Here is a 62,774-nt window from a genome sequence, read left to right as displayed (position 1 = left end):
AGAGAGAGAGAGAGAGAACCTTTATAGTCAGAAAAAAAAGTGTGATTATTTTACACATATGATATTATGAATACTGTGGGCCTACATAATACAAAACAAAATAACAAAATAAAACGTCCCGCTGAAAACATTCCTAGAACAATGAATGGTAACAAACATTTCTAGCTGGGAACTCACACATGCCACCGCAAACATGCAATATCTGCTTACAGCTTATCATGAATTACGTGCTTGTTTGTTTTTTTCAAAAGGAAAATATGGTGACATCAGATTTTTTTTAAAACATCCCTTTCAAACAAATGCATCAAGTTTGTTTTTTAAAGCGCTCTAGAAATAAATCTGACGTTGACCATGACCGTGTTAATATTTGCCATCACAGGAACGTTTTATAAAAAAGAATAACATCCTGAAAACATTTTCAGAATGTTTCTTGGAGAATGTTCTTCATTTGTTATCATGTAACATTGAGGGAACGTTTTATAAAGAATATCTTTAATGTGTTACCCAACAACGTCCAAAACACATCCTCTGAATGTTGCAGTTAAAACGTTATCTCTTAGTTAACCTTAAACCTTATAGGAACATTATTTGAAATAATAAACATCCTAAAAAAGGTCTTTGAACATCAGATTAAAACGTTTCTTTAAAGGACACCTATCATGCTATATTTAAATGATATATTGTAGGGCCATACCTATATAAGGTATATTTATACGTTTCTGTTTTCAAAATACCAAACAGATCATGCATTTTAGCCATGCCTCATTTCGCTCTATGTGCTGTTTGCTGTCTACGGGGCTGATTCTGTGAGCTGCAGCTGACCACGCCCCCCTGCAGGAGAGGGGAGCCGTGCTCTGATCAAGTCAAGAGGGGGAGAAAAAAAGATCTCCGTCGTCCGTGTTTTATTATATTATTATAGGCCTATAGAGTCGTTATTAATTTGTTTTAAAGCTCAATAAATAACAAAGAAGACCTTTGACCGGCACTTTTCTAATTTTGTCCGGAAGATTTAAACTTTAACGGACATCTTGACCGGCGAAAGAAACTGAAACTGAAACTCTCGTCCCCTCGTTCCTTGGAAGAGGCGGAGAGGTGGGTGTTTGTCATCTGCTGGTGGACTAACCGGAGAGAATTACAGTGCTTGCCTCGACGGGGAGGGATTGCATTGAATTAAAGAAGCGGGAGCAAACGCTTGCCTCGGGGAGGGAGAAAAAGAGCCACAGCGGAGAATAAACAGAAGGGTAACCATGGTAACTATGGGCGGGAAGTCTTCTTCGCTGCTTTTGTGGCTGACTACATCGCCACTTACAGGCCTGGCATATGTACTACAGCGTCTCCAGCGCTTTCGAGCAGCAATGGCCAGCCGTGGCCCAACCCCACATTCCCCTGATAGGTGGAGAGTTGGCCCAATAGCCGTAGCGCCACTTTACTGACGTCAGTACAGTGTTCAAATCTGGATCAGTTTTGATCAGATCCGTTGCAGCCCCTTTTTTAGAGATTTGGGTATGGAGGAAAATAGAGAGGGTTGTGTTTTCTGACACTTGGTGAGTTCCCTGGAACACCGGGGACACATATTCATGTATAAAAGACGTACAAAAGTGCATTTTGCATGATAGGTCCCCTTTAAAACATTATTAGAACCTGTAGGTAATGTTAGACAAAGTTGTGAGAACGTTCCCCGCTAGCTGGGATATCTATTACAGATCACTTCATTGATCGATCATAAAAACCAACAAATAAATAAACACCACCCTGTTTTCACTGCATGATCCATGGCTGCCTGCTCTTCACTTCTCAAGCGTGTACTATAGTTGATGTTCCTGTTTCACCACAGATAGTCAGACTTAAAAGCTAATGGAGTGTTTTGTTTGTTTTAATGCAAATGGCCTCTTCGGGAAAAACTATTCGGAAATATCAGAGTAACATGTGCACTTAGTCTTAGCCAGAATATTTAAATGTGTATGTATCCATGTTTTAAAAAAAATATTTTTGAATAACATTCAAAGTAGCAACTTTAAGTTGTGCAACTACTATAAAGAGGAAAAAAAGAGGAAAGTCCAACTATTAATATGACTACAAAGTACCAGTAACTTATAAACAGAGATGAAAAGAGCACTTATATCTTCTACTCAATTAAGATTTAGCATAAAAATATAATAAAAAGTTACGGTACTCCTACCAATTTCAGAATAATACATATACTGCACACTGTTATGTTTTTTTGATTATATTATTTTAGTAATTGGCAGCTTGTACATTTACTCAAGATATAACTAAATGTGTTGATATATTTCATATGAATAAGGCAACGTTTTCAGATCAATTTAGTGGAATAATAAGTACAATATTAACCTCTGAATTGTAGTGGAATAGAAGTATAAAGTAGCAGGAAATGGAAATACCCAAGTAAAGTTGAGTAAAAGGTACCTCAAAATTGTACTTAAAGGGGCCGTATTGTGCTTTCTGGGGTTTCCCTTTCCTGTAGTGTGTTCTATAGGTTGTTGTGCATGTAAATGGTCTGCAAAGGATATAATCCCTGTGTTCCCTCCAGAGGGAGTTTCTCTCCCACTCTCCTCCCTGCCTGAAACACCTCCATTGGACTCCTTTGTTTACTTCAGTAACATAAAGGCTGCATCTCACTTCGGTTAAATGGATTCCTTGCGTCCCTCACTTGCGTCGTTTCCCTGCAACTAGGAGGATGGCCTGGTAGTTCCTCGATTATCGCTCCTCGATCCTCGGTCCTCCGGCACAAATAAGGCCATTGGGATGCTACTCAAGATGGCGCAGACAAATCAACTTCCGGTGATACCGAGACCGAGGAGCGAGGAAATGAAAAATAACCGAAGTGAGACGCACCCAAAGACATCACTATATAGCACTCATGCTCTTATTGGCTGGCGCTCCAACACATTGTACAAGATAGGCTAAGGGGTGGGACATCTCAAAGCGGTACATTAAAACTTGTCAACATGTCACAGTAGAGGCACAAAATACCAATATTAAACCTGAAATTGAGTATTATATTTACTCTTCTTTAATTACTGTCCAACACTGCTTTTAAATATGAATTACTGATAATCATTCCTTTTTCATTTTTATTTTAATGTAAAATGAACCCTAAAAGTGTACCACATTTGCTGTTGGATCAACAAAGGACTGAAGCAAATACAATTGTTTTATTTTCTAATCCTGATTGATAGATGTTAGCTTTTTGATTTCAGTTCCTATTCATACCCTACAGAGTGGTGCAGTGACGAGTCCTAACACCCGCAAGTGAGTTAGCATTTTACCACTTTACCACTTTGTTTGCCCCTGTTCTGCTTGAAAGCAAGTACCTGCCTCCTGCAAACTGTTCAAACAAACGCTTCAACTTGTACCATTTTGAATCTGTAGTTTTGAATATGGATCTTAAGTTGCCGTGACGTTGAAGTCGTGCGACCCTGCTGTACTCGGCTGTCGTTCGTTTATAGCATAACGTTAGCATTTTGCTTCTGGCGATTAGATATAGGATTTGAAAATTATAAAGTAGGGTAGACATGTGGATATTATCCGGCTGAACAAAATGTGCATTTATCAAACAGGTTCGTTTTCCACAGACCTTATTTAGAGCTATTTTCCAAAATCCTATGGAGAAATCCCATTGCTTTTTTGTCGAGGGAACCCATGCGCAGCTTACTTCCGGGTAAATACTGTACGTCATCCCTGCACCACTCTATACAGTGACATTAAAATGCACCACACCTGCAGAACTCGTTTATGAAACAGCTCTCGAGCCGCCTTTGTTAATCCAGCATGTATAAAGTTTCCCACTTATAAAACAATATCAGACTATCACATTAGTCACAGCCTCACTCACGTAGGCCACAGCTCGCTGATACAGAGGGCGTGTCGCTTATTACTTTCAACATCACAAAGATATTGTGTGTGTGTGTGTGTGTGTGTGTGTGTGTGTGTGTGTGTGTGTGTAGCTGCCCGATGTGATTGTTTCTGTATCAAGGTTCAAGGTTCTTTATTTAGTCATACGAACATAGCTACAGTGTAGTTATGCCGATGAAATTCTTAGGTCACAGGCTTCTCCAACAGTGCAACACAAAACACAGATAAACAGAAAAATATAGTGCAAGTAAATAGTAAATAGTAAATACAAAAAGAAAAATAGTTTAAAAAGTGAAATAGTGAAATAGTGCAATAACGGCCCCTACACACGGCGGCGTGCATTGAAGCTTGCCGGCGGGCGTGTCTGAAGCTCGACCAACAACCAATCACATGAATCTCCCGCCCCGGACACAGAAGCACGCGGTTTGATTGGCTAGAGCTTGTACTGGCATATGATTCGATTGGCTGACGCTTCCGTTGAAGCTTCAAAAGTAGAACATTGCTCTACTTTTGAAGCGAGCAACGCCAAGCTTTGCTCCCACAATGCAGTTCGGCAAAGCGAGACGTCACCCCATTCAAAGTGAATGGACAGAAGCGTTGAAGCTTCAACGCACGCCGCCGTGTGTAGGGGCCGTAAGAGTCTACATGCAAGTTATTGGAATATGATATATTAGGTAAATAGATAAATAATTTCTAAGTAGTTAAATCATTTTAAAGTAGCAGCCAGATTAATATTTTGGATGTTGTTTCAACAGTTCAGGTGTTTAACAGATTTTGCTTCAGCTGTTCAGGTGTTTAGCAGTCTTATTGCCTGCGGGATGAAACTGTCCCTGAATCAGGTGGTTTTATTCCTGATGCTGCGGTAGCGCCTGCCAGACGGCAGCAGACAGAACAGTTTGTGGCTGGGGTGATGGGGGTCTTTTAGAATCCGGAGGGATTTCTTCCTGAGCCGCTGGGAGTAAAGGTCCTCCATGGATGGCAGCTCCGTCCTGGTGATGTGCTCTGCAGTTTTCACCACCCTCTGTAAAGCCTTACGATTGAGGTCGGTGCAGCTGCCGTACCAGGCTGTGATGCAGCCAGTCAGGATCCTCTCTATGGTGCACCTGTAGAAGGTCAGGATACTCTCTATGGTGCACCTGTAGAAGGTCAGGATACTCTCTATGGTGCACCTGTAGAAGGTCAGGATACTCTCTATGGTGCACCTGTAGAAGTTGCAGAGTATCCCGGAGTCCATGTTGAACCTCCTCAGCCTGCGGAGGAAGAAGAGCCGCTGTCAAGCTTTTTTGGTGATGGTGGTCACGGTGTGAAGAGTCCATGTCAGGTCCTCAGTGATGTGGACACCGAGGAACCTGAAACTGCTGACTCTCTCCACCGTAGTCCCATTGATGGCGATGGGGGCGTGTCCCTCTCTCTGCTGCTTCCTGTAATCCACAATCAGCTCCTTTGTTTTGCTGATGTTGAGATGGAGGTTGTTATCCTGGCACCAAGATGTCAGGTTTTCGACCTCATCTCTGTATGCCGTCTCGTCGCCGTCGGTGATCTGGCCGATGACGGTCGTGTCGTCAGCAAACTTCACGATGGTGTTGGAGCTGTGTGTGGCCACGCAGTCGTGTGTGAACAGGGAGTAGAGTAAACTGTAAACAAATGACTATAACTATATTGAGTATTTTTATAATACTGAAATTGATTTGTCTACTCTCTTGCTACATCTTTGCTTCATGAACATTTAAAAATAATAATATTGTACCATAAAATGATTAATAATTTAATAAAAAGACGAAATTATGAACTTATGTGAAAGTATCTGGATCTGCCATTTATAATGACTTATTATAAATATGGACAGTATTAGGGCTGTCAAGGGTTACGCGTTAAACTCATAATATTTATGAAAACCTTTAAATGATTAAACTCCCGCACCAATTTTTACCATGTGTTGCACAATAGTGAAAAGGCAAAGAAAGTGGAGGAATCAACACAATTATTTGATTTATAATTTGTTATCGTTTGACACCACTAGACAATATGCTTGATAATCAGCATCTTTGAATTGGAAGAATTTGATTTGGTTTGATTGTGGCATATAAAGAAGTTGTAGAAAAGGAGCAAAAGATAGTACAACAATAAAATCTGGTAAAAAAAGATAAAGACAATATAATCACCAAATAAAAATACAAAAAAGGTACAGTAAAGATACGACAAATACTATAATTTAAAGTGGAGAGCTTTGCAGATTTAAAAAAAAAAAAAGGCAGAGTAGTGTTGAACAGAAATACTACTGAGGGGTATGCACGATTCATAGTATTAAAATCAACAAGATTGGTTCACTTCTACTGTTGATGCTGAATAATGCTGGGTAGTACAGGATCTATGCAGAACGCTCATTAAAAACAGGATTAAAGATGTATTGATCTCATATTATTAGAGTGAGTTACTTACAACATCAAATAATCTCTGAGGAGGAGACAGGTTAATGTTCCCTTTGTTTCTTCTTTTTTGTTATTGTTCTAGTGCAGTGTGTGATGGGGGGTGTAACATTGCCTCAGTAGGTGTTGAATTGCCATGGCAATGCTAATAACAAACCGTAGGGGACTTAAAAAGAAAAGATGGACTTTTATTAATCCCTCGTGGGGAAATGGTTTCTCTGCATTTGACCCATCCTAGTGTTAGGAGCAGTGTGCTGCCATTTTGAACAGCGCCTGGGGAGCAGTGTAGGGAACGGTGCCTTGCTCAGGGACACCTCGGTAGCACTTGGTCTTGCCGGGACTTGAACTGGTTGCCAAGCCAACTCCCTATCGACTTCGCCACCACCGCCCCGACTTGTGTGTGTGTGTGAGTAAATGGTGTTATCTACGTGTCTAGAACCAATTAGCTAATAAATAGTTAAATTCACATTAAAAAAAACTCCACTTGGGTTGAATTCCAACATTAACAAAGTTTACGGGAAAAAGTACATAAACTTAACTTTTTGAATTAATAATAATAATCTTTAGTTATACAGCCCCTTCAAACAATTACAGTGCTTTCACAATAAAACTGAACAGAATGAATACACACAGACACTAACATGCACTAAAAAACAGCAACTGAACACATTATAAATGATGAGTGAAAGAAAAAAAACGCATAAAATAATATTTTATTGATTTACTCCTACATTCTTCTATTCGTATGTATTTATGAGTCTCATATATTCTCCAACATAAGGCTGAATTCACTGCTTTCACTTGTCACTGGTAAATTGAGCTGCCTTTATCTCAGCTGAGCAGCTTGTAAACTTAACCACAGTAGCGGCAAAAGGAAACTGAGAATATGTTGAACTCACACACACATGAACTCAAGCAAACCACAGCTGCTTTAGTTTTTTGAGCAACAATACTGCTTCAAACAATCTTTCTACCCTATAAATTATTATTATGCTAAATATAAAATTATAGATGGTGCTTTCCTTTTAGTTTACCTGCTTTTATTCAATAATGTTTGCATCTTTTAATCCACTGAGTGTAGAGTAGTGAGCCCAACTCAGAAGTTAGCATTGTGATTGCAAAAAGCAATAGGATGGATTTTGGAATATCGCAGAAAATATTACTTTTGGCAGACAAACGTTTATGATGCTTAACACGTTTTGTTCAGCAGGATAATCTGCACATATTAACACCGCTTTGAAGCGTTACCGCAATCTACAGAAGTAAAAAAGCTAACGCAATAAACCAACTACATCATGGTCACATGACTGTGCATCACCACCGCTAAGCTAAACGGGGCTAATGTTTGGTGTTATGATGTTTAGTCTCATTTAGCCACTTGTTAGCCACTGCCAATTTTGACATATACAGTAGAAGCTTGAGACATTCACAAGTGAGGTATTTACTGACATATTTAATGTGGATGAATAAAAACGAACCATCTTTTCAGTTTGTTTTAAACACAGACCATATTTCAGGTGTCTAAACAACCACATGTTGAGACCAGGGAACAGGAAGTGGTAAAATGCTAACTCATTTCCGGGTTTTAGCACTCTTTACCTCACCACAGTTTGGGTAGTGGCTAATTAACTTTTCCAGTTCAACATAGTCTAACATCAAGTGAATACAGATCAGCTTATGAAAGCCTTTTTACATCCTCAGATAACATCTAATTATTTGCATTTTGCATCAACAGCTGGAGATGTATAATGCTGTGCCCAAATACACCCACAGAAGTGTGTGTGAGGCAAATGGAGAGTTGTCACAGTAAGTGACTGTGTAAAGCCACTGTTGTTTCAGTCAAACAAGGCCATAAAACCCTTGTTTCGGTTCTATTTGATTAGGAAAAATCTAAATGTGGCATATATGATGGTAGGCACATTGTTCTTTAAAGGGCCCATGTCATGGCCATTTCCACTGATCATAATTACATTGTTGAGGTATACTAAAATAGATTTATACTGTGCAATTTTCCAAACTCACATTGGTTTCGCATACAGCATCTCTGTCAAGCATGTGTATTCAGCAGTATTCACTTTCTCCACTAAACGACTCGTTGGAGCTCTTGCCCCCCCCTCCCTGTGAGCCTAGTGTGCTCCGATTGGTCAGCTCGGCCACTCGTTCTGATTAGTCAACCACCAGAGAGGCTGCGCCCATGTCAGTGCTTTTCCCGGCTGCTCTCAGCGTAACATCAGTCTTATCATGGCGTCGGTACAGCGGTATATTTTATATACATATATATTTTTAACTGTTGTTATAGAAGAGTGTGACGGCCTCAGGGCCTTTGTCTTACGGTGGGGTGGAGCTGAAGAGGGTAATCAGCGCGATCACGGACACCTCCGTAGCCGGTGCTATTAATCCCAGCGGCCCGGAGTCTCTCTCCAAAGCGGCTGCAGAAGGACGAACTGAGCGACCCTCTCCCCTCTCCCCTCGACCACCTGTCTCTGCATTTACTACAATAAATGTGCCGTGGTTTTGTAAACTCGTGTATGTCTCCTTGTCTTTCCGTTGTGGCCTACGAGCTACTCTCATAACAAAGAGTAAGTTATTTTTACCCGTTATAAACTACTACTGTTTGATGAGAAATCAAATCATGGTTTGCTATATATGAATTCAGGGAAGAAAGGATAGGCCTACTAAGTATTTCCATTAAACTTTATTTTTAGAAATGTACAAAATGAACATAAATATACATATATACACGGTATATCATCCATTCCTCCTCCTCGCATCTTGCCTGCGCACAGTCGGTGCGGTGCCTTTTAGCACCCTCAGTAGTAGTAGAATCCCTTCCCCGTCATGGATTGTCCGCCAGGATCTGGCTGGACGAAATCAAATGCAAATCACAAAATATTAGAGAAACTTAGTTGTTTTAGATTCGTTAGTAGTAGTTGTGTAATGAACAGCTTGCCTGCTAATATGCTAACCTAGCTTTGTTTACCTTGGTAGCTAACACGATATGAACGTTAGCTTGGAGGAAAGGCAACTATAATGCAGTGTAATAAAACTACTATGAACAAAAGCTAGTGGTTCATATTAGGCTAGCAATAACGTGTTTATAATTGCAATCGTATACGGGTATTCTGCTACGTTCGGTCATACAATGTAACTTGCATGAATACATTGTTTTGCGCTAGCATACAGCTAGCCTCGTTAGCTACATGCAGTATATGTACGGTCACAATGTACGGTAAATCACAGTACAGTATACTGTATGAGTATTCCGTGTGTGTGACTGCAGACATTCTCCTGCCATGACAAACATGTAAGGCCATCTGCTGACATTGTAGTTGATATATTTAAACGCTAGCAACGTAGCATCACAAAAATGTTTTTCTGACCGAAACTAGCTCTAGCTCCGTGTGTTAGATCGCTACGCCAGCTATAATGTAATTACGTTTCGCGACTGACCGGCAAATCACCCGGAGTATACTGTCAATAGGTATTTTGTGTGTGAATGCAGACATTCTCCTGCTATGAGATACATGTATGCAAGGCCATCTGCTGATATTAGAGTTGATATATGGAAACTCTAGCAACTTAGTTAGCACTGTGTCAATGGCTTAGCAGTCCAACACAGTTTACACATTTAAACAGTCTTGTTTGATAAATACACAAATAACAATGCAAACTTACAGGTTGTATACCCAGATCTTCCCCTGCTCCAAACGGTCCAAACAAGCTGTGCATATCCGGCCTCAAACTGGGCAATGTTTTGGAAGCTTTCGTCTGTGAAATGCCGGTTCTTCGAACCTCTGGAAGAGGAACACGCCGCTGCTGGTGTGGCCATAGCTCTTCGGGATTGGTCCATTTCGTTCCGGGTACCGCATGACATCAGGCGGTACCCGGAACTAAATGGAAGACTCAAATGGGCAGTGACGTATCTCCAACGAGGCGTTTTGGGGAGGTATTTTCTGTGTTAGAGTTTTACTCGCTACAGGGTGTACTTTGAGGGTTTTGACTCTGCACACCGTTTACATGCATAAAAACCTTCATAACACACAAGGGGACGGGTAATAACCGGAAAAGCATGACATGGGAGCTTTAACTGTTACATCATGGCACATGTGGTCTTATTTCCAACTGCAGCCCAAATTCTAAAAAGGATTATACGGTTATAGTGCGGACCATGCGTATCTGTCATTTGTGGTGTGATTGTGTGATTTGGATGTGTTATAGAAAGGTTGGATTTTCCTACTATTTTTCATATTACTGTAACTCACATTTTAAAATCAATGCTGCAGAGTCACTAAAGCTAGGTTGGGTGGCAAGAGTGAAAGTGAGCTCCAACAAATAGTGGAATTAAATGGAACTAAAAGATGCTCTGCGTGTCATGTGAGTGTTTGTGGTTATTGGGTGTATTGGACTGTTGACTTTGTTATTTGAATTGTTGGGATCCTATTATATATTAGGATTTATTTATTTTTTGCGGCGAAGCTGGTATTTTCATCTCATCATACTGTCTTGTCCTATATGAATCTCTTGTCTGTACTTGAAATAAAGTAGGTTTTGATTCATCTTACAGATAAAAACCCAGCCCACTGTTGCAAACCATTTTCCGATTAAATAAGCTAGCAGCACTAGCTCCAAGCGTCCCTGAATCTATCATTCAGGACGAATACAATTATTGGAGGGACTAACTTCTGTCTTCACGAGTACAAATACGAGTTTTGGTTATTTTCTCAACAAATGTATATAAAAGAACATTTGGAGAGATTGCCTCCCCTAGCTCTAAAGGCAGACATCATGTCAATCAGTGATCAATGCCTAGTGTGTTGTATCTGTATCTGTGGAAATGTTGACCATGTGTTCGTGAGATCAGATGTTCAGAAACTGAACATTATAAATGTTTATTGTTATGTCACATGGTCATAACCATTAAGTATGGTGATGAGGCTGTAACATCCCAGAGTAGAGCAAAGAGCAGCCCCAAAATGGACCGTGTGACTCACCCCACAAAACACACACCAGGTTCACTCTGAGTAGGTTGGGAGTTGGTCAGAAATCCACTTGCCCAAAGTCAATTATCACACGACCCTGTACTAATAGTTTTATATAGGTTATTAGCAGTTAAATGAGTCATCATCTTTTTTTTAATTAATCTGGAGTTTCGACCGCATCCTATAACTCCACCCAACTAATCTCCCGTTCCAGGGTATTGGAAAAGCTCTCCTGCATTTAGCTCCTTAACTTTGTCTTTACCTGCCTCCCATCTCTCCCACCCAATGAATGACACACTGTGAATGTTTAACTAATGGCCTGTGGACTTACTTCACTATCATTAGCCAAATTGCGCTTTTTAACAGGGCAATACAGGAATATCTTATTAATACTGATACACCACTGTCTTTATTGTAATATCCATTTAATATATTGTTGTACAATGTTCACAATTTTACTTTAACTTCATTTATATATAAATATATTTTTCGCTATTTTATTTTATCTTTTATTTGACATTTTACTTAAAGGTGGGGTAGGTAATTTTAGAGAAACCAGCTCGAGATTGCTAGAATTTGAAAATACACAACCGGAAAAAATCTGCCACTTCCTTACAGAGCCCCTCCTCCAACACACACGAACGCGCACATGACCAATGAGGGCACGAGATAAGTTTGTGCTCAGATGGAAGGCTGACAGGCAGGTAGGCCATCCAGTTATTTTAGCCGGGCCGGCTAAAATGATTGGTCGTGCTTTTTACAGTATTACGGCTTCCACAGATGACATTTCTTTATGGGTTTTTTGTCAAAGCACTTAAGATATTCATTGCTATCGGGATGTTAAGAGCATTCCATGGAATATAACAAAAAGTGTATCTCGAGCCGGTTTCTCAAACTTACCTACCCCACCTTTAAGCTTATTTTTTTTAGGTTAATGTCTTTGATTTTTTTTAAATATATATTCATTGCATGTTCCTATTTCAACTTCATGTTTTTATAAATATTTTTATTTTATTTTATTTTATATTTGAATTTGACTGCTTATCTTTATTTATTTTATATTTTTGTTGCCGACTCTTGTTTTATATGAATATGTTTTATTCTATTTAATATTATTATTTATTTCATTCTAAAACTGACACAAAACCCAATTCCAGTATTCTGATTCTGATATCATTTTGAGATTGCCCAATTAGTACTGCACAAATGCACGACTCAACAGAGATGTGAAAGTAGCAGGATGTCCAACACCTGAGCTACTTTGATCATCAGGTCAGAAAGATAAATGTACATGCCAATGTTCACATTGTTTATTTTTTACGTGCAACAAGTGTTTGTGCATCTTGACCACACAGTATTTGATGGGCCCTATTTCAACGTTTTTTTATTCGTCTATGATGACTCTCTCAATGACTGCCAATTCAAACACCTGTCTACCTGTACCTGTTGTTGACGTTATTTTTTTGTCCTGTTTTTCTTCAGAATCTGAGAGAGAGGAGGAAGGCCAGCGAGCAGACAGAAGAAAAAACTTCAGAAAAGACGACAGAACAAAAAGAGGAGGACGAGAATGACGCGTACAACCGCTGCAGCACTGTGGACATGGACAAGGTGTGTGTGTGTGTGTTTCTGTGAGAGACTTGGTGTAAGATCACATGGAGAAAGTGTGTATTCCTACATACATTATCTCTTGTATGTGTGTGTTTGCTGAGCTGATCTGTAATGGCATACTCTGGACTGGAATGAGAGCGACCAAATAACATAGAATAGATCGAGCAGTGTGTATGCGCTGTTGATGGGGGGTAGAATAAAGGTGAACAGTCTTCAGGTTATTCACCCTGCCTCCTTTCATCCGACTGGCCTGTTTGTGAGTAGACCCTGGAGTTCTCACACTGCGAGACAACAGCATGTAGAACCGCACACAGGCTGGTAGTAACAGAATACTTGGAATACTTGGAAAAAATTATTATCTTATTTCTTGTCTGTAGTTGACATTTTAAATTGAGTTAACTCCAAGTATACTAATTTATTAAGTAACTTTTATAATTGGATTAGGTTTCTCTTTATTTTTTTAATCTGCAAGAAGTTATTTTGTCGGAATCTCAGTAAGAAACAAACATATGTTTGTTCGTTCAGATATCACATGATGATGCTTTTTAACCCTCCTGTTATCCTTGGGGTCAATTTGACCCCATTCAATGTTTAACGTATCTAAAAAAATGGTTCACATTATTTTTTTTGCTTAGTATTTCATGACTCTTCCTAATTTAGTGAGAACTAATGGGTAAACATAAAATGAACATGAAGATCTTTTTTAAATGTCCTGTACACACTTTGTACGCATCGGTGTTCCTTGGGGTCAATTTGACCCCAGGCTGTTTTAGTAGTATAAAACATATAAAGATTTCAATATTTTACACATATTTGTGTTGATTGTGTAGGATGATATCAAGGTGACTATTACATGCAAATGTATCATTGTAAAAAAAACTACCCTCTGCTTTAGTTATTGGTCCTTTAACACCATCAAACATATCTAACTTTAACATTTTATTTCAGTCAGTGAGATTTTATGGTGATTTATATATTTTTCGATTGTCACATAATAGGAATTCTGGATGTATAAAGGGGTCTGTGGGGGGGAGGTTGGGGTAATGTTTTTATTTAAATGGTTATTTAGGCAGTCAACTAAGATACCTAAAGCACCAGAGACATACATGTTGGTTATAATTTGGAATATGATCATTGTCTTGAGTTTTAAACTACCGGGGTCAAATTGACCCCAGAGGATAAAGGGTGTAAAGTAAATCTGAGGATAACAGGAGGGTTAAATCATGCTCATGTGATGGAGCAGTTTGACAAAGAATGTTTTTCTAGTCTTCAGCTGTATCAGCATACCAGCTCCTCACAAAGCACATAGTGATGGCACATTCAACCAGTCCATCTAGCTATCTCTGTTGCCAAGCATCAATGTAATGAGTAAAACACGTCACTGTTCACATAGTAAACCTCGCCTTGGCCACATCACACTCCACAGTGTTTCTATCCGTAAAGCTACTCCCAATCTATTCTTCTAAAAATCATTGACGAGTTAGTAGTACCAGTTTGAGTGTTTAGGTGCCATGTAAAATAAATCATGTGCTTCGAACACACCCATCAGAGAGCTCTATTGTGGTATGATTTCAATAACCAAACCCATGTGCCACATAAACAGGCGTGTCATGTGTTATACTGAGTGGTACACTGGAAAACAGGACCAAAACAGAGCTACTGCACAACATTAAAAAGTCTCTCATAAACATTATTTGATTTGAGTGTAGGTGTGTGTGTGTGTGTGTGTGTGTGTGTGTGTGTGTGTGTGTGTGTGTGTGTGTGTGTGTGTGTGTATAGTTAAAGATTCACAGGTTTTATTGTCATGTACAATAGCGACACAGTATAATTGTTGGCTATTCCCAGGCTTTACCAGTGCAAGATACAAGGTATGATGTAATAGTTATATATTATTTTACGTCAGAACAAACACCAGATTTTTGGACATGTGGCAAAACTACAATATAGTAAAAGTAGGTTTAACTTTAAAAGGTAAAAACATTCACTGAAGTTGCCGCCTTGTTAACTTTAAACTTGTTTTATAGCTTTGTATTGTGGACACAGTGTACTTTGTGTACACACAGTGCAGGGAGAAACTGTTAAAGCAGGAGTCCCACATTATTTAGTTACTCACCTGTGTGTGTGTGTGTGTGTGTGTGTGTGTGTGTGTGTGTGTGTGTGTGTGTGTGTGTGTGTGTGTGTGTGTGTGTGTGTGTGTGTGTGTGTGTGTGTGTGTGTGTGTGTGTGTGTGTGTGTGTGTGTGTGGTGTGTGTGTGTGTGTGTGTGTGTGTGTGTGTGTGTGTGTGTGTGTGTGTGTGTGTGTGTGTGTGTGTGTGTGTGTGTGTGTGTGTGTGTGTGTGTGTGTGTGTGTGTGTGTGTGTGTGTGTGTGTGTGTGTGTGTGTGTGTGTGTGTGTGTGTGTGTGTGTGTGTGTGTGTGTGTGTGTGTGTGTGTGTGTGTGTGTGTGTGTGTGTGTGTGTGTGTGTGTGTGTGTGCACTCCGCTCCAGAAGATGAAGCCATTTCGTTATTGATGGAGTAGGGCCCTAGGTTGGGTCACACAGACCCTGACACACACACACACAGACTCCAGGAGGTGTTGGTGTGTGAGCCCCTCCCTCAGCGGGTTGCTTGCGGTCAGTGTGATGGAGAACTCTTTTTCACTGATCGCCGGAGCTGTTTTAGATTAACATTAACATGCTTATTGTAGTTGTAAGTGCAATACCTGTAGCACCATTGAGCATATGTGTGGGCTGGACCTGTATCCAGGAAAGGAGTGAGCAGAGGGTGGAGTTGTCGATTCTTGTTCAGTTTTCTGTGACTATCTTCCTCACCCTCTCAGACTTTCAGTTGCGCGCGCTACTAAAGAGACGCGCTACCATGGAAACCAAACAATGGTGTAGCTGTCCGAGTGGAAACAGTCCAGGGTAAATCTGATTTTGTCAGAAATCGGGAGAAATGCGGGAGAAATATGACCCCGGGAGGAAACCGGGAGAGGGCTATGAAATCGGGAGTCTCCCGCGTTGGCAAGTATGCGTATCACGTGACGTAAATACGAAGCGCTCCGTAGGTTAGACCGTCTCATTTCGTAGGCCGCTCGGTCCAGCCTACCCGGTCTACGTGGGCTGGGTCCTCCGTGGACCGCGTAGGCTGCGTACTCCGAAGGGTGCAGCCCCTGAATTGAGACACGGCCTCTATTTCAGCCCTGTTAGAGAATGGCTGATTCTCTGCTGGCCCCGCCCCCTTTTGAGCAGCTGGCACACTGTGAGTTCTGTGACGAGCAGGCTGTCTGCTCTGCTCAGATACAACTAAATGCTGCCGTGATTAAAGGCCATATCATGTTCCAAACCACTTCAAGGATTATTTCTGAAACAGTATGGAGCTCATCTTGCGGGTTTACTAGAAGGTGAGTTCCTTTTTTTATTTCCTGCTTTTTTACACATACGTTAGCGATGCTTGCTACTGTAAACAAAGACCATATTACGTCCAAAACAGTCGGGCATTGTTTCTGATAGCGACGTTTCTGATAGGGCCGTGGGTGTAAAGCAAGCCCACATTTCCGATATTACGTCATATCGGACGCAATCAGGATTAGCTCCGTTGTACCCCCGTTTTTAGAGATTTGGGTACGGAGGAAAAGAGAGAGGGTTGTATTTTCGGACACCGGGGACACATTTATGTATAAAAGACATCAAAAAGTGCATTTTGCACGATAGGACACCTTTAAGTATCCGATAACAGTGTAATGAAATAACTTCTACCACTGCATTTCAAAGTATCATCACTCATTTGTGGAAAGCAACTATACCTGTCACAAGTGTGCTTATCTTTACCATATGACAGGGAATCTTTCATCTATTTTTTTATATACAAGACCTTATATCTGGTAGAAATTACAGTTTTGTCTCAATCTGACATGGATTACAGACTTGAATATGGATATCAGAGTTGGCCAGTTATCAGCAAGCTTTAAAGAGGACATATTATGCTCATATTTGTATTTTGTGCCAATACTATGACATGTCTCCATGCTTTAATGTTTTAAAAGGTCTTTCTTTTTCTCATACTGCCTGTGCTGCAGCACCTCTTTTCACCCTCTGTCTGAAACCAGAGCCCAGTCTGCTCTGATTGGTTAGCTGGCCGGCTCTGTTGTGATGGTGGTCAACTGCTTAGAGATGTGTCTAAAATATTCCACCACTAAGCCTATCACATACAATGTGTTGGAGTGCTAGCCAATAGAAGCACGAGATTTCACTATGTTACTGAAGTAAACAAGGGAGTCCAATTAAGGCATTTCAAGCAGGGGGGGGAGTGTGTGGGAGAGAAACTCCCTCTAGAGGGAACTTTGGGATTTGACATGCTCAAAAACCTATATAACACACTACAGGGAAGGGGAATCTCCAAAAAAGCATAATAGGGCCCCTTTAAAGTATTTTTACCCATTTTTCTTTCCATGTCATGCTTTTACGTGCGCATCTGTGGCTCAGGGGGTTGATGGTCATCCTCCAACCGTAGGTCAGCGGACCCCAGCCCCTGCAGTCAACATTTTGATGTGTCCTCGGGCAAGTTACTTAACCCTAATTGATCCCTGAGCAGGTGGCACTTTCTATGGCAGCCTCTGCCTCTGTGTGAATGGGTGAAAGCTGACTTGAATATGTAAATCGGGGGAAAAGCACTGTAGAAATGCAGTCAATTTACAATTTTTCTTCTTCACACTGTTTTATTTAGTTGTAGCCGTGTACATGTTGTGCCCAGCATTACCTACTATCAGTTCAACCAGGACAACCACACTCTCTGTTCATCACTTTGTCCTGAGTGAACGGAGGTAATAAAAGACAGAGCAGGGCGTTACGAGGCAATAACCTGATGTTGATAAGTTGTAAACCCGACAGTGATATGACAGGAAGCTGAGCAGTCACTGTCAGCAGGAGTGCCACGGCATGGTGAACAGTCAGTTTGACTGGATGTGTTTAAATAGAAAAGGAGATGTCAGACAGAGGGACTGCTCATTGTGTGGTAGAGTTACTGCTGAGGATCATCAGATTTCTCTGTGTTTAAACGAGAGAAGGTGATAAACGCGTATCACCTAGGTGGTAAAAAGGTCGTTTATTTGAATCAGTGTGGGACAAGATAAACAACCTGAGGTCACTGTGTCAGTCCGTGCCTGATACCGATGTGCTCAGGGGTTTATAGGTTTTATAGTCACAGATCAGTGTGATACTTGACTGAACAACCCACTTTCTGTATGCGTGTCTCACGTAGGAAGGGATACTCAATTTGAAAAAAACTATTTTAAATAGTTTTGACTAATATGAAAACAAAAATGTAGGAAGGATGGATCATTTTCACAGCATTATTCTCATTATGATGAAATTAAATAATCAGTAGTAGAGGAACTGTAGAATACTATTAGTAGGTGGGGATATGTCTGCAGCTCCACAATACTTAATCTCAAATATTGTATTGTATAATAATATTGTATATATTTACATTTACAGTAGATTAATTGTGCAAGCCCTAGCTTTAGGCATGAGGAGCTTGTAAAGCGCTTATAATAGTATCTAATCCGATGGTCTTTGACTTAAAATGTTTTATATTTTCTAGCACAAACACAATACAAACATCCAGGCAGTCACTTCCTGGTTTGTTAAGTCTCAGTTTGTAACTCTCTGCTGCCACCTGCTTGAGACAACCACGTTTCTGTGATAACTGTTCTTGGTACTTTCTCCAGCACAGCCATATTTATGTGTATAGAATATGTTTGACTCATTCCTCATTGGTTGTATCTCAACAGGATTTGGTAGACTGGCGGAAGCCCCTGGCATGGCAGGTGGGCCACCTGGGAGAGAAATACGATGCGTGGGTCCACCAGCCAGTCGACAGACCCATCAGACTGTTTGGAAACCCCTTACTGGAGGCCAGCACCAAGACCTCATGGTAAGAGACCACCAACTGTCCCCACCCACCTGTAAATCATGTTTCCAACAGTTAACAACCACTCACAACAAATTCCAATCACAACGCTCAAAAAGTAAACTCGCACAAAGGCCATGTGCTTGAGCTCGGTCCACTGAGACAGACCTCCCAGCTAGACATTTTTGGTTCTAAAAACATTCTGAGAATGTTACCATTCACTGTTCTAGGAATGTTTTCAGCGGGAAGTTTTCTTTTGGTTCCCAGAATATTCTTCTGAAAGGTAGGATAACGTTCTCTAAAGACATTCTTAAAAGGTATGGTGATTACTTTCTTAAGATGTTTTTGATAACCTTCTTAAAATGTTTTTAAAAGGGGGGGGGGGAGGAGAGAGAGAGAGACACACAGTAGAAACAAACACATAAAAACACTAACAGGGGTTTCAGGGACGGGCAGTGACAGTCGGTCCGTTCTTCTATATGTCTGTCGGTCTCAAATCTAAAGGGTGCAATAACGATTTTATCCAATATGCATAAACAGCGGACACTGTTTATACGCAGCCCTCACAAACCACACACGGCCAGATAGCTTATCTAACAGTTAGAACCTACATACGAGACACAACCTATATAGTCAGAAAAAAAGTGTGATTATTTTCTGATATTTTACACATATGATATTATGAATACTGTGGGCCTACATACCTTAGTGTGATTATAAGTGCATGTGAGTGAATATTGGCATGCAAATTCGTTTTTATACGTCCTATTCATTGTCTCAATGCGCTCATACATCTTAAGAAAGTTATCACCAAAAATGTTAAGAATGTTTTTAGAGAACGTTATCCTACCTTTCAGAAGAACATTCTGGGAACCAAAATAAAACGTCCCGCTGAAAACGTTTTAAGAACAGTAGGGCATAATGTTCTAACAATGTTATCAAAAAGATCTTAAGAAGGTTATCAAAAACATCTTAAGGTTATCAAAAACATCTTAAGAAGGTTATCACCAAACATTTCAAGAATGTTTTTAAATAACGTTATCCTACCTTTCAGAAGAACATTCTGGGAACCAAAATAAAACGTTGCGCTGAAAACATTCCTAGAACAATGAATGGTAACAAACATTTCTAGCTGGGAACTCACACATGCCACCGCAAACATGCAATATCTGCTTACAGCTTATCATGAATTACGTGCTTGTTTGTTTTTTTCAAAAGGAAAATATGGTGACATCAGATTTTTTTTAAAACATCCCTTTCAAACAAATGCAACAAGTTTGTTTTTTAAAGCGCTCTAGAAATAAATCTGACGTTGACCATGACCGTGTTAATATTTGCCATCACAGGAACGTTTTCTGAAAAAAGAATAACATCCTGAAAACATTTTCAGAATGTTTCTTGGAGATTCAAAAACCCAAGCGATACGTTGTGATGCAATAATGGCGATTGAAGTGTTGCTGCAGGGGACTTATAGTAGGACACTTGTTGGTACGTGGAAAGGTCCCAAGATCCTCAGTTTATCCGGAAAAATCCTCAAACGGTGTGACGCTGAACCTTAGTTTATTCACCGTTGCCTACCTCTAATCTGAGTCAGTATAGCATTGCATGCTGGGATTGAGAGTTTATTAAAAATAGTTTCTAAGTGAAAATACAAAGCTAAAAGTGCGGAATAAATTGTGAAATGTCCAGTCTTGTTCACTCAAAGTGTCTACGGTGGCACATTAGGCCAAACCTATTGGAACAAAATTAAGCAAATACCTAAACATTAACCACAAAACCCCTATATCCCCATGACAAGTCCACTCCTATATAGGGTTAGCAATTTGTATCATAATGAAGGGATGCCATCTCAATTGGCTGTTGGGGGATGTCCAACAAAACAAAAAAAGGTTTTGAACATTGTACCATAAAGAAACAGTTGTAGTCAATGATTCCTAAACATATTTGAACCCTGACAGCAATGAACTGTTGCACTCCAAATCCCTTTCATAGTGTTCTACACAATCATTTAAGCAGCTTTTTAACTAACCCATTAAGTATTTTAAGATGAAGGTTCCTGCTCCTCTGAGGCCGCACCACACTCAGTGTGCTATGATATATAAAACAAACATGAGGAAAATAATAAAAGTGTGACCATTATGCTAAATGCTCTTTTGTTGCAGGTATTGGGTTCCAGTGGTGTGGCTTCCTATTGTGTTTTATTACAGTTGGTACTGCTACACCACGCTGGCAAAGGGCTCCACCAGGCTAGAACTCACTTCAGGTAACACACACACACACACACACACACACACACACACACACATACACATACACATACACATACACATACACATACACATACACATACACACACACACACACACACACACACACACAATAAACACATATATTAAAAATATCTTGTCATAATTGTTTCTGTCCAGTTAAGGTGTGTATTAATCTAAGTCATTTGTGTGTGTGTTTCCCAGACTTCTCTATCCCGATCCATAAGTACTTGTTCCCCCTGCTCTTTCTGATGGGCTGGTTCTTGTGGTCGTTCATCGAGTACTGCATCCATCGCTTCGTCTTCCACATGAAACCCCCGGCCCATAACTACTACCTCATCACGATACACTTCCTCCTGCACGGACAGCACCACAAGGTACACACACACACACACACACACACACACACACACACACACACCACACACACACACACCACACACACACACACACACACACACACACACACACACACACACACACACACACACACACACACACACACACACACACACACACACACAGGGACGGGCTGATCTCATGAGCATGAAACTGGTTTAATCATTAATCAACATTTAGTACTTTATGGCACAATAAAGGAATATCTTTTTCTGTTTCTGTGACTGACAACTGTTTCCCAATCCCCATAGAGTAGTTTCAATTTTACTTTGAAATGTTTGATCTGAGTGCGCATGTATTGTTATCAGTAGTTAAATTGGCCATTTGTCGTTTATGATTCTCTTAAAACAAACTTTCTTTTGTGCTTTTGTAAAGCTGAAAAACAAATAGCAGTAATAAACTTTATTTATATAGCAAAAACACAAAGTTTCAAAGTCCTTTGAAGTCAACAATAAATGGCAGACAAACAATAATGAAATCTATTTTCCGGATAATCCGGATTTAAATAAGATTGAAAGCACCCAATCCTCAGCGTAGATCGCAGAATTGGTAGCTGAGGACCTTGCCGAGATCTGAGGTGTAGCTGCCGGCCTTAAAAGTTATCAATAATATCTTAAATCAATTCAAAAGTTTACCGGGTTTGAAAAAAGAGAAGCAAAAATTGCGTTAAATACTTTTAAAAATAGTTTGGGTAAGCTAGCAGCTGCAATTTTAGAATAAGACATCTGTAATAATCTTAATGGGAGCCACTAGCGCTGTAGGAAACGAGATTGCACAACTTTATTACCATGGCTGGTTAATGTTTAATTAACCAGTTAAACCCCACGGCCCCGCGGGCGGGGGCAAAACGCAACATCTTGCAAGAAACAGCGTCTGAGGGCTTCTTAACATTTAGTAAACTATGAATGTGTCATATCCACTTAACGGGAAGAAACTCAGCTATCAGACAATATTAACAATCTTTAGCAAAACGAAACATAAGGGTAATAACAAAGGCTCTGAATTAGCCCTGAGCGAAAAAATGCTAACACACTTAGCACAGAACTCACGTTAAAATACCCTTATTACTTATCGGATCTGCACAAACAAGATATTGATTAGAAAGCTGAGATTCCACAGATTCCATACATATAAGTATCATCACTGAGCGATCAGAACTCGCGGCAAAATGACAACAAACAATAACAAAAAGATTAGCTTTACGGGACCAAATCGGAAAAGAAGTCTTACCGTTGCTGTGTTCTGATCAAAAGTTGTGTTCAATGGCATTAAAACGATAAAAACGCGGCTGAAGGTTAATCCATAGGTTAATACAATGTGTCTGTGTCACTTTGAAATGATTACTGATAATCCATCATTCCATTTTTATGTCAATAATGGAGATTTCATATTAGCTGCTACGATAGCTACTAGAGTGTATGACAGCTTCCGGTTCCGGGGCATTCTGGCTACGCATCACTCATTCACCAATGGGTAATGTTTAGATGGATTTTTAGGAACTTCCCCTTGATTCTATTGGCTCTAACGGTTAAAAAGAGGTGTCAATCATCAAAATCGACCGACGGGGGCCAGAGATATGGAAAATGCACCCAAATGACCCCAGAAGTGTTTTTTTTTTCTAAATCTCTCTAAAAAGGTCAAATGTCACTTGGTTTGCATCAATCTTGATACAGGGTACTTATTATATGTTATAGTGTGGAGTCTACTATCCCATCATTCAAGGGTGGTTTTCACTATAAGTAATGTTTTTTCTTTGGACGGACACTATAATTTAAAAATGTTTTACTATGTTCAATCTGAATTTTCTTTAAAATAAAAACATCTATATTGATTCTGACTTTTCTACATCCAACTCACAGGTTTATCATTACTTTGAGAAAAAAGAGTATTAATTTAATCCTTTTAGAAGTGAAAGTATAGTCATTTGTTCTGGGAATGTCATTTTCGAGCCTGAGGCCTGAAAAACAGGCTCGGGCTTGACTGGGACTGCGGTTGTTATCAGAGATGACACCAAGATTTTTTGTTTTTGGGCTATAATGTGGTTGTCCATCTCTGTACGATAAACAATAGTTATTACCTCAGTCTTATCAACATTTAGCTTTCTCGGCCATCTAGCTTTTGTTCAAAAAGTGCACATGTTGAGTGTATTCATTTGACAACAACTATCGTGTACAATGTCAGCTGCATGGGTGTTGAAGTCCAATTGTGCCTGTGGATGACACAGGTGGTGCTGAATTAGCTGGAGTTTTTAGATTGACTGTTTTGGTAGACCTGTAAAAAAAGCTTTACAATAGTCCATCCTACTTAAAATGAACACATGAATGAGTTTTTTCAGCATCATCTTTATTGAAAAATGGGCTGACTTTCACTGCATAATATCTGTCTCCACAGTCTCCGTTCGACGGCGCTCGGCTGGTCTTCCCCCCCGGCCTGGCCTCCTTAGTGGTGGGAGGCTTCTATCTAATCCTCCTCAGCACGCTCCCGCAGATCCTGGGGACCTCCGTGTTTGTAGGAGGACTGTGCGGCTACGTGGTGTACGATATGATCCACTACTACCTTCACTACGGGTCGCCAAAGAAGGGCTCCTATATGTACGGCCTGAAGGCCTACCACGTCAAACACCACTTTGAGCACCAGAAAGCAGGTGAGCACCTGAAACCAGAGGGTATTACAAGATAGGGTCATCCATTAATTAGTCGGTCAGTAGTTCCAACCCCAGTCTCCTCAGTAAAGATGTCATTGTGTCCTTGGGCAAGCTACTGAAGTCCAAATTGCTCTCAATGGAATCACAATCCAAATAAATGATAAAGTAAAAAGATTGATATTATTAATAATTACTTATTTCATATAGTGCATTTCATAAACACAAGGTCACTTTTACAGAGGGAACATAAAGCACAATCTGGGCCAGAACACAGAAGGCATATTAGGCGATGTGCGACAGTGTTTGTGAGGGCAGGGGATGAGTAACTAAGGAAAACAGAGCTCATGGTTATGGCCCCCAAGGCGCTGCTCCAGAAGGTTGGTGACTTCATCCTTGAGGTTGACGGCTGGTCCATCTCCCCATCTCCTGAAGTCCGTAACCTGGGTGTCATCTTTGACTCCACCCTTTCCTTCCACTCCCACATCAAGTCTGTCACCAAATCTCCATTTCTAAATGTCCATTTAAAGAACATTGCCAGACTCCGACCGTCACTTTCGGAGTCGGTTGCAGAAACCTTAGTCCACGCTTTTGTCACCTCCCGCTTGGACTACTGCAATGGTGTCCTGTTTGGGGTCCCCAACAAAACCCCTGGACAGGCTCCAGTATGTTCAAAACTGTGCTGCTAGGGTACTCACACATACGAAGCCGTGGCAGCACATCACTCCCACCCTCATCCACCTCCACTGGCTGCCGGTCAAATCCTGCATAACCTATAAAGTCCTCCTCCTTACCTACAAGTCCCTCCATGCCCATGTCCCCCAGTACCTATCGGACATCCTTCGCCCACATGCCCCACCCCGGAACCTGCGGTCTTCAGACTCTGGCCTGCTTACCACCCCCCGCACCAAACTGAAGGCTCTGTCCCAGAAGGTTTGCAGAGTGGCAGCCCCCACCCTCTGGAATGCTCTCCCTGCGGATGTCCGCAACATACCCACGCTTGACGCCTTCAAAAGGGCCCTCAAGTCCCATCTGTTTGCCAAGGCCTTCGGCCCCTAATTGATTTGTTGTTTTGTCTGTCTGACTGTGTGTCTGACTGCCTTTTGTTTTTGTTTGTTTTTGTTTGTTTTTGTTTGTTTTTACTCCTGTTTTTCTTTGTAAAGCGACCTTGGGTCCCATGAAAGGCGCTATATAAATCTAAGCTATTATTATTATTATTAATAAGGTTGGAAGGCTATCTTAAACAGATGAGTTCTCAGGGTTGAATTGAAGATGTCCAGAGAAGGGGCGTTACGGATTTCAGCAGGGAGGGAGTTCCAGAGGGTTGGGGCAGCGACACCGAAAGTACGGTCCCCTAAAGTGCAGAGGCGTGAAGGGGGAATGGGAAGTAGACCAGAGTCTGAGGATGGAAGAGTACGGGATGGGATGTATGGCAGGGGAGATCTGTGAGGCACTGAGAGGGAAGGGCATGGAGGAGGAGTTTATATGTTAGTGGGACTTGACTGGTATATAAACATATTTAATGTGAAATAAAAGGATAACATTCAAAAATATATATACTATATATATATATATATATATATATATGTTCTTCTACCACACTACAATTCAGAGGTAAATAGTGTACTTTTACTCCACTGCATTTATTTGATATCTTTAGTTACTTTACAGATTTGGATTGATGATGATGATGATGATGATGATGATGATGATGATGATGATGATGATGATGATGATGATGATGATGATGATGATGATGATGATGATGATGTGAAATATAATCAAGTGTTAAATCAGACTTTAGTTCCACCTGGAGTAAATTCACAAGCTACCCTGCAGTATACAAAGTCATTCAAACTAGCTGCACCTTTACCAGCTTTGAGAACACTTTAATGATCAATCATTATAAAACATATCATATATATTATTCTGGAATGGACCAATCTGCACGATGAATACTTTTACTTTTGGTACTTTAAGTATATTTTGATGCTAATACTTCTGTACTTTTACTTGAGTAACATTTTGAATGCAGGACTTTTACTTGTAACTTGTTTTCCTACAATCTGGTACTTCTACTTTTACTCAAGTACAAGCTCTGAGTACTTCTCCAAGCTCTGGATGCTCAGCACTTAGTGGTTGCAACGACTTGAAAAGCGCTATATAAATGCAGTCCATAATCTTCATTTCTCTTTCCAGGTTTTGGAATCACCTCCACATTCTGGGACCACCCGTTCAACACATTGATTCCCGATGAGAAATTCTAACAGAGAAAGGGCTCTCCTGAAGGGCCACAGGACTTAGCCCCAGCCCCCATGCTACATACAGCCTTAGTCCAATCTCTGCACCCATACTTTTCAGAACCAAGGAGGAAGTTCTTCTTCTGAGGACTCCTGCGTCTCCACAACTACTCCACAGATCCATACTGTATCACATATCATCCTGCTTTTTGTTTCCATTTTGCTACACCTTTGTGAAGACCAGTCTGCAATCTTTCTGCACGGTTATCATTCCTTTCTGTGCCATTTATTGTATAACCCAACCAACATCTACTACTGCTGTGCTCTTCTCCACATAGCCATTCACAATTATGTACAGCTAGGTGTTATACCATGGCTAAAAAGGGAGGAACACACGAAAAATCAAAAGACACACGTCGGTGTGCTTCTATGTAATTTTTAGGGAATTACATCCTGTAATGCTTTAGAAAACACTGAAGAAACTAAACAAATATTCCCAACACACTCTTCCTGGTTCCTAAAAAACATCGCTAACAGCATAACACAAATTAATGCGGACCCATTTGTGTGAAAATGTTCACACACACAAAGCGCACACACACGTCCCTCAGAGGAGGACAGAGGGAAAAGTGATAGATGGTTGGTGAATTTGGAAGATGGAGAAGGGAAATGGTATGACATTAAATGTGTGTAGGGACTAAATGACTGGTGAACTTACATTCAAATCCTTCCTCCCCACTATCTGCAGCCTAAAAATACTCCTCTACATTATTTTCTGTCTGCCATTAAGCTGCAAAGCCTCGCTGCTATCACTCTGTTAGACTGCAGGTTTGTAACAGTCAACATAAGCTCCTCCCAACATGCTTTTCCTCAATGTTGTTTTTGGTTTCAGATTTAATTTGGCAGTTTAGACTTAATTTATTAACTATAACCAAAGCTGCAGAAGTGAAATGCTACTGTAGGGCACTCATGCAATGCACCGTTAATGTAAAGCAGAGTCCTTAATATCTGACACCGCTGTGGAGATATATTTTTGCAAGTCCTTTGTAATATTCCCTCCGTTTCCTTTCTGTTTTGTCATTATTGATTACGCAACAATGTTAAAAAAAATACTTGCTTTGTACAGAATTGCACCAGCTTTACGTAGTCAGAGGATGTTAAAATGTGTCAGAGGGGCAGAGAGGCATGAGGCCAGCCTGTTGGACTTCCTGCTGTCGGGATCTCGGGGTCAAAGGTCACCGTGTTAGCTAGGTGACAAAGGTGGATTTATTTTTTTAATTTCAACAAGCAGAACTTGGGTCTTTTTAAGGTTATTTTTAGTCTCCACCTTCAGGTCTCACTCCATCCCTTTAAAGCCCCTGCGTTAGCTGCCCTGCAGACCCCCGCAGGATGACGATGGATGAACATCTGACTGGACAGCAGGAGGTCTTACAGTCACTGGCGGATCCTCATAATGTCTCTTCTAAACACTCGACAACATCACTGATGACTAAAGAAGAACAAATGTGATTAAAAACATTGACATACATGGGTAGAGCACAGTAAAAATATATAACTGCAGAAAATCATTTTAATCTACTTTTCTAGTGTGAAGAAAGGGTCCGATTTAAATAATATATATGTATATGTACACATGTAAAATAAAATGCCGAATCTATTTCACAGATTTTTGAACAGTAAAATAATTCCTTATTGCAAAGCTTATTTTTCTTAAATTCAGAGCAGCAATAATAATTATGGCTTTATGTAAAGAGGGCTACGGAAGAGGATTAAGGCAATATAAATTGAGAAAAAATCATATATATAATTTATATTAATTTTAATATAATATTTCTTTATGAAAATCTCAGAATTCTGACCTTTTACTCAGAATTCTTTTTTCATTTTTGGTCAGATCTCAGAAATAATTTCACATGTGGCCCTAATCCTCATCTGCAGATGGCTGTGTTCTTTTATCTGCAGCATGCATATCGGGTTATTTAAAACCATAACTCTCTGTCTTAATTTGCGCACACTGCAGATGATAATGAATGTTTAAGGTATCATGGAGTAGGAATTCTGTCTTTTGTATAATAACTATATATGACAAAAATGTTTCAAAAATAACCAAAATGATTGTTCCTGTTGGTAAAGAATGATGAATAATAATAATGAGGATGATGAGTGTGATGAAGCATACTGATTGTGACGACTGCTCGGCAAAGTGAAACCATTCCACCTGTTGAAGTGCGCACAGATCTTATTTATGTATATTTATGATACAGATGAAAAGACAACAGCACAAACTTTGCCTATGCTAAGTTATGCAGCGTAAAATAATATTTTCTAAATCTGTTTACTTTAATATCTTCTATTTTGGAATTTTAAATGTCAATGCAAATGCAAACGTATTTGTAAATAAATGTCTGTATATTTCTGAAGTCAGTCTGTCTTGTCCTTTTTGTTTGATCTCTTTTAGTTATACATTTATAGAGGCACTTTAACAGTATAGCTGAAATGATGACCCCAAAAGTGCTCCATCATTATCGTTCAGTTTATGAAATGTTCTTATGTACATTTACTGCAAGTATCAGTTGATACTAGTAAAAACATTGACTATGGTCATAATAATAATAATGAATGAAAGCATTTCAACACTTGAGCATGATACTGCCTGAAGAAAATAAGTCCATTAAAAACAATTTAAAATAAATGATGGAAAAAATATAGAAATCAAAAACAAATAATTAAATAAATGCATAGTAAATATGGAAATAAGGAAATGTATGCATACAAAAATCAAGGTTGAGAATAAACATACATCAATATAAGTGAATATGAGTGTAGTAAAACAATAAAGATATTTTTTGATTTTTCTCAACTTTTAATTATTTTTAATGCATTAATGTTTTAACTTTTTCATGTATCTATTCTTGCATTCACTTATGCATTCATTTTAACTGTTAGGCTGACCTATGAGCAATCCGACCAAAGTAAGGAGATGTATTCACAATATGTAAAAATATTTACAATAATGGCAAATAGCCAGGCCTGCTGACGTGCTAATACTTAAATTCAACCGCAATACAACCAACTCAATCCAACCTACTCCAACAAACCAATGCACCAAGAGCGGCTTTTTATAGGCCCATCATTTCAGCTGTACCAGCTAGATATGCTTTAATATGGAGCAGAGAGAGACAAGTTAAATAATAAACATTACCCTACAATAACAAACACACAGTAAATAAACATAATTAAAGGGGACCTATCATGCAAAATGCACTTTTTGATGTCTTTTATACATAACTATGTGTCCCCGGTGTGTCAGGGAACTCACGCAGCGTCAGAAAATACAACCCTCTCTCTTTTCCTCTGTACCCAAATCTCTAAAAACGGGGGTACAACGGAGCTGATCCAGATTTGCGTCCGATATGACGTAATATCGGAAATGTGGACCCACGGCACTATCAGAAACGTTGCTATCAGAAACAATGCCCGACTGTTTTGGACGTAATATGGTAGGTGTTTACATTAGCATCGCTAACACTCAGAGCTAACCTGTACTGGAGAGCATGTGTGTGAAGAAGCAGGAAATAAAAAGGAACTCACCTTGTGGTATAACCGGCAAGAGAGAAAGCCTTTGAGCTCCATACTGTTTCAGAAATAATCCTTGATAATCCATGATATGGCGTTTCATCACGGCAGTATTTAGTTTAGACAGTAGCTGCCGGGTCCCGCATGAGCTCAGCTCTATGGAAGCCTGTTTGCGCCACAAGAAAAAAAAAATATCCTGTAAGTCATTATAATGACTTACTATCTCATTATAATGACTTAGCTATCTCATTATATTGACTTAGCTATCTCATTATAATGACTTAGCTATCTCATTATAATGACTTAGCTATCTCATTATAATGACTTAGCTATCTCATTATATTGATTTAGCTATCTCATTATATTGACTTAGCTATCTCATTATAATGACTTACTATCTCATTATATTGACTTAGCTATCTCATTATAATGACTTATTATTATTATTATTATTATTTTTTTTATTGAAACAATTATGTCAAATACAGAATAAGGCACATAGACATCAATGTTCATTATATAAGCGGTAACACTTTATATTAAGGTACACAAATTCACCATCAACTAGTTAACATGCATATTAGCAGTATATTGGCTCTTTATTAGACACTATAAAACACTTATTAATGCCTTATTCTACATGACCATATTCTACAAGTAATAGGCCATTAGTTGAGAGTTTTTCCTCAATAACCCTCTAATTAGTGCTTATTTATTGCAAGTAAGGAAGTTGTTGTACATGAGTTTTGGTCTTAATATGCTCTGCTCAATATGTCTAAATAACTCAAAATTAGGTATTTCTATCTAAGAATATGTTCCCTATTTTAAAGTGAAGTCTTGTTCATAACCAATAAACTAGTAGTTTGACTCTAATTGACCTGAACAGGTTCCCTATTCTAAAGTTGCCTCCTCTTCACACTTTGTAAATACATTATAGCACACAACTACTGAAATTAACCTCAACAGTACATGAACAAAGTAGGCTCACGTTGAAATATCTGTTTTATTAATGAACCACTAAAGAGAGGTTCAGACACTGTTTTGTTTGTTGGTCTATTAATGAACTGACTCGTCCTCCGTGCTAAAGTCTCAGCCATGTTTAATCAAGAGGTCTTGTTCAGGTCCTTTACCGTACATGTGGATTTAAACATAGATCACAACTATGTGGCGACACCTTGTGGTAGGAGTGTGTATCTATCTAATCAGCACATCCCCCTTTCTTTGAGGTAATATAAACAAATAGTGCAACATCAATTTTAACCAAACATTTTGATTTCTCTACCATGCCATAACAAATAAACATCTGGTCTAAATGTACTCAGAATGCTAACTAGCACAAACTTGGAAATTGTCTAAACATTTACACCATTTTAACATCCATTAAACCAGTCTCTCAATTACAGATTCAGTCTATCAGGTTTTCTGATTTCCCTTGTAGATCTTCTGACCACATGTTCACTTGGAGTGTTAGTATCACAGTATTTCTGTGGTGAAGGTGTGGACTGATGGATTCACTGAGCTGTTGACCAGCCTCTTTTGTTTTCATAAGACTGCGACGATTGCGTCTGAAGATTTGTCCTTCCTCTGTCCTCATAGTGAAGGATCGCGGTGCTACTTCCTGAAGAACAGTGGCTTTTGTTCTCCATCCATCAGGACCCTCAATCCTGACTGTGTCATTACTTGATAGTAATGGAAGCTGCTTAGCTGTTTTGTCATAGCATGTTCTCTGCTTGATCTTTTGTTGTTGTAGTTGGTGTTGCAGCTTTGGGTGTCTCTTTTGCTTTGAATAGCTTGGCAGTGTGGTGCGTAACTTACGATTCATCAGAAGTTCAGCAGGTGATCGTCCACACTCCAGAGGTGAGGCTCTGTAGCTGAGTAAAGCGAGGTATGGGTCTGAGCCACTCTCAGCTTTCTTTAGAAGTTGCTTGAGAATGTGAACTCCCTTTTCAGCTTTCCCATTTGACTGTGGATAATGAGGACTTGAGGTCACATGCTTGAAGTCGTACTGTTCTGCAAATTCTTGCCACTCTCTGCTGTTGAAACACGGTCCGTTGTCACTCACTACTGTGTTAGGTATGCCATGTCTGGCAAAAATTGATTTTGAATGTGTTATGACACATGTTGATGATGAGTTTGACAGTAGTGCCATTTCAAGAAAGTTTGAGTAATAGTCAATGACCACTAAATAGTCTTTACCTTTGAGATTAAACAAATCCATCCTAACTTTATCCCATGGTGCTGTTGGCACATCAGTCACCATCATGGGCTCTTTAGTCTGTTTGTTTCTGTGTGTCTGGCATGTGTCACACGTACCAATCAGTCTCTTGATGTCTTTATTTATTCCAGGCCAGAAAACACTGTCTCTCGCCCGTCTTTTGCATTTTTCAACACCCAGATGACCTTCATGTATTCTTTGTAGTACTTCCTGTCTCAATGCGCGTGGAATGACACTCCTGTGTTGTTTCAGTAATAGTCCATCAACGACACTCAGTTCACCTCTGATGTGGTAGAAGAGCGGACAGGAACCTACAGGCCATCCATTTTGCATATTTGCAATGACACACTGCAGCTCTGTGTCTTTTGCTGTTTCTTCAGCTATCTGTCTGGACTTTGTGTCTGATACAGGAAGAGCAGCAGACACCATGTTCACATGACTTTTCACATCCTCTTCAGTTGTACTCACATTATCCACTGTAGGTGCTCGTGAGAGAGCGTCAGCAAGTATCAGGTGCTTTCCAGGTGTGTAGATCAGCTCAATGTCATATCTCTGCATCTTCATCATGAGACGCTGTATCCTTGGTGTCATTTCACTTAAATTCTTTTTAATGATGGATACAAGTGGACGATGATCTGCCTCTACTGTGAATGAAGGTAGGCCATAAATGTAGCTGTGGAACTTCTCCAAGCCATAAACCAGTCCCAGACATTCTTTTTCTATTTGAGCATATCTGCACTCAGTCTGTGTCATTGACCTGGATGCATAGGCCACTGGTTTCCAATGCTCGCCCTCAACTTGTAGGAGCACTGCGCCTATTCCATCCTTTGAAGCATCTGTTGAAACTTTAATCTTCTTTGTTGGGTCAAAGAATGTCAATACAGGTGCAGTTGTCAGTGTCTGTCTGAGTGTTTTCCACTCTTGCTCATGTTTGACTGTCCATTTAAACTCATTTTCTTTGTGCAGGAGCTCACGGATGCAAGATGTCTTTGCAGATAGGTTTGGAATAAATTTACCTATGAAGTTGACCATCCCTATAATGCGAAGTACACCTGTCTTGTCTGTGGGCCTTGGCATATCCTGTATGGCTCTGATCTTTTCTTGGTCAGCTTGTACACCTTGTGCAGAGAGCTTGTCTCCGAGAAAGACAACTTCTTGAACTCCAAACTCGCATTTGCTCTTGTTAAGCTTGAGTCCATACTTGTGTATGCGCTCCAGCACCTTTTTCAGCCTCTCATTGTGTTCTTGTAGTGTAGAGCCCCACACAATGATGTCATCAACATATGCTCGAACACCATCCAGCCCCTCAATGATGTGCTCCATCGCTCTGTGAAATATTTCGGATGCAGAGATGATCCCAAAGGGCAGTCTGAGGAAGCAATATCTGCCGAATGGTGTATTAAAGGTGCAATATTTGGTGCTGCTTTCATCCAGTTTCAGCTGCCAAAAGCCTTGAGACGCATCAAGCTTTGTGAAGAAGCTGGCATCTGCCATTTCACTTGTGATTTCCTCACGCTTGGGTATCTGATAATGTTCATGCTTGATGTTTTCATTAAGATCTTTTGGGTCCATGCACACTCTTAAATCACCACTTTTCTTCTTTACACAGACCATCGAGTTAACCCAGTCTGTTGGCTCCTCAACCTTTTTTATCACTCCGAGCATTGTCATTCTGTCAAGCTCTTTCTTTAAGCGATCTCTGAGTGGCGCTGGAACTCTTCTTGCAGCATGCACAACTGGCTGTGCATTTTCTTTGAGCTGGATTTTGTATGTGAAGAGCAACACACCAAAACCCTTAAACACATCTGCATAACTCTGTACTATATAATCAATAGAGTCATTTGGTGTACTCACAGTTGTGTTGATGCAATACACTCTCTTGACAAGTTCCAAATCTTCACATGCTTTATCACTCAGCAGTGAAACAAGTCCATCAGCGACAACAGAGAAAAGTAGGTGGTGCACTTTACCTTTTGAGGTTACCTTTAATATGCACACGCCCAAACTGTTGATTTTCTGTCCATTATAATCTTTTAGTGCCTGTGTTCTTCTTTTAATTTGTGGCTTATCTTTCATTGCCTTGATGTCAGACAGGCTCATCAGGTTTGCTTTTGCACCAGTATCCAGTTTCATAGTTATTATTGTCCCGTTAATCATCAGTGGAGCTATCCATTTGTCTTCTCTGATTGCATTAACCTCTTTTTGCTCAGTTTCACAGTTCACCATGCCAACAAAAAATGTCTCACTTAAATCATCGTCTTCCACTATGTTTACAGACTTTCCTTTCTTCCTCTCATTTCCTTTTGAGAAGCACTGCTTAGCAAAATGGTTCTGGCCCTGGCAATTAGAGCATTGCTTACCAAATGCCGGACACTGTCATGGTTTGTGCTTCGAGCCGCAGCGCTTACAGCTGAATGTCCCTTCTTCCGACCGCTGTGTAGGCCGCGTCTGTGCGCGCCATTTGCCTTGGCTGGAGACCGCACCAACTGCTGCGCCATCACTCACGTTACCCCTAGATTCCACCGGGTCCGTCTGCGCCGCGGTTTTGGTCCGGCCGCCTCCGGCGTCATACCCTACCAGGCGCGTTTCAGAAGCATTTCAGAAGCATTTCAGAAGCGGAGCGTCTTGCCTGCCGGCTCGCAGTTTTTGTTGATTTGGGCATATTTCCTGGACAGGCTACTTTGTACAGACAAAGTTAATAATAATTGTAATATTCCAGTTCTAAACGACATGAATCAAAGATGTGTTGCTGTATTTTAGTGGTAAAAAAAATGCATTCATCATCATAATTATTCTATATATATAATTTACACAGTGCCTGTAAACCGGAGGAGAACACTGGCATTTCTCCTCCTACTTGAAAGACTACGGAGGGATAGGGTCTGCAAAATTAGTTTGTGTGTGTGTATATATATATATATCAGTGACGTGCGGTGAGGTTCATGGCTGGTGAGGCACTGAGTCAGATTTACAAATATTATATTTTGACATTAATCGAAATATTCGGTTATTTTCAAAAGCTTTTTTAATCTGATGCTTCGATTCATTTTAAACAGACTGTTCAACAAAAGGATACCCAAAATCTAAATATTGGATTGTTCTTTCTTAGTAAGATCCCATTTTCATTACAAATGTGGTCTTACCTTGACTTGAAGATGAAGTCCATGCTATCCTTCTGGATAACAATCTCTATTACTTTTTTGTAAAAGTCCTCCTTATCTTCCTGTAGTTTCAAAAGTCTAGTTTGTTGTTACGTCTACCGTCTCTGCGTAGAATTACAGTAGCAACAAGAACCTGTGGGCTCACGTGCGCCCCCTTCAGTGCGGCAGAGGTTATGGCTGCCTCCCCTGGTGCATTTTCATTGCCGTTGATACCAGCGAGCCTAAATATCATATATACGTGAAATAAGTTATTTAGAGACTATGGATGGCGAGGATAAATGTAATAAAGGGATCTACAAACATTACATTGGTGACCTACAGTGAGATGGTAACAGGCATGCGCTTAGGGCCCGCTTTCCAGCCAGTTTCTGTGGGGTGACGCATTCTGAGGTGAGGCAGATCTCATCTGTGCCTCAACTCAGCCCACAGTAAATGGCTTGAGCGCGCTCACAAAATAAGTGCCCGCGCTGCATTAGTGCCCGCGCTCCAGCAAGTTACTGTGGGTTTACGAGAGGCAGAGCACGCCCCTGCCTCACTTGTCATCGCTCCCGTAGCGGAGCTCGGCAAATTTGCTGATTTTGACTATAAAAAGCGATTAGAATCATACATAAATCACACTTACAACACAGATCAGTGGAGACATTTTATTATTATTACTATTTCGTTTTTCTTTAGTTGTTTTTCCGTTACATTGGAGTATGACAGGTGAGGCTCTGCCTCCCCTGCCTCCACTGACTGCACGTCACTGATATATATATATATGCTATATATGCTCTGAACGTTCCACTTCCTGCCTGCCCGACCTTACGTTATGGCTGCGCCGCGTAAAAAATAGGATTCATCCTAATTTTAGAGGAGCCCTGCGCCGAGACGCTTCTGGGACGCTTCTGAGCCGTAACGTGCCGCGTGTAGTGGAATAGCACCCATTGACTAGAGTGGCCGCGATCGCCGCGATCGCCGTGATCGCCGTGAGCACCGCGATCGCAGTGAGCACCGTAACGCGCCCGTAACGCGCCCGTAACGCGCCCGTAACGCAGACGGACCCGGTGGAATCTAGGGGTCAGCCATGTTTAATCAAGAGGTCTTGTTCTGTGGATTGTGGAAATGTGGATTTAAACATAGATCACAACTATGTGGCGACACCTTGTGTTAGGAGTGTGTATCTATCTAATCAACACAGACACATGTACCAAAACATGTCAATTTTCTCCAAGGCTGAGAACACATAATGCAGCCTGTACTTTTTAATAAAACCGATTTTTAACAGAGTTTATGTATTTGTGATCATACTGTGTGACCTGCTTGTATGTACATACACAATAGGTGTACTGTTCTCTCTATTTGTTGTACTGTCTCAGTTTGAACATAGATTAAACAGCCTAAAATGGCTAAAATCATAGACTGTATATATAAATGGACGTAGTGTCCGTGACGTCACCCATAGGATTCTGCAGAGTTGCCGAGAAGCCCTTAGTAGGCGGAGTCGGCCACTAATGGCTCGACAGTGACGTCAGAGTCTAACTCCCGCCTGCTCCAGCCTGCTCCAAATAAGGGCAAAGAGGCGGAGCCGAGGCGGGACCTTCTGCCTCCGAACTGGAAGTAAACAGAGCTAGCTCAGGCTAAGAAGCTAAGCTAACATGAAATACATGCATACCAAGTTACCCAGCTAGCGGGGAACGTTCTCACAACTTTGGCTAACATTACCTACAGGTTCTAATAAGGTTTTAAAGAAATGTTTTCATCTGATGTTCAAAGAACCTTTTTAGGATGTTTATTTTTTCAAATAATGTTCCTATAAGGTTTAAGGTTAACTAAGACATATCGTTTTAACTGCAACATTCAGAGGATGTTTTGAGGATGTTATTGAGGCCTGAGATGACAGAAAGTTTTTTTATAAAACGTTCCTTTAATGTGATATGTTAACAAAGGTGGAACGTTTTGCCTGCAACATTCTAAGGATGTGTTTTGGACATTGTTGGGTAACTAATTAAAGATGTTCTTTATAAAACGTTCCCTCAATGTTACATGATAACAAATGAAGAACATTCTCCAAGCAACATTCTGAAACAATTTTCAGGATGTTATTGAGGCCTGAGATGACAAAGTGTTTTATAAAATGTTCCTTTAATGTGATATGTTAACAAAGGTGGAACGTTTTGCCTGCAACATTCTAAGGATGTGTTTTGGACGTTGTTGGGGTAACACATTAAAGATGTTCTTTATAAAACATTCCCTCAATGTTACATGATAACCAAAGAAGAACATTTTGAAAGCAACATTTGGATAATGTTTTCAGGAGGATATTCTTTTTTTATAAAACGTTCCTGTGATGCGAAATATTAACACGGTCATGGTCAACGTCAGATTTATTTGTAGTGCGCTTTAAAATACAAACTTGTTGCATTTGTTTGAAAAGGATTTTTTTTTTAAATCTGATGTCACCACATTTTCCTTTTAAAAAAAGCATGTAATTCATGATATTGCATGTTTGCGTAGGCATGTCTGAGTTCCCAGCTAGACATTGTTGGTTCTATTTCGTATAAGGCTTCGCCCTCTAAGGCTATCGCTATTGGGTAATCCCACTGCGCATGCGCAGCACTGACAGACTTAATCCACGCCCACCTATGACGTGGGCCCCACCTACGGCCTCACTTCCGTATAAATAGGAAGTAGGCCCGACCAACTGCTCCCATTTTTCTTCAGCACTCCGTTGCAGAAGCACTGGCCCTCTGGCCCACAGACAGCGGAGAGAGGACGCTCTCGCTGCTGCGGCCGAGGATGATTAGCTAGTCCAGGAGTCTTACTCCGTGGACCAAGACCTTGATTTATGGGATCCGAGTGGCGGGCAGCAGTCAGGCGACTCCTTCCCCTCCATTCACGGATCACCATGGGGTTCCCCCGGCCCCATCCTCCCTCTCCTCCGGACGGGGGAGACAGGGCGGGGGCTCGGGGTCAGCCCGACATATGAGTTACGACCGGCTGTGGCTGGCTCGCTCCAGGGAGAAAGGAAGCGGCTTTACACAGACGATACAGGTAAGTACTGCCGGGGATGGGAGCACGCAAACGCGGCTCTCACTCCCCAGGTGTCGTGCACTCATTGTGTCCGTCTCCCTCTGGCCCACAGACAGCAGAGAGCGGACGCTCTCGCGGCTGCGGCTGAGGATGATTGGCTAGTCCAGGAGTCTTACTCTGTGGATCAAGCCCTTGATTTATTGGATCCGAGTGGCGGGCAGCAGTCACGGATCACCATGTGGTTCCCCCGGCCTCCTCCTCGGGGGAGACTGTCAGCCCGACAGCCGAGACTATGGGTTCGGCTGCCGGGCTGACACCGGGTCACCGGGTCCCTCTATCCGCCATCTCGGATCTGCCGTATAGGCGGTATTCTCCAGGAACTCCCGGAGATCATCGGAAAGGCAGCCGCCTAATGAGATCTCCCGGTTCCCCCGGTTCAGGAGAGCTCTTCTCCGGATGACATAAAAAAGCTGTATAAGCGGCTGCCTCATAGCCTATCGGTTATTAGGCAGCAGGGCTCGCGGCACAAACCGGCTGTCTTTAAAACCTGTCGGTTGATTAGACAGCACGGGCTTGTTTCCTATGTCACAGATATACCTCCACACACCTCCGCTCATTCCTCAAGCGAGTTTGAGCGTGAACGCGCCTCAATGTCCGGTTTACGAGCCTTCTCTTAAACGGAGACATGATGAGAGCCGCTGTGCAATACAACGTGTGGAGGTGCATAAGCCAGCTGGGGTTAACCGGTCGGTTAACAGACAGCGGGGCTCGCCGTTTGAGCCGGCTGTAACCTGTCAGTTAACAGGCAGCAGGGCTCGCGGCACAAGCCATGCTGTATTTAACCAGGCGGTTATTAGATAGCAGGGCTTGACGTTTAAACCTGATGCTCCTAACCTGTCGGTTAGCAGGCAGCACAGGTTTTTTCCTCTGTCACAAACCGGCTGTCTTTAAAACCTGTCGGTTGATTAGACAGCACAGGCTTGTTTCCTATGTCACAGATATGCCTCCACACATCTCCGCTCATTCCTCAAGCGGGTTTGAGCGTGAACGCGCCTCAATGTCCGGTTTACGAGCCTTCTCTTAAACGGAGACATGATGAGAGCCGCTGTGCAATACAACGTGTGGAGGTGCATAAGCCAGCTGGGGTTAACCGGTCGGTTAACAGACAGCGGGGCTCGCCGTTTGAGCCGGCTGTAACCTGTCAGTTAGCAGGCAGCAGGGCTCGCGGCACAAGCCATGCTGTATTTAACCAGGCGGTTATTAGATAGCAGGGCTTGACGTTTAAACCTGATGCTCCTAACCTGTCGGTTAGCAGGCAGCACGGTTTTTTCCTCTGTCCCAGAGGTGCCTACTACACACGGTCGTAATGAGCCCAGGGCTGTTATTACGCACTGTGTGAATAGAACTGCACACACCTCCGCTCATTCCTCAGCAGGGTTGAGCGGGAACGCGCCTCAATGTCCAGTTTACGAGCCTTAACACTCCTAAACAGAGACAGGGTGAGAGCCGGTGTGAGATGCAGCGTGTGGAGGCCCCCTCCGGCTCTGACGTGGCTCGTCACCATGACAACCACAGCACTTTCCAGAGCATGTCGTGCGCTCTCAGAGTATTACTCAGAGGGCGGCGCGTGTGTTCGGTGGACAGATGGTTAATATTATGCAGCAAGGCCCACCGGGTAAGCCGGCTGCCCCTAACCTTTCGGTTATAGGCAGCATGGCTCGCTGCATAAATCTGCTGTCTTTAAAACCTATTGGTTTTTAGGCAGCTCGATTTTTCTCCTCTGTCCCAGACCTACCTCCTACACACGGTTGTAATAAGCCCACGAGTGCCATTATTACAGTGTGGACAGCACTGCACACACCTCCGCTCATCCCTTAGGGGTGTTGAGCGTGAACGCACCTCAAGGTCCGGTTTACGAGCTTTCTCCTAAACGTGACATAAATGAGAGTCTGTGTGAAATGCAGCGTCTGGAGGACTCTGGCGTGGCTCGTCACCATGACAACCACAGCACATCCAGAGCAGGTTCGCGCGCTGAGTGGACGGCGCGTGTGTTCGATGGACAGAGGGAAGTACTGTAATATGCAGCAAGGCTCCCCGGTTAAGCCGGCTGCCAATATCCTATTGGTTACTTGGCAGCATGGCTCGCTGCTTAAGCCGGCTGGGTTTTTTTAACTTATCAGTTAATAAAACAGCAGGGCTTACTATTCAATTCGTCTACCTTAAACCGTACGGTTATTAGGCAGCACGGATTTTTCCTCTGTCTCAGACGTACCTCCTACCCACGGTCGTAATGAGCTCACGCCCCCCAGGTGTCATGCTCACTAGGTACCCATCTCCCTCTGGCCCTCAAACAGTAGAGAGCGGACGCTCTCGCTGCTGCTGCTGCGGTCGAGGATGATTGGGCAGTCCAGGAGGTTTACTCCGTGGACGAAGCCTTGAGTCCTGGGTCCGAGTGGAGGGCACAAGTCGGATGACTACGCCCCCTCCATTAATGGATCAAAGGGGCCATTATTACGCCTCGTGGGGACAGCACTGCACACACCTCCGCTCATCCCTTAGTGGTGTTGAGCGTGAACGCGCGGTTTACGAGACTTCTCCTAAAACGGCGACATAATGAGAGCCTGTGTGAAATGCAGTGTGTGGAGGGCTCTGGCGTGGTTTGCCACCAACCACAGCACATCCAGAGAATGTACACCCGGCGCTATCAGAGTATTACTCAGGGTTGCGGCGTGTGTGTCTGATGGACAGATGGATAAGAGGCGGATGGGCAGAGGGTAGTCTCTGCAGTTCGCCTCTCCCCCCCGCAGTTCTACGGGATAACAGGGAACCCTGTCATCCCAGGAACAGTGTCTCGCGCTCCGTGCAGAGCGGCAGGAACTCGGTTAAAGGAAGCCTTTTTCCAGGGTTCCTCAAGGGGAAGAAATCAGGGGTTTTTACTCCCGCTATTTTCTGGTCCCGAAGGAGACGGGGCGGGGGGAATGAGACCCATCCTCGATCTGTCAGTGTTCAACAAGGGAATGGCCTTTTCCCATGCTGACGATCAAACAGGTGCTGGAGCATCTGTCAAGCCTGGGTTTTCATTATCAAATGGAAGAAGAGCTGTCCTCTTCCCTCCCAGGTTATCATTTAACTGGGAGTGGAATTGAACTCAGCCCGCATGAGAGCGCGACTCTCACAGCGGAGAGGGGAGAAAGTGACAGCTCTCCTCCGGCGCGTCACACCCCGCGGGGCGGTGACAGCCCTCTCCGTGATACAGTTTTTAGACATGATGTCAGCTGGTCACGTGGTGATCGCCCTGGGTCTCCTTCACTTGAGGAGACTCCAGAGGTGGTTTATTCGCCTGCGCATCGACCCTGTGCGTCAGAGGAGACGCATGGTGTACATTCCTCCTTCCGTGGGGTTGGTTTTAACCTATTGGAAAAATCTCCACGTCTTGTCAGTGGGGGTGCCCCTGAGCAGAGTGACGTCACACACCGCAGTGTTCACAGACGCATCTCTCGCAGGCTGAGGAACGTGCATGTCGCAGGCAGGGGGGGGACAGTGGCCGGTTCATATGTCTCTCCATATAAACGTGCTGGAATTACTCTCCGTATGGAGAGTAATCCAGCATTTTTTCGCCCCGTTGCGGTACAATCAACATGTGTTGATTCGAACAGACAACAAAGCAGCGGCGGCCTACATAAATCGCCAGGGAGGTGTACGATCAGCGCAGCTGCTTCACACACCAGAGCATCATACACAGCCAAATGGACAGCGTTCCGTTTGACATGTAGGGAAAAGCCTGGACCCCGTTACGGTCACCCTGCCTCACGTGCTGTCGTTCCTCCAGCTGTTGCTGGACAGGAACTGGCTTATAGCACGGTCAAAACATATGCTGCTGCCATTTCATCTTGCCACGTAGGTTTGGTGTCAGCACGGTGTTTAGTCACCCTCTGACAAAACGTTTTCTACGGGGAGTACAGAGACTCAGACCTGTGTCACGCGCTTTGGCGCCTCAATGGGATTTGGCTTTAGTGTTACGCGCACTGAGAGAAGCTCCATTTGAACCTTTAGATCAGGTCCCCCTAAAAGTTCTTGTCAGCCAAAGTAGCTCTGCTCTTGGCTCTGACATCAGCTAAAAGCGGCGAGTGATTTGTCTGCTCTCTCTGTGGCTCCGTCATGTCTCCAGATCCAAGGAGATGGCAGCTTAGCTGTTTTGCGCCCTAGCCTGGTTTTTATGCCAAAAATTATCACAGGTCTCTTTTTTAGATCAAGAGTGATAACTTTGGAGGGTTTTTTTCCTCCTCCTCACACATCAGAGGAGGAAGCCACATCTCATCTCCTCTGTCCCGTGCGCGCGCTGTCATGCTATACGGCATGCGCGGCTGTGTTGCGCAGTTTCCAGCGTCTGTTTGTGCATTACAGAGAACGCTCAATGGGGCAGCCTCTGTCTGCACAACGCCTGTCACACTGGCTGTGTGAGGCTGTGTCACAGGCGTATGTCTCCTCTGGGGCGGATCCTCCGGAGAACATCAAGCGCACGGCACCAGAGGAATCATTCCCTGCCGGATTGTTGCCGTGAACGGATTGTTGTCGTGAACGGTTTGTTGCGTGCCGCTCTAGCTTTTTGCCAGCATATTCTTTGACAACTTGCCTGCTTTTGCCTCACACTCATTTTTGTGTCTCTTCCAGAAGGAATACAAGTAGTGATGGCGAGATGAAGCCTTATGAAGCTTTGAAGCTTTCCAGCCAATTGGTTCGCAAAAGGGTTCATCTCATGAGGCTTCATCATGGGCTTCATTTGAACACAAACCCCCCTGTTGGTCAAAGTGTGTAAAACAGGCAGATTTGACATCTCAACAGTGTGCTCTATCTCATACCGAGTTCCCAATGAGTAAAGCCTTAGAATAACTCTTAACAACGAACATAAAATCATATTTTCATGTTAACAATATTGTTTTTATTCCAGTTGAATGATTGTGATTGAAAAGCCTAAGGAGGCTGGTAAACATTGCAAAGAGGGATTTGTATTCCTTAATAATATTCATAAACGTAACCATGTTGTAGCCTGAGAAAGGCTAAACCATATCAAAGAATACATTTATTAACTACATTATCTCATTTAGCTGTAGCTTTTATAAACAACAAAAAAGACGTATTGTTCAGTCGTTGAACCAGGGACCCTGCGGTCGTGAGTCAATTGCTTTCCAGCTGAGCCACAGCCCGCACACTGAATCTCCTTGAAAACACTCCATCGTATTTATTCCTGTATTTATTCATGTTCCTACATTTATTTATGCTTGTATCTATTTATACTTATGACATGTTCCGACCTCTATATAAGTGAGGGTCTGAGCTCTTTTAATTCCATCGTGTCACCAGCGGACCCGGGTACAGGAGGGGTAATATGGTTCTTATTATACATCCATGGGTATTATGAGCGTTGTGGTTCAACGGTTCAACCGATCTGAATCGCTTTCTGAAGCAGTCACGTGGTATCGACAGGCAGCGAGGCTTCGTTTGTCATCGATGACGTCACTGGCCCAAAACGATACAAGGCTCGATACATGCTTCACAAAAAGCTTCGGGGATTACTCGACACACGCTCCGAAGCCTCGGCACAATACGTAACATCACTAAATACAAGGCCTTCCACACTCCCAAGACCAGCCAGGCCTCTCTACCCTGGAACAACTGTTTCCCACTGCCGCCATAACCAACCTCCACTCCCAGCTCCCCTTTTCTAATAAACAAATGTTACTTTCACCAGCTGATTCCGAGTCATCCTTTTACATGTGTTAATAGTCAAATTCCAATAGTTAAAGTGGTCAGTCCAGTTACCCAGGAATTTTGAGTTGAACAATTACAGGAATATTATGTCTTTATGTTTTGTACAACAATATTGTAGTAAATTGTTACCACAGAACATTTGCATAATGTTTTAAACATAAAGCATGTTATCCTTCTCTAAAATAAAAACATTCTGGCAACATAAAAAATCTAAGTTGCAGCTGAAAACGTTTTAACAACAGTAGGGCATAATGTTCTAACAATGTTATCAACATTTTAAGAATGCTTTTAGAGACCGTTATCCTACCTTTCAGAAGAACATTCTGGGAACCAAAATAAAAGCTTCTGCTGAAAACGTTTTAAGAATAGTAGGGCATAATGTTCTGACAATGTTATCAAAAACATTTTAGGAAGGTTATCACCAAACATTTTAAGAATGTTTTTAGAGAACATTATCCTACCTTTCAGAAGAACATTCTGGGAACCAAACAAAAACTTCCCGCTGAAAACATTCCTAGAACAATGAATGTAACATTCTCAGAATGTTTTTAGAACAAAGAATTTCTAGCTGGGTACTGCGTGGCACTTTGGTTTTGATAAAACAGTGTAGTCACTAGTTCCCCTATATAAACGTTACATTCATAATCAAACGAGACAATCTGCAAGAGAATTAGCTATTTTTTGTTATTCTTAATGCTTGTCATCACGTTAATAAAAGAAAAGAAGTACCGATAGATAGCAGAACAATTGTGGCGATGTTCAGCTTAATAAGCCTTGTTCAACATAATTTATTTAGCTAATACTACAGCGGGCTGCAGGCGAACCAAGTCCGCGTTTCGCTGCATTCCTTGATCTCCAGTTATAACGCCGGACTCCACCGCCCGGAGCTAACGAAGCTGCAGGGGGCTCCGGGACGCCGGCTGGAGCTGGACGCCGGCTGGAGCTAGCCCCCTGCGGCTCCGTTAGCTCCGGCGGCCACCACTGGGATAATTGGGTCCCCTTTTAACATTTGCTCCCTTTTAGCATTATGGGCGTCATAGCCATATACTATACAAGTCTTACACAAGGCTGAATCATAAACTAAACTGTATATATATATATATATATATATAAAGGGTTACGTCCTTAGCTGGCTAATAAGCTACATAACAAGCTAAGCTAACAAGCACACAAACACCTGCTAACGGGGTTAACATGTATAATATTATCATTTTAGACTTCTTGGAAGTTCTGTTAGTTCATTCAAGCGCACAGCACGACATTTTAATTGTCTGGTATTTGTAACAATATTCCCTAAAAGGCACAATCACCACGAACACGGCTAAAGGGTCAAGTACAGTAACTACAACTAACTAACGTTGTAGCCTAGCAGAGTGGACAAGTTGCTGTTAGCTGACAGTGAGGCACGTACCTGTCCATCAAAGTGACGACGCCCTAATTTATGCAAAAACTTTAAGACCTAATATAAATAAAAGGGTCGCGTTAGAAAACAATTCACTCACAGATTCATAATCATGAAGGTGGAATCTAACTATATCCATAATAATATGTATTGCATCCAGGGGTAGAAACATGTTTTTTTCTGCTGTAAAATTGGGCATTTTAACATGGGGGTCTATGGAAATTGCTCCTTTCTGCAGTCATCGCCTATCGGCCAATATATAAACTGCAGTTTGTGGCACTTCCGTATTGGCGTCCCGGCCCTTCCCCAGAGTTTGCCGCTTGGCTAAAATGCATGATCTGTTTGGTATTTTGAAAAAGAAAACGTATAAATATACCTTATATAGGTATGGCCCTACAATATATTATTCAAATATAGCATGATAGGTCTTCTTTAATATAACGTTTTACTGCTTATATGATGAACATTGATGTCTATGAGCCTTATATTGAGCAGAGCATATTAAGACCAAAACTCATGTACAACAACTTCCTTACTTGCAATAAATAAGGACTACTTAGAGGGAAAAAGGAAGTGGGGAAGGAAATGTCAGAAACAAAATATTACAGGAGTGCTGGGAATATTCCAAGTTTCAGGGGCGTGGGTTTGGATGTACAAGTAAAGGAAAAATAAGGACATACGGCATGCATGAGTTAGAGTTTTCACCATCAAATCCATTCAGTAGTGTACCCCCATGGCTTGTTCCAATAGTAAATATAGATGTGAGTATTGTAGAAAAGAAAAGAGAGTGGCAAATAAATGAAGTAGGATTCAAAACAAGTTTGTATCTCAGGAGTAATTATCACAATTACCTCAAAATATACACAGATGGTTCTAAGAACAAGGAAGAGTGTGTCGGAATTGGTATATATATCCCAGAATTTAAAATATCGATATCAAAAAGAGCGTCAGACCAACTTTCAGTGTATACAGCAGAAATGCTGGCAGTAGTAATAGGATTACAGTGGGTGGAAGAGATCAGACCAGATAGGGTGGTGATATGCACATATTCATTATCCAGTCTACAAAGCATACAGTCAACAACAACTGCCAGAGAAGACATACTCACTCACTTACAATTAATATTTATAAAGAAAGAAACAGAAGGGAGGAAATCATGATAGCTAGGCTCAGACTAAATCACACTGCATTGAATGGTACGCTGTATGTCATGGGGAAAAGTGACAGTGACTGGGAACTGTGGAGTTAGGGAAAATGTGGAACATATTTTATTACATTGTGTCACATATAGAGTTGAAAGAGGAAAATTAAGGGATACAGTTTTAGAGGCAGAGAGGGAGTGGAATGTAGCTGGTATTCTGGGAACAGAAGGAGAAGGAGTAAGAGCTACCAGAAAGGCACTGTTCACATTTTTTAGGGAAACTGGGATAGGGAAAATAATCTAACAGTAGGTTAGAATAGATCATGGATGATTTGTTTTTTGTTTTTTGTTTTGTTTTATTTATTTCATGGTTTCTTAGTTTTATGTTTTTCGATATGCTGGTTTATTAGAGGGATGACATGATGATACACACTCGTGTACAGTAGGTGGCGGTATGCAACCAAAAGCTGTTTGCGATCCGCCATTAAAAAGAGAAGAAGAAGAAGAAGAAGAAGAAGAAGAAGAAGAAGAAGAAGAAGAAGAAGAAGAAGAAGAAGAAGAAGAAGAAGAAGAAGAAGAAGAAGAAGAAGAATAGATGAGAGTAACATCTACGTCACTTTACAGCTCCGCCCACTTTTGGGGAAACCAACGCTGTCATTTGAACAGCGATCAAGCCTGAAGCCACAGAGCTCTTCTTTTACTGTCCTTTCTTCTTAGAGGAAGTACAGAAACACGTAACTCTGGATTTGTTTTAATGTTTGAGGTGCAATAAACGACACAGCAGCTTTTTGGCATGATACAACTATTATTTTCCGCCTCGCTCATGAGAGTAACAGCTGGCGAAATGACAGCCTCGCCTACTGATTTTAATTTAACCATATATCGAGCCCGATTGTCGATTTCAAATGTGTGCTCTAAAATGATATTTATAAATGACTATTATCATTATTATAAGCAAGACAATAAATGGCAAAGATATGTAGAAAATAAACGTATTTAAGAGACGTTCATAACAAACGTAACGTGGGAGAAAATACGTTTCAAGCTATACGTAATTGAGAATGCAGTTTAGTTCTGTGGGAACGTCATTTTTAGGAGACAGGGTTGCTCTACCTCTGACATGTTTCTAAAGCAGCAGATTGTCAACACCTTGCTTTTCAAAGCAAGGGCTATTTGCCCTGGAGCATCTTTAGGTGTGCTTGTTTTAAACTCAGAGTGGCACAGGCCGGTGGAGCAGTAGGACCCAGCAGCAGTAGCAGCCAATATGGTCTAGCTGCGGCCGCGGTGAGCAGAGGGTGGAGCCTGAATAAAAAACAATCAAGCCTCCACACCCTGCAGTCTCTGGAAGTTCCTCCGCATTCCTGCCATACACAACACACAAAACTGGGAGGACCGCTCCCTGAGGCTGGGTAAGTGTGTGTAGAGAGTAAGAGTGTGTTGTTTCTGGCTTCTTTCAGGAAAACTCGATAGATGTTGTCTTCATGTTCCTCTTTGTATACAGTCAGGAGTTTGGAGGGGGAGTGAGCCTGCTGTAGGACCAGAGACCAGAACCTCATCATCAACGCTCCCTGCCAGGTGCTGTATTTCCTGACTCATCCCCTTTCACTCTCTCTGTCTCTCTGTCTCTCTGTCATTGTCGGTTGTGCGTTTTGTCTTCCTGTGTCTGTCAGTTTAGTTTCTGTGTGTATACCAGTGTATCTCAAGCCCAGATGTGTGCAGTCAAAACAGAGGAAGTTCCTTCATGTGCATGAAGGAAACCGTGGTTACAGACAGTATATCTGCACTGTGCAGATATACTGTCTGTAACCACTGTTTCCTTCCGAGAAACTGAAACATTTATCATTGATTCATATCTGAACACTTGTAGCAAGTAACTGAACTTACAGCCAGTGCAAATAACAAAGTTCAGTGTGCAAATAACTGATGCCTGAAATGAGTGCATGGTAAGTCTCACATGCAAATGTAACCACTTAAAAAAGTAAATGATGGATTGTAAAAGTATATTGCAGCATCTTAGAAAGCAGGTTACAAAGGCCTGCAGTCACACTAACATCATCCAATAGGTAGATCACTTCTGACTAAAAATACTGGTCTTTATACTCTTTGACTTTTGTTATGCTCATAAAAGGATTATAGCCAATTTATGACAGGAAAACTAACATCTGCATGCTAACGTGCGCACAATGGCAATGCTAACATGTTAAGAAAGTTTAAGGCAAAGTATTGGCTCAATCTTATGTTAGCATTCTATCATGAGGCTTATGGAAATGTCATTAGTTGTGCAGGTACTGTATTAGGTCAAATATGTATTATGTCCCATCACTTAGCCTATGATGTACAATGTGTTGGAGCGCTAGCCAATAGAAGCAAAAGTGTTGCGTAGTGATGTCATTATGTTACGGAAGTAAACAAAGGAGTCCAATCAAGGCGTTTCCGGCAGGGGGGGGAGGGGAGTGTGTGAGAGACAAACTTTGGGATTTCAGCCTTTGCAGACCATTTAAATGTGCAAAAACCTATATAACAAACTAACCCCCCAAATAGGGCCCCTTTAAGTGAATGTCTGAACCAAATGTCAAGGCAATATATGCAGTAGTTGTCAAAACATCTCTCTACTACTACATCTTGTAAATGTTGAGATTTTTTACAAGAGAGGTGACCCTATAAATGAAGTCTGCTCCAAATAACTAGTGTTGGTTAAATGCAGAGACTTTATTAGCTCTTTGTGGTTCTCTGTACATGTGACGATAAAAAAGGATGATTCATCCTCTAGGCACGGTGAATGCCTCAGCCAAATATAATAGCAATCCATTAGTTGCTGAAATATTTCACTGAAATAATTGTTTTCCTCTGGGGACCGTGCATGCACAAAACAGTTGCTGAGTTATTTCGATGTCAACCAGCGTGATGGCATTTTTATCCCCAGAGCCATGGCGATAGCATGACCAAAAATGGACCACAAGCACATCAGATTACATTCTTGTTTCAATAAACATGAGTACTTATTTGAATATGCTTTACTTCCCTAGCTCCCAGGTGTAGACAATATGATGTCAAGATGATGAAAAATGTTGGAGATAACTTGCGTAAAGGATCCACAAAGTAAAAGCATTTTATTATCCTCTCTCTCTCTCTCTCTCTCTCTCTCTCTCTCTCTCTCTCAGACTCAGCATGAGTAGGGCAGATGGTGATGAAGGCGGAGGTGGCAGCAGTGAAACAGCCCAGCAGACGGAGGAGAAAACTCCCGAGGGGAAGCTCCTGGGCAAACTGAGTGCTACTACTAGTAGCCCCGGCTGGACTAAAGTCAGTTGTCCCTGCTGTGAATCGCAGCGGGTGGAGCCTCTGGTTCTGGTGAAGCTCGGAGAGAAAGTTCGCCCTGAGACGAAGAGGTGGCTCATGAGAGTGATCGGAGCTCCTCAGGAAGATGGAGGTGAGGGATCAAATAACATGGATGAGATGACTTACTCCTTTGTCTGTATTGATTGAAACCTTGCAGAGTCTTTTTTTCTCTTCTACTGGAAGCCTATTGACATTTGATGGAATTTATATTTGCATGGCGTTAAAAAATGAATATTACTATAGTTAAGGTAAGATAAGACTTTATTGATCCCCCATAGGCAAATTCATGTCTCTTTGCAACAACAGCAACCATGGTGAAACACAGGAGGAGACAGATATGAATTCCCACAAGGACAATAATAGAAAACAAAGAATAAAAACTGTGAAAAAGTTCAATTAAATTAGGTGTTTACATAAATACAGATATGTATAATTATGGGTGTCTTAAATATATAAACATGTCAAGTTAAACAATTATAATAGTTAAACAATTTGTATGGAAATGTAAGCCAGCGGTGATAGGGCAGAAAACATGATAAAAAGAAGAGCAGCTATATCCAACCATATTGTTTGCAGGTTAGCACCTCCTTTTAATATCTTTACTACAGTACTTTATTAAAACATGTTTTCATCGTTGTCATCGTGGGGTCAAAGGAGGATCTCTGAAGGAGTAGTTGATATTTTGATCTCTCCCTAATTCTCCCAAGCCAACATAACTTTGTATTGATCCCAAAGTATTCACAAAAACCAAATATGTACCTGAAAAGATTCAGGTACAGCAGTATTTGACTAAAAGTAAACCTCATGTAATGGTAAGCAGCACACAGTTAACAACACATACAGTACATTCCTCCAATATTATTAGTTCTTAAAATTGTTCTGTGACAATTATATATATTACACACTGTCCCCCCCCCCCCCTCAGGTGCTGCATTGCTGGCCCACCCGGGCGAGGACGCCACTGGTGACATCATCGTGCTCTCAGCCCCACGCTGCACGTTACTGAGAGCCACTGAAGAGCTGGGCCTCTGTAAGACGTACCACTCCGGGGACATGGAAGCCTTCTCCTACAACGACAGAGACAACTTCAAAGATTCAGGTACGGCAGTGGAGCCATGAATGTGTTCATGAAAGATAACATGAGAGAGGGTGTAAGTTCTGTAATAGCCAGGGAGGCTGTGGCTCAGTGGATAGTGTGCTGGACTTCGAATCAGGGGATAGCAATTTCAAGTCCGACTGCAGTCAGCATGTCGTTGTGTCCCTGGGCAAGTGACTTCACCCCAAATTGCTCCTGTGGGGATTGTCCGCAGTACTGAATGTATGTAAGTTGCTTTGGATAAAAGAGTCTAACAAATGACATGTAATGTAATGCGATATTTGTAAGGATAACATATAATGTTTTTATCTGGATGTTATTGAGAAGTACCATTCACATACACGAACACTCTCACACACAACAGAAACCAAATACTCTCATATACACATATATATGTGTATATGAGAGTATTTGGTTTCACATTTCACACTTGTATATATATAATATATATACAAGTGTGAAATGTGAAACCCTCCCTTTCACACACACATGTGAAATCCTATCATATAAAAGAGTGATTTTCAGTATGTTTCAATAGAAGATGTTTGATCCCACACAAATTACAAGGGCAACAGGTAGTTGACTTTTTTACACTCTCGATGTTGCCTTTACCAGTTTCTCTTATTTCTGTTTGAAAAAATCCAAGAATTCTACCAGCTTATAAAATGTTTATCATTTAATTTTTCTTATGAGATTATAGTAGTATCCTGTTTGTTTCTTATTTTTTTTTGTGGCGTTGAATTGGCCAAATAAAAGCATTACTAAATTAAACTCCCATCGGCCTCAAATGAGTCACTGTTAGCATGCTACCATGCTAAACGTTCATTAAAGAGAAATGGTAGCATGTTCCTGAACATACTAGACATCTGTTAGTATTGCCTTTGTCAGCATGTTAGCATGCTAATCGCTAGCATGTATTTCAAGTAGCCCAGGCCTACAGCCTCACAGAGTAACTGGTATGTGACAGATATCCTTTGAAAAAATCATATAACTGTTGGGGAAATATTTTCCAAGGCCCATATCTTTGACCCAGTTTATCAGTGCATACTGTCCTGACTGAGCACACGCACCTGTAGCCTTGGCTGCTGTGCTCTCAGTGTTTTGTCTCCCTGTTCCTGCCTGTTGGCGTCAGCTGATTAGAGGTGTTATGATTCTATCTTGTTATGCACAATGTATTCTCTCAGAACTAGCTAAATACATGGGTCTGGGGGAGAGTTCTTCAGAATTGATTGTGGCATCTCAACTGTGTGGTCAACTCGTGGCCCGTGACATGTCTTGTGAATTCTCCGGCCGAAGCTCCAAATAAACCATCAGTGTTTGCCATCAAAGCTCCATATGTCAGTTAATACATGAGGAATGGTCTCTTTAAACTAAATACTAAAATGTTTTACAATTGTAAATGTCAAGTAAAACCCCATGACCTTTGACATGGACAGAGCCAGGGTAATCCTCACTTGCAATCCATTTGGCCTTAACCATCAGAAGCTTTGTATGGTCATACAGTATTCAGGGTCTGACTCAATAGTGCTCATACTCTATGTCAGCATGCTAATATGCCAAATGTAGATGATGAAGTCAGATGTAACATGTAGGCCTATGATACATACATAACATATGCATTAGGCATTGTGAGGATGTTAGCATGTTGTTGTTGTTAGCATTTGTATTCTTGTGTGAGCCTGCATTCATGCATCACTGGCTTATGTATCTGTGTGTATCCATGTGTGTGACAGACAATATGGAGGCGTTCCTGACCCTGGCGGAGCGGCAGTACATAGTGAAGTATGAGCTGGACGGTCTGCGGGCGCAGAGAGACCTGAGAATCCCCGGCCTGCCTGACAGCTGCACCCTGCAACACCGAAACAACATCTGTGAGTGTTCCCTGTGGGCTCACTGTGGGCTCACTTCAGTACGGGGAGACTAGTGCACACAAGTGCACACACTGGAGGAATATCCATTGAGACTTAGACTTTATTTGGAGGATTTCTGTGTTCAACTTGTTACTTAATTTGATCATTTCAATGAATGGCTCTGGACAAAGACGCACACAAACAACGATTGAACAGCTGAAGACATTTTTTGCAGTGCACTCATCTCATCACATTGTATACACCCATCCAGTTTATGGGGATGAGAGCAAGCACCATAAAATCATCAATTAGGATTTATATTTGGACATATTGACAGCCATGTTGTAAATATAAGTTAACTGCTGTCTCCATATTCAGCCAGTATCCAGATGCACTCTGCTGACCTCAGCTGTTCTTCTTCCCTCACATTCGATCAAGAAATTGCTTTAGTCAGCATCAGCCTCAGTGTTTGTGTATAAGCAGTGCTTGAATTGGGCCGGTACTCACCGGGACGCAGTACCGGGACTTCTGATTTTTACCCATCTGGTACCGTTACTTCTTACTGAGTACCGGTACGGTGCCGGTACGGTGCCGGTACGGCGGTACGCCCCAAACACCGCCACCCCTCGGCGGCCCGCAAGTGCCAGAGGACCTCGGCAAAACAGAGCCTGCCCAGGTATATTTAAACAAGTTCCAAAGTCGCCTGTACAGTGGGGTAAGGCGCTCATTTTGCAGCTCAATTTCCTGTAAAAAAGATGCCATCTTCTGCTATGCCTGTAGACATTTCGGCTCAAATACATCTAACTCAGATGCCTTCACCACAATTGTACCAGAGTACCAAACGCTGTCTCCTGGTACTCATCTGAGTAACTCACTACAAATGAAATACTATATGACAGTAAAACAAGAATACAGTTTAAAAGGGGAGTGATTTGTAAAATATCCATAAAGAAAAAGTAAATCTGTTTATAGTTCTGTTTCATATGGGTGTTGAGAGATGTATCCATAGATCTCTTCATGTTGCTCTCAAAGTGCACCAGATTGATGCTTTTAACTTCAATATTTTAAAATAAATCTTCCCGGGGGAGCATGCCCCCGGACCCCCCTAGAGGATGTTAGGTCCACTCCCCACTTATAGAAAATAGCACTTTACCCCTGCACCCCCTCTAATCTCAGATGCACCCTGAGTCATTTTGTTCTGGAACCGGGCCTGGACCAGGTGGAATATTTTTGCAAGACCAATGAATGGCTCGTTGTTAAAGACAAAAAGCTGGGATGTCGGGTATGTAAAGAGGTCAAATCTTTGGGAAAACACACTGGACAAGGACTGAAACTCTCGATTGAATGGGGTGAGTGTGCAGTGTCTCATTACGGTAGTGACAAGTGCAAACAACAAGCTAGCCTGAAAAAAAAAATCATAGAACACAAGCCCATGTAAAAGCTGCTGACATACTTCCATCTGCTTCACGTGAAGCAATTCAAAAGCAAGCTGCTGACAGATGCGTGAGTGTACTCAGGGACGAGGAATCAATAGCTGCCCACTGCTCCTCGTAGACTCCTGGTACTAGGATGGGTTAAATGCAGAGAACACATGTCACTGTGTGCTGTGTGCTCTGCATGTGTGACCATTAAAGAGGGTTTCATCCCTCCCAATTCTATTCTATTTACCCAGTTGCCAGTAGGAGTCAGGCTTTACCCATATCCGCTGCCTTTCATACTTTTTTTAAGTACAGTCAAGTGAGCCTTTCTAAAATATACAGTAAAGAGACAAACCCACCAGCATTATAGGATATACTATGACTTTGAGCCAAATTCTTGTTTTTGGGCTGTATAAATAAAATTGACTTGAAACAGTTGCTGATTTAGAGTACTGGCACCTTTTTTATTCCAATTCAAGCACTGTGTATAAGTGTGTGTAGCTGTATACGTGTGGATTAGTAGTTGCTTCTGTCACATTTCAGGTCTTTATGGGTTAATGTTGTTACAGGGCAGAAGCTCGGGTCAGCTGGTGTTATTGTGGACACGTTTCCCCTCCACAACCCTCCACAGCTGAAGGAACTCAGTGAAGCCTGGTACTCTGGGAATCAGCTGGCTCAGCCTCTGGGTGGGTACACACACACACACACACACACACACACACACACACACACACACACACACACACACACACACACACACACACACACACACACACACACACACACACACCCACACACACACACACACACACACACTCTACCACATGACTGATTGTACACACAGAAGCTATTGCTTATAAAATAAATGTATTATGTAAGAATTGACAATAGATACCTGTCTGTGACATTCTCTTGAGTCAATTGAACCATGCATGCATTAAACACCTTTCTGCTGCTTTATCCAGATTCAGTCAACAGCTACTTTGGAAGCCCCGTGGCGTTCTACTTCAGCTTCCTAGACTTCTACACCTGGTCTCTGCTCCCACCAGCGATACTTGGCCTTTCGATCACATATTTCTCAGGTAGGTGTGCGGAACTATCATTTATTTATAGCTCTTTTTAGACCCCATTTAATTATATACAGCCCTAGAAATGGAAACAAATGTATTTCTTGGATTTTTAACCCATATAGAGCTCCTGTTCTCATCTTTATATGTATTTAGAAGCTGCATGTTGGCTGTTTTTTTTATGTTAACAGCAAATATTTCAAGGTAATGCAGCTGTTGAGACTAAATATACTTTGGTGCTATATACTAAAGATAATATTAATATTTGTGCACACTGCTAGGTAAAGTTTGGCCTGAGGGTGGTCACAGAGTAAAAAGTATTTTGTGAATTGTCAGCATGTTCAAGCATGTTAACATGCCGATAGAAAGGTCACTGGGCGAAGTCAGGCAGCAAGGGATAGGACCCAAATGCAGAGAGACCAGACAGACAGACAGGAATAAAACCAAAAAAAGGAAAGTACATGAATTTAGAAAAGTCCACACAAGAATAACAGAGACCATGCTTATCAGAGAGGGGGCAGGGAAAATATGCTGGCAGAAAATTCAGTTTAGATTCAGGATTCAGGTTCAGATGGCTCGAAGACATTTCGAAAATCAATACAGTGCTTTGATCGTCGGACTTATAGGTGTTATATTGTCTCATTTGGAACTAAATCATCTGCAGATTAATTCTATACTTGATATGGTATTGTCCACGATAGTCAATTGCCCTGGAGACTGAGCTTTTCTTGCCCTGTCACAGGTGAGGCTCAGAAGGAGATGGATGAGTCGGTGTCGGGCTCCCCGGTCCAAAGTGTTGAAGCTGACTCAGGACCAGTTGTCGGTGGTCACATGATCCAGGCGGTGTTCAGCATGCTTTGGTCCACGGTGGTCATGGAGCTGTGGAAGCGCCGAAGCTCCACCCTGTCGTACCGCTGGGGGACGCTGCACCTCGCCGAGCGCTTCGCAGAGCCCCGACCCGGTTTCCACGGTGACCTCGGGGTCAACCCTGTCACGGGTCGTATGGAGCCGCTCTTTCCTGAATGGCAGAGGGACGTGCGTATGGCCCTGGTGTCAGTCCCCGTGGTGGGGCTCTTTCTAGGTACAACCTGAATTGAAATGCTAAAATATACCATGATGTTCAATCGTTGATTTAAAAAAATAAGTATAAGTGACTTTTTCTATGCTAATGTTTGCTTGGTTGCTTAAAGATTCTGAGCCTTACCTCTGTCCTCATACATGTACCTTATGCCCTGTCTCCTCTCCCTCTGCAGGGCTGGTGGTAGTGGGTATGCTTGGTTTCTACTGGGGGGAGGCCCAGGTGCAACAGCTCCACACAGACTGGGACTCCCTGCTGTCTCAGACTCTTCTCTACATGCCCTCAGTGCTTCACATCGTCTATTCAAATGTGCTAGCAACTGTTTACCGGAGGGTGGCAAAGTCTCTGACTGAATATGGTGAGTAAGACCGAGTGAATTTATGAAAACAGTATGACCAGTATAAGTTATCTTGGTCAAATATATAGTAAGGTTGGAGTAAAAAGAAAAGAGAATGGAAAACAGCTGACAAGGTTATTTCTACCAATAGTATTGTTTCTGATGCCTGAGATTAGCCAATGATTTCCCTTATATTTCCTCTTAGAGAACCACAGAGAGGAGTCTGCCTACGAGAAGCATCTCACAGCCAAAGTGTTGGTGGTAAGTTCTTTCTCTTCTCTCCAACCATCAGCTCTTATATCCTCTCTACCAGCAGGCCTTTTGATCAGGCTCTTGTCTCTCTTCCCCCAGTTCACATTCTTCAACTGCTTTGCAGTGCTCTTCCACATTGCCTTCTTCAAGCAGGATGTGCCTTTGCTTCGTAAGGTAATCATCAATCTTCCACTTGTCTCAGTAAAGTGTTTTAGCATGAACTTCAACAAAACTTGGGGGTAAAAATCAAGTGTCAATGCAGCAGAGGCCGAGATAACTGGATCTTTATACCTAATGAGGGATATAAAAAAGGTTGTATACTACAATTCCCATAATGCAACTTAAAAGTGCTTTCATTAGACTTTCCCTGTCAATGTCTTTTGAATAAAAAAAAAGTCAAGTCATCTTAACCTAACATTGTGTTGGGGGGGTACATTTTCCTTTTGCCCTAACCAATCAGTATCAGTTGATATCTATGTCCCGCCCTCATCGCTGATGGGAAAACTAGCATAATGATTGTGTGGATGAAATTAATGGGTTTAATTTACGTACATATAATAGATATAATGATTTATGTTTAATTATCTCTTACTTGTCGCAATTTTTCATGAATTTAGTTCGGTCGCGAGGATGACTTTTCTCGGTTTTAACCACGCCCACAAAGCGTTGATTGGTCCATTTTAAACAGTCGTCAGTGAGCACAGTAGAATAGAACAGTACTCTTTATAAACTGATCTAAATCAGTGGAGTGCCTCACTTTTAAAATGTGTGCAAAGTTTAAGTGTGACCGAGAACAGTCAATTAAATAAAGTTTCCTCACTGATATTAAATTCCCATATTCTCTTTTAGCGTTTAGCGTCTTTGCTGATAATCACCCAGCTGGTGAACCAGGTGACGGAGGTGGTCATTCCCTTCCTGGTGGATCGCTTCATCAGTGCCCCCCATAGGACAGAGAGTGAAGACGACCCCCCGGAGGACAAATTCAGGAACCAAAGCACCCTGCCTGCTTTCCCTGTGAGTGTGCAGTATACTCGAAATAACAAAGTACGCATTGGGAAACACTTGCAGTGAATAATATACCTATTTCTTTTGTCACAGGGCTTGTTTGCAGAGTACATCGAGCTCCTGGTGCAGTTTGGGTACTTGAGTCTTTTCTCCTGTGTGTATCCTCTGACGGCCGTACTGTTGCTCATTAATAACCTAACAGAGATCAGATCGGACGCCTATAAGATCTGTAAACTCTTCCGGAAACCCTTCACCCCTCCTGTGGCCAGCATGGGAGTATGGCGGGTCAGCAGAAACACAACACACAACAGAAATGAGACGCAGCCAGTATGTCACACTGTTATGAATAAACAGTGCACCTCATTGTGGTCTTGTGTTTCAGATTGCCTTCGAGGTCCTGAGTTTTGCCTCTGTTGTGACCAACTGCTGGCTGTTGATGCTGTCACCTTGGTTACAAGAGCTTTGTCAGGAGGGGGGGTTGACCGGCACAAACATCCTTATGTTGGCTGTTTTAGTCGAGGTACTGTAAGAGGGCGGATGGAGAAAGCATTAGTGATTCACATTAGGAGTAATATGTAGCATTTTCTATGATGCTTATGTCAATAAAGCTTTGTCAACATACAGGGTGGAGCAAAGTCCAATCGAACACTGAACAACACATTGTTAGGCAACCAAAATGTTACAACTACCGTCCATGAACTGAACAAATATTGTGAACATTTTTTTTTTTTTTTACCAAATCACAGACAGGACAACGCAGTGGTAGCGACCCGTCCATCAAACATAGCCATTCACTAAATCATACCCTGCTTTATTGTATATGTCCCTCTTAATGCGATAATGACTTACCAAATGAACATCATACAGTGTTAGTCGCCCCCTTCTGGCCATTAGAAATAATGCAGGGTTGCCCCTTGAATTTAGGTCTCTACATGTGCTGATTGGTTCCTTTAAGTTAACTGAAACCATTTTTCCAGAATATCAGTGAGTGACCAGAACATATGGATTATTATAACACTTGCCTAATTAATTCAATTTTTAAAATGCTTTCAATTTTGTTATTATAAAGCATTAGTCATTTCTATGACAGCTTATAACTATAATTATCAAGTGCCGTAATCGGTTAAATATACCTTTTATAGACATGAGGGTCTTGATAGTCTTAATTAGACCCTGACATTTGTGTTTGTTTGCAGCACTTGCTGATCTTGGTTAAGGTGGTTTTGGCGGTTCTGATCCCCGATGAGCCGGACTGGATCCGGAAAAAGATTGAGCATATTGAGTTCACATCCATGCAGGCCTTGAGAGAGCAGGTAAACCCTCCACCATATATTTCATTATTCATCATTTTGGTGGTCTTTAACATATTGTAGACAACTTGTCTCTCTTGTCTTTCAGAAGCTGCATTCAGAGAAGTCTTGATTATGTTTCAAAGCTTATGGTGTTGCTTCACGTGTGCTTGGCTGCTACAACCAGAAGACAGAACCAGCCTCAGTGTTGTGTGGAGCCACAGAGGTTTGAGATCTCTGCTAGGGCCCAGTGCATATCGCTGTGCTTATAATGCTGCCTGTGTGCACATAAGTGTTCCTGCTGCTCTCACTAATTCACATGGTGCTTCTGCAATATAGACCACTTGAAATGCGCTCTTGTAATATGTATACTGCAAGTGCGATGAAAACAGCTGCTAAAAGTTTTTTTTCCATATAAGGCTGCAAATGGAATGTATTGGTTATGTGTGCGGACACACTTTTAAAAGACTATTGTTATGACGAGGGAGGTGTTGAAAGGGTTTGTTCAGATTGAATGAGAAAGAGAGAAAGCTCTTGTAAAATCACTATGGCTACATTATGTGCAGTCAGTATTTTCAGCGTTGCAAGGCCAAAGACAGAACATTACGTACATTTGTTTTGTCTGGAGTCTCTTGAAGAGTGTTTTTCTCAGATCACCTATTGATAATTTTGATATAAATTAGCTACGTTAGTGTTCAGGATTCCTCATTAGAGGACAGTATCATCACTGCAGGGATTATGAGATAAAAGATAATCATCCCAAGGGAAATAGCTGTCTCCAGTTGTAAAAGTATAAGTGGGAAGAGTGCAAATATTAAATTGTGTAAGTCTATAAGACAAAAAGCAACAAATGCTTTAATGTAATGAGACCTCAGAGAATAATCACACAGCAGTGCAGTTACGCTAAGCTACACAGAACGTTTTTAGCATCTTTTAGCTATTGTTTAGATTTGTTGACCTCTAAACTAAAGAAACCAAGGAAGCCATAATGAAACCATTAGCAGCTAAAGGACCAGATATTTTCCAGATGGAGACAAAAAACAGAGCGAAATAGAGTGACTATAAGTTATCAGGGAGACAGAATACACAGTTAGCCATGTCAACTTTATTAAGAGATACTATGCTAGTGCTGCGTTTACAGTTAGTTGTGTTAGTTGTGTTGAGCTATACAAAGATGTTTATGGCTCCATCAAATGGAGACAAAACAGATGACAATCTTTAAACTAAACTTGCAGTGTGTATTTTCAGTAAAGTATATGTTACACATGAGTTACAGTAAGTGCTCAGTCAGCGTTGACAGGGACAAAAGTCAAATAAAAAGACAGTGAAGTATTTTTCACATTTATTTATAATGTGTTCTATAATAATGGGTTACTGTTACTGTTACAGAGTTGTAAGAAATCATGAGAAACACGTTGAGATTTGCTTCTGGTTGTGTTGGTATAGCATTGTGCACTTCTATTGATGTCATTGCCCTCTCCTCAAATAATGACACTGTGGTTATTGTACCTTGGCACATCTGTAACACAAAATTAAACATTAAATTATGTTCCAAGATTTGATTTGCATTTATTTAATTTATTAGTTTATTTAACAAGATTAAAGTTAGCCAAGAGGCTATTTTCATCTGTAGTCCCTGAACAAATGTTGTATAGCAACCCTAAAATCGATTTATAAAATAAAAACAATTACAAATTAATTGAAACATGCAACACAAAGGCTCAAGTCAGGGGATGCCAATAAAAACAAAAACATACATATTACTTAGCAAAAGATAGCTACAGGTTGGAGCAGACAGAGGACAGTAATTGAACAATTCATTGTTTGAGTATTGACAGATCTGAGTTTGAATTATCCTTGTCTTTAAATGGGTTCTATATGTGGCTTGTTCTGCAATGGTTTGTTCGGATGGAATTCCATTCTTCTGAAGCTCAGCCGGTTTACATATTAAAGGATATATAAAATGTTAAATCAATTTTGAGTCCTGATAGAATTAGTTATTCGTGTAGTAATCAGCTGAATAAAGTCAAAGTTAGGTTATCTCCTAAAGGTTCTTTCTAGCTAAGATGTCCTCCCAAATAATGTTAAAATCTCTCAGAACCTTTTTGCTATAATTGTATTCTCTTAAAGGTCCCATGTCATGGCCATTTCTACTGATCATAATTCCATTGTTGAGGTCTACTAAAATAGATTTATACTGTGCAATGTTCCAACTCACGTTGGTTTCTCATACAGCATCTCTGTAAAGTATGTGTATTCACCAGGTATTCACTTTGTCCTAAACGGCTTGTTGGAGCTCCTGCCCCCCTCCCTGTGAGCCCAGTGTGCTCTGATTGGTCGGGACGTTGAGAGGCTCGTTGCTGCTCGCTGCTGCAAGGAGCAGACAGGCTTCCGCGCCGGCGATACAGCGGGAACAAGCGAAACTCATCCTGAGCACACACAAACACTCACAGCCGAAGTAGAAACAATAAGTGTGGCTTGATATTGAGTAAGAAAAAGGTTTATAACGCTGTGAGAATGGTCTGCGGAGAGCATTTCTCCGCGATCCCAACTTAGTAGCCCGAAAAACGTTTACCCATTTTAAACAGTCGTGGTAGATACCTTGTTTGTTTTAAACATCATAAATACACAAACAACAATGAATACTTACAGGTTGTGTACCCGAATCTCCCGCTGGTCCAAACAAAGTAGGAACAGCATCGTTCTTCAGTGCCCTACGCTGTACATATCCGGCATGAATCGCTGAAAGGTTGTGAAGCTTTTGTTTCGTGAAATGCTGGCAGAGGGTGTGGGCCTCTGGGTATCCCCACGTCACAGTACCCAGGAAGTAAACAATGGAAATGAGAAATCTCCAACGAGAGGCGTTCTGGGGCAGGATAGGACTGTTGTTAGAGTTTTACTCGCTACAGGGTGTACTTTGAGGGTTTTTGACTCTGCAGAACGTTTTACATGCATAAAAACCTTCAAAACAAACAAGGGGACGGGTAATAACCGGAAAAGCATGACATGGGACTTTAAAGTGGGGGGGCAAATGGAACATTGGCACCCCTGATTATGGAGAAATGGTGTGTGTGTGTGTGTGTGTGCTGTGTGTGTGTGTGTTGGTGTGTGTGTGTGTGTGTGTGTGTGTGCTGTGTGTGTGTGTGTGTGTGTGTGTGTGTGTGTGTGTGTGTGTGTGTGTGTGTGGTGTGTGTTGTGTGTGTGTGTGGTGTGTGTGTGTGTGTGTGTGTGTGTGGTGTGTGTGTGTGTGGTGTTGGTTTGGTGTCCTATGCTTACTTTTAATACTTGTAAATAAAAATGTTGGCCCGTAATTTGTAGCGACCAGAGAGGGGGGGGGGGGAATATATCCAGTCTCTGATAGTGTTACGTTATTATGAGAGTGCTCTCTTGTTTGAATCTGAAATTGTATATATTTATATAAATAAAAATATATATGTATGTGTGT

The 62,774-nt window shown here is 41.6% G+C and overlaps 2 protein-coding genes across 2 annotated transcripts; both read left to right on the top strand.

Annotated features, from left to right (window-relative positions):
• Positions 1-11,206: 11,206 nt before the first annotated feature.
• Positions 11,207-28,745, top strand: LOC117491548 (fatty acid 2-hydroxylase-like). Its single transcript, XM_034141594.1, has 7 exons — positions 11,207-11,239; positions 12,764-12,889; positions 18,660-18,802; positions 20,941-21,041; positions 21,250-21,422; positions 23,836-24,088; positions 26,285-28,745. The coding sequence occupies exons 1-7, from the start codon at positions 11,207-11,209 to the stop codon at positions 26,350-26,352; spliced, it is 897 nt and encodes a 298-aa protein (XP_033997485.1). The 3' UTR covers positions 26,353-28,745.
• A 19,155-nt stretch (positions 28,746-47,900) lies between these two features.
• On the top strand, positions 47,901-60,886 carry ano10b (anoctamin 10b). The gene is made up of 16 exons (XM_034141728.1): positions 47,901-48,010; positions 48,103-48,176; positions 49,763-50,028; positions 50,863-51,036; positions 52,767-52,904; positions 54,871-54,987; positions 55,267-55,383; positions 56,111-56,449; positions 56,622-56,804; positions 56,989-57,044; positions 57,135-57,209; positions 57,885-58,049; positions 58,134-58,325; positions 58,423-58,560; positions 59,237-59,353; positions 59,439-60,886. Exons 3-16 carry the CDS (start codon positions 49,770-49,772, stop codon positions 59,460-59,462), a joined length of 2,094 nt encoding a protein of 697 aa, XP_033997619.1. The 5' UTR covers positions 47,901-48,010; positions 48,103-48,176; positions 49,763-49,769; the 3' UTR covers positions 59,463-60,886.
• The last annotated feature ends 1,888 nt before the right edge of the window (positions 60,887-62,774 follow it).

The sequence above is a fragment of the Trematomus bernacchii genome, unplaced genomic scaffold (assembly GCF_902827165.1).
Source record: "Trematomus bernacchii unplaced genomic scaffold, fTreBer1.1, whole genome shotgun sequence".
Taxonomy (NCBI): Eukaryota; Metazoa; Chordata; class Actinopteri; order Perciformes; family Nototheniidae; genus Trematomus; species Trematomus bernacchii.
Note: the sequence above shows the minus strand (reverse complement) of the source record. Positions and strands in the feature narration are given on the sequence as shown.

Excerpts from the sequence above, each read along its gene's own strand:
- LOC117491548 (XM_034141594.1), top strand. The coding sequence starts at position 11,207 with ATGGTCATAACCATTAAGTATGGTGATGAGGCT. Across the intron at positions 12,890-18,659 it reads GCACTGTGGACATGGACAAG|GATTTGGTAGACTGGCGGAA; the intron begins GTGTGTGTGTGT and ends GTATCTCAACAG. Across the intron at positions 24,089-26,284 it reads CTTTGAGCACCAGAAAGCAG|GTTTTGGAATCACCTCCACA; the intron begins GTGAGCACCTGA and ends TTCTCTTTCCAG.
- ano10b (XM_034141728.1), top strand. The coding sequence starts at position 49,770 with ATGAGTAGGGCAGATGGTGATGAAGGCGGAGGTGGCAGCAGTGAAACA. Across the intron at positions 56,805-56,988 it reads AAAGTCTCTGACTGAATATG|AGAACCACAGAGAGGAGTCT; the intron begins GTGAGTAAGACC and ends ATTTCCTCTTAG. Across the intron at positions 58,326-58,422 it reads CCAGCATGGGAGTATGGCGG|ATTGCCTTCGAGGTCCTGAG; the intron begins GTCAGCAGAAAC and ends CTTGTGTTTCAG.